This window comes from Elaeis guineensis, chromosome 2 (genome assembly GCF_000442705.2).
Source record: "Elaeis guineensis isolate ETL-2024a chromosome 2, EG11, whole genome shotgun sequence".
In the NCBI taxonomy this organism is placed as follows: domain Eukaryota; kingdom Viridiplantae; phylum Streptophyta; class Magnoliopsida; order Arecales; family Arecaceae; genus Elaeis; species Elaeis guineensis.
The window spans coordinates 62,882,371-62,940,294 of NC_025994.2; the positions used below are offsets into that span (position 1 = coordinate 62,882,371).

A 57,924-nucleotide genomic window follows, 5' to 3' on the forward strand; every position below is an offset into this window, starting at 1 on the left:
TTTTTCAGATCTGACTCGCCATAAACCAACCATTGGTCCTTAGTATTTCTCAAATACTTAAGGATGGCTTTAACCACTTTCCAGTGATTTTCTCCAAGATCAGATTAGTATCTACTCACTACTCCTAGTGATTATGCCACATCTGGTCTTGTACATGTCATGGCGTACATGATAGATCCCACGGCTGAAGCATATGGGACTCTACTCATACGCTCTCTCTCTTCAGGAGTTGTCGGACAATCCTTCTTAGAGAGAGAAATTTCATGGCCTATCGGTAGATAGCCCTTCTTGGAATTCTCCATACTGAACCTCTTCAGCACAGTGTCTATGTACATGGACTGGGATAACCCAAGCATCCTTTTAGATCTATCCCTATAAATCTTCATCCCTAGGATGTAAGATGCTTCACCCAAGTCCTTCATGGAGAACTATGATGACAACCAAACTTTTATTCCCTGTAGTGCGGGGATGTCATTTTCGATTAAGAGAATGTCATCCACGTACAAGACAAGGAATACCATAACTGGATCATTTGCCCATCTATAGATGCAGGGCTCTTCTCCATTCTTAATGAAGTCATACGTTTTGATCACCTTATCAAAACGCATGTTCCAACTCCGAGAAGCTTGCTTCAGTCCATAAATGGATCTCTGAAGCTTGCATACCTTGGACTCATCTGTGGATGTAAACCCCTCAGGTTGTATCATATACACCTCTTCGGTCAGCTCTCCATTCAGGAAAGCTGTCTTTACATCCATCTGCCAGATCTCATAATCCAGATGGGCAGCTATTGCAAGCATTATCCGAATGGATTTGAGCATTGCCACAGAGGAAAATGTCTCGTCATAGTCAATACCATAACGTTGACGATACCCCTTGGCGATCAGACGGGCTTTATAGGTCTCCACCATTCCGTCTGCGCCTCTCTTCCTTTTGAAGACCATTTACACCCAATGGGTTTAACCCCTTCAGGTGAGTCAACCAATGTCCATACATCGTTGACCTCCATGGACTCCATTTCGGATTTCATGGCTTCAAGCCATTTTTCAAAATTAGATCTCTGCATTGCATCCATATAGGTGATCGGATCCTCATTATTCTTATCAAGTTCGATGGGATCACCATCCCAGACAAAAAACCGTAGTATCTGTCCGGCTGACGCGGTACTCTACCGGATCGCCTTAATGGTGCACGTACATTGGGCTCCAGATATGATCTAATCATATCAGACTCAGGTTCAGCTATTGGTGTCGGTCCTTCTACCTGTTGAACTTCATCAAGTTCAACCTTAGAGAGAACGGTTCCTTCACCAAGGAACTCCTTTTCTAAAAAGATTGTCTTAAGGCTGACGAACACCTTTTGTTCATCAGCATGGTAGAAAAAATATCCTTTTGTCTCTTTGGGGTACCCTATGAATGAGCATTTGTCAGACCTAGGTCCAAGTTTGTTTGTGACTAATCGTTTGACATAGGCCGGGCACCCCCAGACCCTAAGGTGTGAAAGTGCTGGCTTACATCCCGTCCATATCTTATATGGAGTCTTAATTACAGATTTACTTGGAACCCTATTTAACAGATAACAGGCCGATTTGAGGGCATATCCCCAGAAGGATATCGACAAGCTAGCAAAATCCATCATGGATCGGACCATGTCTAACAGAGTCCGATTCCTTTTTTCAGACACACCATTATGCTGTGGTGTTCCTGGAGGAGTCCATTGGGAGAGAATCCCATTCTCTCTTAGATATGTGAGAAACTCACTAGAAAGGTATTCTCCTCCTCGATCAGATCGAAGAGTTTTAATACTCTTCCCAGTTTGTTTTTCTACTTCACTTCGGAATTGTTTGAACATTTCAAATGAATCCGACTTATGTTTCATCAGATAGACATATCCATATCGGGATAGGTCATTCGTGAAAATTATGAAATAGAAATATCCACCTCTAGCACTGGTGTGCTCATGGGCCCGCATACATCAGTATGTACTAGGCCCAAGAGCTTAGTAGCTCTCTCACCTTTTCCAGTAAAAGGTGACTTGGTCATTTTACCAAGAAGACAGGACTCACAGGTTGGAAGTGATTCACAATCACTGACTTCGAGGATTTCCTCTTGAGTCAACCTGTTTATTCTGTTCTTGTTTATATGACCTAGCCTCCAATGCCATAAGTAGATATCTGACATACTATCTAATCTAGGGTGCTTGCCAGTAGAATAGACTCTTATCAGGCTTGATCTTTTTGGTCTGGCTCTGTACTAATGTCCTAGCCTGAACTTGCACCTTCTTCACTTTCTTCTTCTTGTTCTTCTTTCCTTTCTTAAAAGGTCGAGAACCAGAAGACGAACCTCCCACTAAATTCACCGACTCCTTGTGAAGTTGGTGATCCTTCTCAAAGTTCTGAAGCAACCTCAGTAACCCATGGTAGTTCTCTTCAGGCTTTACCATTCTATAATGAGTGAGAAATGGGAGATAAGACTTGGGCAGCGAGTTCAGTATTGCATCTTTCCCAAGCTACTCATGCAAGGGAAAGCCGAGCTTGCTCAATCGTTCCATCAGCTTAATCATATACAATACATGATCAGTGATAGAGATATCATCTCGCATTTTGGCATTAAAGATGGCACTAGTCTTGTACCTCTCTACGTCATCGGGTGTGCCAAAGGCATCCTCCAACACTTGAAGCATGTCCTTTGGCTGAGCCATCTCGAATTTGCGACTGAACTCGTCGCTCATGGCAGCCAGCATGATACAGCGCATCGTGGTCCGGTCACTTAGCCACTTCTGGTAAGTGTCTCTGACTGTTCCACGTGTATTGATAGCTGGCTCCTCAGGTGCAGGATCCATTATCACATATAGGATCCATTCATGCTCCAGGACTATCTTCAACTTTCGATACCAGCTATCGAAGTTGGGTCCCACCAACTTATCATTATCCAACAATGATCAGAGCGATAGGGAAGTGGCCATATTTGCACAAAGAAGAACCATAACCTAATTAGTAATTGATTCATTAAACCTAAAGATTTGGACTTTAATCAAAAGGTTTCTCCCACTATTTTATTCGAATTGGTAGCCTCTACCTCCAACTCGAGGAATTACCCTAATTCCTTAGCGGGTACTAGAATTCACTTAGACTGCACACAAGCCCAACTTTGGTTGGTCAACCCATGTACATCTAAGGGTAGGTTCATAACCAATTGTTTCTCTAAATAATTTTTAGTAATTTTAATTTTGCCCCCAAAAACCTAATCAGTAGGCTTTGGCCTCCATTGTAAGGATCCGGTTAGGTCCAACCATTAACATGATCATACTTGGTGTATCTAACCAACGAATGATTAAGCCCAACTTTGGTTGGCTCACCTAACCACCATTAGAGTGACACTTCCAAGTCATCATATGATGAGTGATAATTCCATTAGTCAACAAGCACCAGGCCTTTGGGTCTGCAATGATTATTGAGTTAATGGACTCATTATCAAACACCTTAATGGGAGGCTATGACTCAGTTATCTCCATAACTTTATCATTTTAAGGACCTTATAATTTTAGAGGATTTAAATAATTTAGAGGATGAGGTCAGATGAACCAGCTTATCATGATCCTTCCACTGGCTTCACCAAGTCAGCTTAAGGGAGACCATTAAAAGGGCTGGTCTAGGAGCACCTAAATTAGTCACACTGATTTACCTAGCTGACATGGGTCAGCTCGAATAGTCAAGTGATCCGATCAAAGCATAATTTCACCAAGAGGCCAGGTAAGTTCGATCAGTGGGAGGGTATGCCAAAGCTTGCCTTAGACACCATCAGAAATGGTCAGGTAAGCGGGCTCCCAATTAAAACCACCGGTCTGGTTTACCTTAGACACCAATTGGTTTAATTAGTTTCGATTAGATCAACCTAACAGTTCGTGCTAGACCGCTTAGCCAAGAATCAAGTCCATTTGGTTCTCGTTAAAGACATGGACTTGACCAACTACAACTATTGTAATTGATCTAGAGAATCCTTGACCTAATCTAAGACAACAATTGATTAGATTTAGTCAATTCTCTAATTAAGTCCATCTTTAATCTAACCATAGGTCTAACCCAATTAATGGACCTAATTCCCACTAACTCATTAACCCAATGTGTTATGATTTGTGTCTTAGGTTCTTCAATTCACAATCCAAGAACCTAATCAAACAACTTCTTAATTCTTAATTAAGTTTTGGGCTGAGGGTTGGATTTGGCTTTTCAAAAAATAATTTTCATATTTGTAAAATAATTTTACAATATGATTCTACCAACCATATTGCATGTTTGATTCATAATCAAGATTCAAGTGAAATAAACATGAAATTACTTTAGATCTAATCTAAACAGGTTCATGTAATTGAAACAATTTCAACTTTAAATAATTTCTTTACACAAAAATTATTAACAAAGAGATTTTATTTCAGATTTAAATATCTTTTAAATCTAATAAATTATAAATTTAATCTAGATCATATCTAACAAATTTATGATTAAAGATAGATCTACACAAACTAGGACAACCTTTGCACTGTAAGGGGTAAACCTTACAGCAGGACAACCTTACAGTTTGTGATTAATCTAAAATTTTAATTTTAGATTTAATAATCAAATTATAAATTAGATCTAATCTAAGAAATAATTTAAGCATGTATAAATAATCATGTAATAAAGAACCTAGGCTCTGATACCAATTGTAGGAACCAAATCTAGGGTTTCAGGGTTAGATCTTGAAATTTTTTCAAGATCATACAGCGGAAGACTAAAATAAATCAAAATTTATTTTTTAAAATCAAAAAATCTCTAGATCTAAGATCTTATTATATGATTATTACATAGCATTAAATCAAAAATTAAAATATATAAATATAGCATGAACTACATGTTGATCATATCAACATGTTTCTATACCACATCTAATATATGTATTAAACAATAGATCAGATCTATTACCTTGCAAGTTAGATGCTCTAACCTCGCTGATCCAAGTTTAAGGATGATGTTGCAAGCCGCACACGCATCCAGCCTCTAGAAATCGTCTACACGAGCCCACGAATCTCGATCAGAAGTCCTGCTTCAGAAAATCAGCACAGTATGCTAGTACTGCGCTGATCCTTCTTTGATGGTTGATCAGGTGCCTCCTTCTTCTTGATTTGGACTCTTCCAAAGATGGAAAGTAAAAGGAGGAGTTTCAGATCTGAGATGCTCTCAGGAAACTCAAGATGGAGGGAGGAAAGATATGAAAATAAAAAACCCTAGAAGAAGACCCTCTTCTTCTTCACGTTTTTCTCTCTAGACACCCTAACTTGCGTCTTTTATATCTCCATGACCCAAAGGTCTTTCTCTCTGATTTTTGGATGGCACAAAGGTATCTCAAATATATATTTTCTCCTAAAATTTTATGAAGAAACTCATTTTATACAGAGAGATATGATAGAGTCCTTGTCTAGATCAAATACCTAGTCAAGGCTTATCCAAACATGGCAAGTTAAGGGGCGCCCAACTCTTGAGCACCTCCTCCATATTTTCATGCATGGATCACCAAAAAAGGGTGCACAATATGTACCCTAAAAGTCATAAAAATTCTAAAAAAACTTTGAATAAATTCGGTGCAAAATTGAAAGAGTTTTGGATTTCTAAAACTCTATCTCATAGAATTCGAAATCCAAACTTATTCCTTTTTGATTTGATCCAAACCACCTTCCATGTAAGAAAGAAGAGAGAAAACCTTTTGTGAACGTGGGAGAGACCTGGGAGAGGGCTTTTGTCGCACAAAATAAGTGGAGATTGGCGTTGAATAAGAGAAAGGGCGTGGGGAAGGCTTATGTGGCGCAAGGTGGAATCCTAGTCTTACTAGGATTCTATCTTATGACTTGTTTTAATTTGGTTTCCCAAACCAAATCAAACTAAAATTAGATCAGCCTAATTAAAATAGGTTTTAACCCAATTAAGAACCTAATTTAATCAGATTAAATTAGATTTAAATCTAATTTAATTTTTTAATCAAATTAGAAATTAGATTGACCCAAGTCCTAGTTGAACTAGGACTAGTTTTTCCTTGCACTTGGCTTATCTAATAAACCAATTGGACTTGATCCAATCAAGCTCAAAATAAATATAATTAAATCATATTTAATTAGACTTAATCTCAGCCCATTGGCTTAATCAAATTAAGCCAATTAGCAATCGAATTGCTAATCGATCCTCCTGCAATACTTGCACTAGGTTAAATGTCAATCATATTGATCATTTAACCCTAGAATGTTTCTTAATCGTTGATCAACCATCCGATCAGATCATGAACTCTAATGTGTGTGACCTCATAGGTTCGAACCTAAGTCGGTAGCACAAGAACAAATTCTTGTACCAATCGAAGTGACCATCTAGCAATGGTACCCGACGATCGGATAGGTCGAATGTGTAGAACAACATCCTTAGAACCCATGCGGATATAGTTTTCATATAATTCATCCCCTTGACCAAAATGATCATAGGACACCCCAGAGTTCAACTGTCAACTCTGATCAGGTTGTCCACATTGTATTTCAAAATATCAAATCCATCTGATGGATTACCCTGGCCAAGGTTTTGCTAAATTGAAATACAGCGACTCATTCTTCTCCAACTCTTGGAGTGGTCAATCCCATCTCGATCACACTCTGACTTCGCAAGTACTTGACTGTGCCCAGAAGCCTTCCATCCCTGAATTAGAAATTCAGTTAGTCCAGTACCAAAGCACAGTGAGTTGCTTGCAAGTCACTGAGGCGATCTCAAGTCTAAGGGACACTTATACCTATATCCCATCAGAGATATTCTCGACAGCAGAATGCTCTGGAGTTGGTCATGTTCAATGATGATATACCCTTACATCTCACCTGTATGTCATACCAGTGTCTCCACACTCCTTGGTTAAGAGGACAACCAACCCATATGGCCTACAGCGACCTATGCTCGATAGAAGCTGTCGTCCTTATTAACAGCCTATCATTTGATCGTGAACAGTTTTAAGGACTAATCGATAAATCTTCTCTTTATCGAACTTAAATAGTCCTAAGGACTTCATCATAACAATGGAGTTCATTAGAAGATGAAAGCTTATGATGAAGATGCCAAATATATTTTATTTATTAACAAATCAATTACAATACTTGGTTGCTCAACCGTCAACAGCTTGACGATTGGCTTTTTGGGACACATTTCCCAACATCACCTCCATCTCTCTAGAGACTCTTTAGGCACATCTCACATAGGCAGTCATCACAGTCTCTTTATGAATAGAGCATTGTTGATTTTAAATTGGAAGCAGGCCAGTAGTACTGAGCCCACTCTCAGGCCGGGCTCGAGTCAGACTTGGGCCGGGCCAAAGATATACCTGAGCACAGTCCGAAATTCAAATATATCCTGTAATTAGGCTCAAGCCCAGTTTAAACTATTTCAAGCCTAACCCAAAGCCTGACCCAAATTCGGACCAGCCCGAAGTCCATTGGGCCAGCCTGGGCCCAATTCTAGCCCTAATCATAGTTAAATAAAATACTTAATTAATTAATTAAATTAATATATAATTAATTAATTATCTAATTAAAATTAATTAATATATTAAAATAAAAAAACTTTTAGCGACGACTCTGCCACCATCGCTGTCGTCTCACTAATACTCACCAAAAGAATGGGTACCGGGCATAGAGACGTTGGCGGTGTAGAAACGGTGGTGTAGGGATGGAGACAACAATCCAACCGGGGACGGTGGATCCAACCGGGGGAGAGTGGCTCCGACAAGGGGTGATGGATCCAATAAGGGGCGATGGATCCGATAAGGGAACAAGGTCACTGATGCAGGGAGAGCAGATCCGATTAGCGGGGTGATCATCCGATAAGAGGGGTGGTGTATCTGGCAAGGGGGTGGTAGATTCAGCAAGGGAATGATGAATCTGGCAAGGGAACGGCGTCACTGCATGGGGAGAGTAGATCCGACAAAGGGGATGGTGGATCCGGCAAGGAAACGATGGTGTGGGGACTCTGGTGGCATGGGGCAGTGAAGGGGGAGGTGGTGGCATGTAAATGGGGAGGGCATAGCTGGAGAATCGAGAGAGGATGCAGTGTAGAAAATCCGACAGACGGTAGTGGCAATAGAGAAGCGACGTAAGGATGCTAATGGGGATAGTGGCATGCATGAGTTAGGGAACTGAGAGAGGGGGAGAGGGGGGAGTCAGTCGATTGTCGATGGAGTAGATGAAAATCGAGGGTGGGGGGGACTAAGGGGAGAACAAGAGAGTTGGGGGGTGGGGGGTCAGTCGATCACCAAAAGGGGAGCCAACCCAAAATCGGGAGGGGGTGGGGGAAAATGAGGGCAAGGACCCTAAAAATAGTGGGAAGCCAAAAATCGAGGGACGGGGGGGAATCGATGGGGGAAAATTTAGGGTACTAGCGATGGTAATACGATATTTTCAATCTTACGATCAAATTAAAAAAATAAAATTATATTTATTAGCAATGCCATTAGCCATCGTTAAAAATCAAAAATCTCGTTGCTATTTTTTTTGTGACGGCTTATCTTTTGATCACCATTTATCGTCGGTAAAAAAGATTATTAGCGACGGTAAAATTACCATTGCTAAAGCTGATTTTCTAGTAGTGTTTTACTATTCTTATCTTGTTTAGTCTGCATGAAAGATTCATGGGAGTACCAATATCTTGGATTTCTCCATCCTAAATCTCTTTAATAGTTTTCTTATATATTTGCTTTGGTAGATAGAGATCTCTTCCTTCGTTTGTCTAATATAGAGTCTAAAGAAGAATGTAAGCTCTCCCATAATGCTCATCTCGAACTCTCCTACATGAGCTTGACAAAATCTTGATATAAAGCTTATTAGTAATCCAAATATGATATCATCAAATATATTTGAATAACAAGAATATCATCATGATTTTTTTTATGAAAATAGTAGTATCTATTTTTTCTCTTAAAAAATTATTTTCTAGCAAAAATTTATAAATCTTTTATACTATGCTCTAAGTGCTTATTTTAAATCATATAAAGCTTTGTTTAATTTGAAAACATGGTTTGGGAAAGTATAGTTTTCAAAATTAAGGAGTTGCTCTACATATACTTCTTCAGCAATATAACCATTTAAAAAATACTTTTAATATCATTTAAATAATTTAAAATTATAAAATAAATATAAGCAAACAAGAGTCTAATAGTATCTAACCTAGCTACGGATGCAAAAGTCCCATCAGAATCAATTATCTCTTGTTGCTTATATCCTTTGGCTACTTATCTTATTTTGTTTCTAATTATGTTTCCATTTTCATTCATCTTGTTCCTAAATACCCACTTTGTTCCAATTATGGGGTGATTTTTAGGTCTTTCAACTAGGGTCCACATATTATTTCTTTCAAATTAATTTAGTTCTTCTTACATGGCATTAATTAATTATGATCTTTTTTCGGCTTCATCTATAACTTGTTATTTAAAATGAGATACAAAAATAAAATGGTTGCAAGGATCTCTAAGTAAAGAATAAGTTCTTACCCCTTGTGTAGAATCACCATTAATAAGTTTTTTGAGATAGTTGTAAATATACCTCCATTCTCTTGAAGATCATTTACACCTTGAGTTCTCTTGTTAATCTTGTTGTTCTTCACCTCATCTTCACGCTTGTCTTCATGTTCTTTCTCATTATTCATCATTGAGTCCTTCAGGGTGAGTTCCTTCATTCCTTCCATAATTGGACCTACATCATCAACAATCTCTCTCTTCTTTAATGAAAGATCACTAGTCTCATCAAAAGCTATATGTACTTCTACAACTAAATTCATTTGTTAAAAATTATGTATGCTTTACTAGAAGTGGAGTAACTAAGAAAGATGGCTTCATCTAATTTTGCATCAAATTTTCTAATTTTTTTTACCATTGTTCAAAATAAAACACCGACAATCAAAAATATGAAAATATTAATATTTGATTTTCTATCTTTTCAAAGTTTATAGAGTGTTTTCTTCAAGATTGATCTAATTAAGGCCATTAGAATGTAGTATGCGTATTTATTACTTTTGTCCAAAAATATTTTGGAAGGTTACTTTCATATAGTATGTATGAGCCATTTTTCTAGTGTCTTATTCTTTCTCTCTACTATTCTATTTTATTGGGATGTTCTAAGTCCAAAAAAATTATATTCAATTCTTTTTTTATCACAAAATTCTTCAAACTCTTGGTTTTCAAACTTGGTTATCACTATGAATATTGAAAATTGAAAAATCCTTTTCATTTGAAACTTTCAATAAAACTTAGAGAAAGCTGAAAATACTCATCTTTGCATTCTCAGAATAAAACACAAGTAAAGCATAGAAAGTTATTGATAATTAAAAACCATATCGTTTACCCTCTAAGCTTGTAGTTCTAGTGGGTCCAAACAAATCCATATATAATAACTTAAGGGTTTAGAAGTTGAAACAATATTTTTAAATTTGAATGAAACTTTAGTTTGCTTACCTAATTGGCATGTAGTACAAATTCTATCTATTTCAAAACTTAATTTTGGTAAACCAACAACTAAATTTTTTTTGATAAGTTTTAAGAGTAAATTCATGCTTATATGTGTAAGCCTATGTACCAAAGCTAACTAGTTATATTAATTTTGGTATTCATTGCTACTAAGCATTACATATTTTGCAAGAATAGATCATCCAAATCCACTATATAAATATTATCATACCTATGTCCAATAAATCTCATGTCATCATTATTGGGACTAGTTACAATATACATAAAAGTTCAAAAATAACTTTGAAACCTTTATCATAAAGTTAGCTAATGCTAAATAGATTATGCTTGAAACTATCAACCAATAAAATATTTTCAATAAATATGAAGGAATGATACTAATGTTATTTAATCGATGATCTTTTCTTTTTATTATCTCCAAAGGTGATCATCCCTCCATCTTTTATTCAAGAGTGATGAATTGAGATTCATCACCCATCATGTGTCTTGAGCACCTATATCGAGATATTATTTTTTTTTATCCTTAGGATACAAAATACACCTACACAAAAATTCAAGTTTTAACTTGAGATACCCAAGCTTTCTTGATCCTTTTTGGTTACTATAGTTCCTTTTGAAATCCATACTTTTTTACATTAGAGCTAGTAAATTTATTAGAAAAATATGCATATGATTTATGACCTACTTTACTATAGCTGAAACATGAAACATTTGATGATTTATTAAGAGAGGAGTTAATAAAAATATTTTTTAAAATTTTTATTTTTTTATAGGTTATAACCAAAATTGTTTTGTTATACACTATCCTTTGATTATCAAGAATCATTTAAGTTTATCTAAACTTAAAATAAATTTTTTTACAATTGATTTAAATTTAGTTGCTTCCATCTTTAGGTTCTGATTTTCTTGAGTTAGAGTTCTATTTTCATTGAAATATTTTTTTTTCTTTTAATAAACATGATTTTTATTTTTAGTTCTTTGTTATTTAGTCTTATTTCTTTAGATCATCTAATAAGACATAAAATGCCTCTTGGAGCTTATCAAAAGTAAATTCACTTAAAATTCAGAATTACCTCATTTTCATGTACTATGAGCACAAGTTGGCTTCTTCATGGGTGTCTTCATGGAGCTTGAATCGTCACTGTCATTTCATGTAGCCATCATTGCCTTCTTTTTAAACTTCTTAGAGGCCTTCTTAAATTATGGACAGTCGCTTTCAAATAGCTCGATCTTTTACATTCATAACATATGAGAGGTTGCTTTTTATTCTTTCTTTATTAGGCTCCCTTTTGTTAGTGGCCTTCTTCTCATCCCTTATCTTCTTTTTTTCATAAATCTTCTAATTTTTGAGTAATAAGAGCCAATTCTTCATCCTCATCATCATTTTTAGTTTGCTTGGATTCCTCCTCTTCTTGTGTAATGAACTTGAGAGCAATTATTTTTTTATTCTTGATCTCTTCTTTATTGTACTATCTTATGGTCAATTCATGTATCATGAGCGATCTGAGAAGCTCCTCCAAGGATAGAACATTAAAATCCTTCGCCTCTTGAATCGCGTGATTTTTTTTCCATGTTCTTGTAGAGACCAAGAACCTTTCTTGAAAGTTCACTATTAGAGTAAGACTTTCCAAGACTCCTACACCATTAATAATAGCAATAAAGTAAGTAAATATTTGAGCAATAAACTCATCAGGTTCTATTTTAGAGAGTTCAAATTTATATACTATCATATTAATTTTTGATTTTTTATTTGATTTATACCTTCATGAGTTACATCTAGTCTATCCTAATTTTTTTTAGCTGAATTATAAGTTGAAATATGATTAACTTATTTGCATCTAGTGCACAATACAATACATTCATTACTTTAGTATTGAACTGAGCTATTTTTTATTAACCCCATTCCACTCATTTTTGAGCTTGAGAATGTGCTTACCATCAATTAATTTGATGATGAATGAGGTCTATTGACTATGATACTCACATATCATAGTCGAGTACTTGGATAAAAATTTTCATTTAGCTTTTCAATAGGTATGTTTGATCATTGAAAAGTGGATTCGGTTTGTGGATTGCCCCTCGACAAGTGAAGTACCAACTGGATTATTATAAATTTTTAGCTCTTGATGGTAAAATGAAGAAAGGACTTGAGTATTAGGCTCTGATACTACTTATTGCCCAACTATGCAACCCAAAAGAGGAGGTGAATTGGGTTCTTTAAAAAATTGAAGTAAAGATTGTGTCACAAAATATGCCTTGATGAGATATGTGATATGCAATGGCAATAACAAATAATATCAAGATATTAAAAGAGTAAGTAAGAAACAAAAAAGAAAGCAAAAACAGTAATAAGAGATCACAAATAAGAAGATTTATAGTGATTTGATGCCAATCTTGTACAAACATCCACTCCAAAATTTTTACTTGAAATTTCAATTCACTGATCGTATTCAATGATTACAACGTCCGATTTCACCATCTTATTTTTTTCAAGCTAGATACTTATTTTTCAGATGCAAGCCAATCCTATACACTATGATTCTAGATTCAAATCAACCTTTTCGAAGTTTGAAACATCCAAAACTTGTACACATAAGAACAAGCAAAATGAAGGAGTTATACAATGATAATCAAGCTAAGCTTCTTAATGAGTATAATAAAGCAATAAATATACTTTATTCTAAGTTAGAGAAGTCTTTCTGATGGAATGGAGAGTTGAATGCACTTTGGAGAGGTGGTTGGGTTTGAAATAAAGCTTCTTTATTTTGAGCTTTAATATTTTTTAAATAGATTTTTTTTGATTTTTTTTAAGTTTTTTTTCTTTTAAATACCTTTATACTTTCAATCAATACTGAAGATGGAATTGACCTCTTGAATAAGTAGGAGTTAATGTATTAGTGTGTTTCAATTCAATAAAATTTGGTCAGGATAATCTATGTGATAATTTTAAAAATTGAAATACAATATGGATGACCATATTAGGATTGATAGTTAAACCTTAAGTTACTTTGAGCATTTGGATCAAAGAGATGAATTATACGATAATCATATACCAATAGATTCTTGAATGATGTTTGTAATCTTTAACCTATCCAGACATCGGTATCATTGCTAGATGATCACTTTGATTGGTATAGAAAGATTTTCTTATACTATCGATTTAGATTCGAACCTATGGGATCATACTCAAAAAAAAATTTGACTGATCATATGGCTAATCAACGATTAAAAATCTTCTAGGATAAAACAGTCAATTCGATTGATGATTAACCTATGCAAAAGTTGCAATAAATAATTCATTAATTATTGATAATTATAAAGGATTGATTAGTAATTAGATTACTAATTAACTTAATTTATTGAGCATTGAGTTTTAATCAGATCTAATTGAATTGGATTCAATTTGGTTTACTGAATTAGGTTATGAAATGACCTAATCGCTAAGGTATTCGATTCCTGATATGATCAAGACTTGAGCTCGATTAATTTTTAATTTGATTAATATTTTATTAAAATATTTATTATCTAATTAGATTAATTTATGGTCTAATTGAATTTAATCTAATTTGGTTGGATTAAGAATCTAATTGGATGAGAAAATAATTTAAATTCAAATCTCTTACACCTCCTTTCTCTGCACCCTCTTATTCTTCACATGAAAAATATTTTTATATAATTTTTCTCATGCCCAGAAGCCTTTTCTATATTCTCATCTAATTTTTTTGAATTAGAAATTAGTTGGTTTAAATTTGAGTTCAAATGGATTTGAATTTAAATAAAAATATAGAGTCCAAATTGAGTTGGACTCTCCTCTTCACGCCACCACCTTTCTCCATGTATAAATATTTTTGCATGAGATTTTTTACACTATTTTGATGCTAGTCAACCTCTCTCTGAGTTCATAAGATGAGGATAAAGTTTGGTTCAAAATTTAATTCAAATTTGATTTGAATTGATGATAAGATCAACCAACGTTTGAATTTGAACTGAAACTCTCTTTCTTATCCTTATCTTCCATGGGATGCCAACCTTAAAAAGGGATTAGTTTTGTGTGAGAGTAGAAGTAAATTTTGACGTGAGAAACCTAAGAGTGGGGATGTGAAAAGTTGAGAGTGGATTGGGCTTCCGTGTATGAGAAACAAGAAAGTGTTCTTTTCTCGAGAGTGAGCCGTGGGTTCTACGGTTTTAACTCTAGATTTTGTGAGAAAAAAATATAAGAGTGAGTCTTTTCAATCTTCTACACCACCACCTTCTCATAAACTTCATCTTTTGATCCAAAAAGTTCGAGAGATCTGAAGAAAGGAGCTTGGATCAGCCATCCAGAGCCTCGATGCGAGCTAGCACTCTCGCGAAGGAAGATCGATCAGGACTTTGAGTGAATGATCTATAGAGGCCGGACGATCTGTGCGGCTGCTCAACATCAGTAAAACTTCATACCATACCTACTATAGTGAAGATCATCAAACCATGAAAAGGTGATGAGTTTTGAACTCAACCAATATGATCTAAAGATTAGATCAGATTCAGGGCATCGATGTGATCGATGTAGTTTTCTATTTTATATCAAATTTTATATGTAAATTTTTTATGTCATAGATCCTTAATGATAGTTTAATCTGATCTAAGATATGTTTAGAAGATTAAAGTATTTAATCTTTTATTATTCTCTGTAAAATTTTAAAATGCATGCTTTGAACTACTTGTTTTTCCTTTCGAGTATTCTCTAGTGCATCTCCTGGAGAAGATGGTGTGGATAGAGGATAATTTTGTACCTTTCTATTCACCATTTCACAAAATCCTTGGGCAAGATGTCCTTCCTCTAGCGCTAATTCTGTTGCAGTAGGGCTTCGGAGGAAAAAGATCAGGTTGGTGTTGAATCGATCTGGAGAGCTGACAAGGATCAAACCGACATAGATCACAAGTAAACCTACAAAAAAAATCCTAGAATATGGGATATCCTTCGATTTTAGGATCCTCCAATGCTTAAGTCAACCAAAGTCTTGAGAACAAATAGGTGAAAATTGAGAATTGGAAGGCAAGAAAAGAAGTTTTGATTGAAAAGAGTGAAAGCTTTTGAATCCCTTCAATAAGGGAATAGTTTAATAGAGTGGGCTCTTTGAATTATGACTTACCTTTTGAAGAGTATCCTTCCCCTCTTTATATAGAGAGAGCTTGCTCAAACCATTAGACCATTGGAAGAGTTTGTTAGGCCGTTAAGAATTTGTTAGGCCATTAGTTTATTATAACAAAATAGTAGCTGTAAGGAGGTCATGGGTTGTTCATCCACATAGTGATTAGCTATAATATAGTTGGAAGATAGTTGTAGTAGAGCTAGATGACAGCTGTAATGGAGCTATAGAGTAACTAACTTTCTTTTGGATCAAATTGACTATGGACCGATGTCCCTTGTGATAGATCATATAAAAGTGAGTTAGTCATAATGCTCTGTTGGGATCCAATCTAGATCAATTTGGATCAGTACAAAATTGATCTAAAGTTTAAATCAGATCAATATTCTACCAACTTGATTCAGAAGTCAGTATGATTTTAGATATTTCTTTCTAATGTTACCACATGGCTAGAGATCGGTTAACTATACCAAAAATATCACCTATCTTTATTAGGGAGTAAAAGATATACAATGTATAGTAGTGAGAAAGTTTTATATACAAAGTAAAACGTAAAATTAGAAGAAGAGAGTAAAGAACTTCAATAGGGCCTCCTGTTATAAGTGGGTGAAATAAAAAAATAAAATCAAAACAATGTCTCCTTCAAAACAAAATGTGGGAAGAACATAATTTTAAGCAGCCACCGAAGAAAGTTCCTCAAAAAGAAGAAGCCTCCTTGAAACAAAAGTGGGCTTGCTGAATTTCGGCTATTAGTCTGTGCTATGATGATGGGATAGGAATAGTTATTTTATTCAGATGAATGCTGGGTTATGTGGATAGGTTTTAGTTTATTAGATAAAATTCCTAGATATGTTTTATTGCAATTTTTTCAGACTAGGGTTAGATTTGGACCATTTGGTTTTATAATGAAAGGACAAATCTACCCTTTATTTTATTGCAGGATAATTCTATTTGACCTTAGAGATTGAATAGAATTATCCTACCTAATATGGGATAATACGCTTTTCAAATAGTTCTATTCCATTCTAATTTTTGGCCAAAGTTAGAGGATATCCCATGATATGGGAAGAAAACCCGCACCAATCCCATCATCCAAACACAACCCACAAGTTATTGGTCCACCATCCAAATTAGGGGCGCAATGGAGCCAAGCAGAGTTGAATAGTTAGAAGCTTGAGCTCGACTCAATTTAAAATACTCGAGCTTGAAACTCGATTCGAAATTGATTAAGCTTTGATATCCCAAGTTTGAGCTCAGCTCGATAAAAAATAAAAGGTAATATTCGAAACTGACTTGACTCAAATATCAATTGAGCAATACTCAAGCTCGAGTTTGAACCTAAATTCGAGCCTTAACCTACTAAAAAATATACATTAACATATATTATAAATAAAAAATATTCTTAAAAATATATATAAACTAGAATAGGTTTGTGAGCTTTCGAGCCGAATATCTTACTACTTGAGCTCAACTTGAAAAACTACTCGAACTATTCTAGCATGATAATAGCCAAGTTAAGTCAAGCTCAAGTAATTTACGAGCAGCTCGACTCATTCACACCCTTAATCCACATAGTAGGTACTAGATGAGTAGGGTTGATCTTAGCAATATCCTAATCCATCATTGAATAGGGCATATTTGGTAGGAAGAAGTTGGACTTTTTATAATGGAAATGAAACTTAATGACTCCTATTCCAGTTGTTTCATTAGGAGATATTCCATTCTTATTTTGATCCCAGGAGGGAATGGAGATGCGTCAATCTTCTAAAATCTATCTCTATTCTTTCCTAATATTCAAATTCCATTCCGATTCCAATCATGAACCAAACACATTGGAGGATTTAGCCATTCTGAATCCTATTCCAATACATTTTGTTTCTAATTCCATATCCAATTTTGGTGGCAAACTAAATGCACCTTTTAGTTCTTTTGGTTGTTATAATAAATACTAATAAATACCAATATAAGTAATTATACAAATTCTAGTAGGCTGTAACTCTATCAATGCAAATTTGCAGCCAAAGAACAGTATGTTTCCTTGGATTTATATCCAAGTTTGCAATGTAATATGCACCAATTTATGCTGATAACCATCAATGCAATTGAATTAAATTCCTAGATATGTTTATTGCAAATTTTTCAGACTAGGGGTACATTTGGACCATTTGGTTTTATAATGAAAGGACAAATCACCCTTTTTTTATTGTAGGATAATTCTATTTGACCTTAGAGATTGAATAGAATTATCCAACCTAATATGGGATAACACACTTTATTCAAATAGTTCTATTCTATTCTGATTTTTGGCCAAAGTGAGAGGATATCCCGTGATATGGGAAGAAAACCCACACTTATCCCATCATCCAAACACAACCCCCAAGTTATTGATCCACCATCTAAATTAAGGATGCAATAGAGCTAAGCCGAATCGGTAACTAGAAGCTTGAGCTCGACTCGATTTAAAATACTTTAGTTTGAAACTCGATTCGAATTTAATCAAGCTTTAATATCCCAAGCTTGAGCTCAGTTCGATAAAAAAAAGTAATACTCGAAATTGATTCAATTCGAATATCAACTGAGTGATACTTAAGCTCGAGTTTGAATCTAAATTCAACCCTTAGCCTACTAAAAAATATATATTAACATATATTATAAATAAAAAATATTATTAAAAATATATATATATTCGAATAAATTTGCGAACTTTGAGCCGAATATCTTGCCACTTGAGCTCAATTTAAAAAATTACTCGAGCTATTCGAGCACAATAATAGTTGAGTCGAGACAAACTTAGACTCGAATCGAGTTTGAATAGTTTGCGAGTAATTCGACTCATTTGCACCCCTAATCCACATGGTGGGTACTGGATGAGTAAGGTTAATCTTAGCAATATCCTAATCCATTATTGATTATGGCATATTTGGTAGGAAGAAGTTGGACTTTTTGTAATGGAAATGAAAACGAATCTCCCATTCCAACTGTTTGCTTGGAGGATATTCCATTCTTTTTTTGATTCCCGAAGGGAATGGGAATACTCCGATCTTTTAAAATCTAATCTCTTTCTCATCTAATATTCAAATCTCATTCCGATGTCCGACCAAACAAAGGATTTAGCTATTCTAACTCCTATTCTAATCCATTTTGTTTCTAATTCCAATTCCAATATCCACCATCACCTTGAAAAATAAATAAGAGAAAAGTAGATATTCCTTGCCATCTCTCATGCATATATTGGACAATTGAAGAATTTTTTTTTGATATTGATTACCTTAGGGCTCTTGTTGATATGTATGCAGTCTTAGGCCATGTTTGGTACTTGATAGTTGTGATTTACAGGATAAAAGCATCAGTGGATATAGATTTCACCTCACTGAACGACACTTGATATTCTATTGGGAGAAAATCTTAGAATTTTCTCATCCCATCTTGCATTTGGGTATGGAGGAACAAGAAAACTTGTGACTCTTTTTCGCTGGAAACTTATTAGCCTTCTGAAATCTACAAACTTTTACGTCCTAATTTTGGCAAATAATTAATTGGATGATATATCAATCCATGCTTGAAATAATACCCGATCGAGTATATTTTGATCACTGGTTACCTGATCACTTGTCTGGATGACTACATGGTATTTCTTGATACGTGATATCATGAAAAAATGACACTTGTGGATAGTATATTTTGTTTCAACAAAACAATCATTAAGAGATATTATTCTTGAAAGTAGGTATTCAATTATCCAACGTAGTTGTCTCGGGAATAACTATCTAAAGGTAGAATTTGATAGGAGAAACCACCAAAGAATGTTTCTATGAATACTAGAGGAAGCCATTAGATAGAGGACATTTCTGCAACAACTCCAAATTCCTGATGTAATTTGGATTTCTGAACTGGATGGGCTTTATGCCTATTTACTATGTACCGTATGTTCTTTGAATCACTCTTGGGTTCGTATTTTACCATTAAAAAAAAAAAATCATCTGTAGGTTTGTAGTCCTTTACATGTTGTGTCTTTCGATTGCTGTACTTTTGATTCGTTTCAATTTTTCAGCTTAAATTTTTCAGTTGTGATATTTTAATCCTTCAATGGATGTCATTAATAATTTAAATAATATATAATTATATCATATTATACTTTTCCGTTGGGAAAAAAATTTGTAAAAAAAAAAAAAAAAAACCTCAATGTTTGACCGTTTATAACTCGTCTAATGATTGTTTTACCACTGATTGCAGGCAATCGTTTACGGGAAACAATGTAAATGCGCAGACAAGTACTCTAGAAGCAGGAATAACAAATGGAAGCCTGACCAACGGAGTGGGGATAGGATTAAACCAAGACCTGGAGTATGTCATCGTATACAATACTCCAATGTTGTATGTTTGATTTGGGGATTTGAACTCTGAAATATGAAAATAAAGAACTCATTTAACCTTTGGTTGAAAAAAAAAATTATTTCCATTCCGATTTCAAAAATGCATAAAAATACCTACAACCCTACTCTTTTCTGACATTCAAATGCATTCCAATTCTAATTCTGGTTTTGATTCTTGTCACGAACCAAATATACTAAAAAAATAGTCATTATGATTTCATTTCAACTCATTCCGATTCCAATTCTAGTTATAAAATAAACACACTGGATATATTTGTTGGAGACAGTTAGACTTCAGAATGAAATTGAAAATGAAAATGAATGACTCTCATTCAGTTATTTGATTAAAGAGAATTTCATTCTCATTCTGATTTTAGAAGAATAAAATATTTCAATTTTTTAAAATTTAATTTTTAAAATTTTAATTTCGAACATAAATCAAATGCATTGGGAAAAATAGCATTCTGATTCCTATTTCAATTTATTTCAATCTTGATTTCGGTCAAAAACTAAACACATTCTAATGGAGAGCCCAGTGGCTGCCGAGACATAATACATGTTCCCATACTCTTGACTTTTCGGGTCAGCTGATGCTAGACGACGAAGGGATCCGGAGCAGCTAGATGTATATGCGGATGCTTGTTGAAACATGGAAACCCATGCCCAGCTTGGACCTCTATTAAAACCCTATCTGGATCCACACATCTATGGTTTGGCATAAGTACGGGAATGAACCATGTAATTTTTTTGAACCACATGACCCGATCTGTTAAAAATTTATCCAATCTAAACCCAATCTAACAATGTCCTTAGATGTTATCTCTCTCATAGTTTATTTAATATATAATTTAAATTCTGCATCTTCGATTTATAATCCTTATTTTTTTTAATGAAAACATTAATTAATTACACACCAAATTTTTATCATTAAATAGTTAATAATTCGATTTTGCAAAAAAATTGAGAATTCCAAAAAATATTATCTACTCGACAGCTAGAGTCAATTACCATACCCAACGTGGCATGGATGATAGACCCAGCTGTCACCCAATAGAATCATATTGGTACCCACCCTAACCCAAATCCTGGATGGATACCTAGACCCAACTTAGCGTGATGGCCCCCCAACAAAGCTTCTTGTATCAATGTAAGACCTTCACCAACTTGGCCACCTGTGGCTCCCTTTTGCAGGTGATCAACAAGTGAAAGAGAAGTCTATGGTAATACAAAAAATTCACTCAAAAGTGTCACTTAATTGTCTCACCATAGAAAGTTTTGGCCTGTTAATTCCTATCATTACAAGCAGCCCCATTAGCCAAGTGAAGCAGTTCGATGATAGCCGAACTTGGATCTTGTCATAAGTTGGAAGTTATTCTTTAATCCAAGATTGTTCTGACATTTGCTTCCCTTCCACTTGAGCAAAAATATTTAGTCATATTCCTTCCATGTTAAGACAATTAGATCATTAAGAATTCAAGGAGACTTCTAGTGTTTTGTACAATGTCCAGTTCTTTGAGTTTCACAATATTGCTTCCACATAAATTAACATCTTCTAAACTAAACACTCTTTACTGTTAGTTTCGATTTCAGATTGTATCCTTTGCATGAATGAATAATTGATCTTTAGCAACAATTAGAACCACTTTGCATAGCTTTCAAAGCCCTCCAACCTTTCCCTTCCATCCATCAACACAAATGACGAGGCGGACATCATGCTTTGAAACTATGCAAAGTGTGATCTAATGGTCCACATCGTAAAAGAAGATTAATTATTTTTTTACATAAAAAAATATAATCATCCTTTTGCATGACAAGTATAATGCTCACCCATTAGTTTTTGGCTTATCTTACGTCATTCCATTTTGTATGATAAAGATGTTGAGTATTGTATGTAATCTCATATGGAACAAAGAATGGACGAGAGCAAAACTGATATAGACGACTGGCTCAAAACCTAACAACTTGAGCTTTTAGGTAGAATTAGGTTCCCAGATGTCATCAAGGATATATGCATTTGACTTCTGATTCCGCAACAATTCATATAAGAGCCAAACTATAACATACAAGTATGACGTGGTTTAACATACAAGTTAAACATGAAAATATTAGTGCAAACATTAATTTGAGAAGATGGTAGAGAAATGGGTTAGCATGATTTTAGGGCTCATATATCAACCTATAATAATTTTCTTATTAATACGATCATACTATATCTTCCTTTATTCTGTATCATTTTTTTTTTGTTAGCATAATTTTATATTAATTTTTTTTTTTATAGAGTCTGTATATTGATAAATATAATCTCTGAGATAATATTGAGTGAAATTGAAACAGAGATAATAAAACCTCTTTTACCATCTATCTTTTTTCTTGTCCTTTCTTCTTCTATCAATATTTTAATATGGTATCTAAGCCATGGACCATCTAATATGCTATTGTCATCTTTCTATCTTTATTGTGGCCACCATCGTTAATCTATCGATCTCTGTTTTTCTATAGATCTTTTGTTCTTCAATAGATCTATAGATCATCTATTTTTGATAAATTAAGATCCAAAAATCCTTTGGGTTTAGATGAATGTACAACTATATTTTACTGTCTTTTCCTTCTATTTGGACGTTTTTCTACCTTTGGCTCGTTCATCACTTATGTTGAAGCCTTTTGCCTTTTTTAGCCATTTTTCTGTCTCTAAATCCTTCATCACCCAATTTAAAATATTTTCCTTCTTTTTGGGTGTCTTTCTGCCTCTGACTTCTTTATCGCTCAATTTAAGACCTTTGTCTTCTCTTTAGGCTTTTTTCTCTACCTCCTTCACCATTCAATACAATGCATTTTTTTTTTTTTTTTTTGAGCATTTTTCTACCTCGGCTCCTTCACCATCCAGTTTGAAATATTTTTCTTCTATTTAGACATTTTTCTACCTCTAACTCTTTTGTCATTTATTGCATTCACTTTGAGCTCTATTCTTCTCCTTTATAGCATTTTTATCCATGAAAATCATCGGCCTTCAGTTACCTTTTTTTTTATTATCAAGCTTATCTTTAATGGTGTTTTCTAAACTCAAGTTGGCACCTGCAGCACTGTCTTGAGTTTGAGAGAAATGTTAGTATGATTTTAGAGATCACATATTAACCTATAATAATTTTTTGTTAACGTGATCCTATAGTATTTTTTGTTTTCTATATTTTATATTATTTTTTTTTTAGCATGATTCTATATAGTTGTTATTATTTTTTTTTTATAAAATCTATACATTAGTATAAATAACCTTTGACATGTATTGAATAAAGTTGAAATAGAGATAAAATCCTTATTTTCTCTCTCTTTCTCTTTCTCTCTTGTTTTTCTCTTATTCCGCAAATATTTTAACAAAATGAGGGGGCAAGAGGCCGCAACTTTCCTAATAAATCCTTGAAAAAACCTATATCTACAAGACAAAGCATGCTTTTGCGTTGATAAATAAATCCAGGAGAACCAAACGAAGACATTTGAAAATATGAGCAAAAGAAAGCGTCTCCGGACAAAAAGGAACCCGTTTCTCTGTTTCCATCCTTCAAAAACTGAATAAACCTACAGTCACTCCAAATTGCAAACATTAATTCAAGCAAAAAAAAGTCTGCGCTTTATTTTTCGCCGCTATAGCTGATATTTGTTGGTTAACATAGCTCATGGTGCTTCTGGAGTTGGTCAAGGAATCATCTAAACTTGGATGTGGGTGACCTTTACAAAGGGATTTCAAGAGGGGTAGCATTTTGGTGTATCAAATGAGAGACTCGACACAAAAAAAAAAAAAAAAAAAGGGACATTCTCCCAAAAAAAAAAAAACAAAAAGAAAGGGACAAAAATATAGTAGTTACCAGTGCAAAGCATGTGCAAATTTATGAACTGGCTTAGAGAAGCAAATTGGGATCCACCCTCAAAATGGACATGTATTTTATGTTGAGACCATGTTCTGAAAATTTTATTCTCAAGTCTTGATTTTGATGAGCTTTTATATCTTATCCTTGTGCCCTATGCGTGTAGAAGATAGATGTGATTGGGCACCAAAAGTTGCAAAACTATGTATAAGAACACGCCCAGCTATGTAAAGAAACATAAAATACCGACCATGGTGGGACAAAACGTAAAATGCAAGTCAAACAGGCATCAAGTTGTAAGTTTCCCGTGACAAAAACAAAAAAAACGTAAAATGGCAGTCAAACAGACATCAAGTTGTAAGTTTCCCATGACAAAAACAAATATATTAGCAGAGACAAGTAGGCATTTATTTTGACTATTAGTCAATCAGCCAGATAAATTCGCCTGGAATGGACCCCAAACTAGAAAACCAATGTCAAATTTTACTACAATTTCCTCCATGTCGCCGGAAGGAAATGTGATTGGACACAGGTTGCTTGGAGAACACTCGCTACCGAGGTTAATTACCATTTTCTCTTGGCTTCCCATTTAAAATAGGAAAGAAAGATCCTCAAAGGAAAGAGATCTATGATGCAAGAAGTCATAGCTCTAGTCACCAATCTTTTTTTGGATATTTGGACCTGTTTCTTATCTAACAAATTAAGCTCAGAGGATGAAAGCTCTGTGCTTATTCCGGCAATGCAATTCTTGACAGCAAAAACTATAGCTACTTTCCCTTTCTTTCCGTTCCTTGCGTTTTTTCACCTTTTTTTCATAGCTATTTTCTGTTCTTGTATTTCTGTTCAGACTTATATTTCTGAAACTCCCTTATTATCGAAAGAAAAAAATTATTCTGTAATCAAGAAGGCCGAACAACATATTCTGCTGCCATTAGAAGCATCACGAAACAGACACATGCTGTCAGATTTTAAGGAATTCAGGAGAACGCAATTGAATTTATTATTTGAAGGAAATTTGACCTATGAATGCATGATTTATGAAAAATATTATGAGATTTAGTAGGAGAGATAAATTGATCAGATTGGAGAACAGTATTCAAAGGACATGAATCCATACTAATTTCTCGCATGCATATTTTGAGCTATCCAACAGACCGGACAGGATCTGGAAGTCCCATATATCTCTCTCACTTTTTTGTCAGAAATATGTTGTGAACCTAACCCCTGGTATATGCACTGGAATGCCAACTCAAGGAGCCAAATCCCAATCTGAAATCCCATATTATCTCCTTCTCTTCCCAGCTTCCTTTACAAATTAAAACGCCGATGATCTACTTTGCAAAACCTACATAAATTGCCGTGATGAATCCTACCTAAAAACCAAAATTACTATAAAAAAAAAATGAAAACTTACGAAACCTCCATACTATGCTATCAAATCATGACTGCCTTGCCAATGGAACAACCTCAGCCAGAGGCGTCGGAAGGGGAGTCGGCAGCGGCGACGTGCGGCAGAGGGGGCACGTCGGATTCAACCGCAGCCATGGGTCGACGCACTTGACGTGAAACACGTGCCGGCAGTCCGGCAGATCCCTTAGCACGTCGGAATCCTTGTAGTCCGCCAGGCATATCGAGCAGCATGAACTCGTCGCCCCCTTGTCTCGGAGCTTGGTCTCGGAGTAAAGCACCTTGGGATAGTTCATCAGGGTGGCCTCGTCGATCCCGGTCTCCACGTCGGCCGCCGCCGTCGTTGCACCGTCATCCGGCGGAGCTGGTCTCGGTGTGTTGACTCGGTTGCAGTAGTAGGATGACACCGTGATGATGGTGATGAGGAGGAGGATGCCAACGGAAACTCCGGCACCGTATCTGAACTCTCCGGCGTGGTAGGGCCCGGAGCCTCCGTCTAAGCTATCGCCGGAGATGTTGATCGAGTTCATCGGGTTAGGTGAGGGCTGGGAGAAGTTGGACATCTTTGGGGGAAGACGGAGAGTGAGTGGGGGAAGGTGGAGCTTGGGGTTGGGTAGGCTGGCATGGGCCCTGGTTGTCGTATTGTTTTGAGGGGAGTTGGTGTAAGAGGCTTCAAATAAACGAACAAGGATGTCAACGGTATTGACAGAAGGGAAGGGAAATAAGAGAGGATTGGAGAGAAGGAGAAGGTGAAGTTTGAGGCTGGTGGGGTATGTAGACCAAGCTAGTCTTTGGAGGGTTTACGGGGTCAATGCTTCTCTCATTGTCCGTGTATAAATATAAGCTTCAGTTGAACTGTCTCGATCTATCATGGATCAGTCATGTACGCATTTGACGGCACGCCTCAATTTCTTTATATACGCATAGCTGCAGCTTTCTCTATCCATTTTTTTTTTTTTTTATTTTATAAGTAATCATGCATATATATATATTTTATTTATATATATATATATCCAATTTGCTTTTTGACGTGCCTAACACGTCCCGTGTTAGGACATTTTAGGGCCTTTTGGAGAGTTAAAAACTTTTCAAGGATCTATATTTTATGAATAAATATTTTTTAGATAATATTTAAATAAAAAATAATTTTTTATATTTTTTATATTAAAAAATAGATCATAAATCTATTACTCATATTTTTTTGTATTATTATTTTTTGGATGAGTTGATAGGATCTATCCATATTTTTTCTTATATTCTTTATTATTTAAATATTATTATATACAATAATATATTATATTATATTATATTTATTTTATATTATATTCATAAAATATAATATAATATAAAAATATATAATGCTATTATATTATAATAATATATTAATATATTATAATATAATATAATAAATAATATAATATATTAACATTGTATTACAATAATAAATGATATTAAAAATAAAATAAAATATTATAATCTGATAATAATATTATATTATATTATATATAATTTACTATATCTAATATACAGTAATATATAATATAGCATAGATAATATGTTATATATAATATAATATAATTAATATAATATATAATATTATATTAAGATATATTATATATTATATTACTATTATAATATTATTATATTACTATATTATTATATTAATATAGGTTATCGGTATGTTAGAAATAAAATAAAAAAATTATTTTGATGGAAAAATAACTTATCCACGTTCAAGATGGATAAAACTTTCTTTCTATTTTATGGATAAATATTACTTATAAGAAAATAGTTTATCTACTTAAGGAAGTAGGAGAACATAGATAGGTTAGTCAATAAGAAAATTGATCAATTTTTTTTTTTTTTTTTTTGGTATAAGTAGGTGCTCACACTATTTGAGTACAAGTATACTTCAAAAAATTAGAAAACAAAATGCCACATGACCAACCTTTTAAGATATCCATCCACCAAAGAATGACCTCTTGAGATAGAACAAGGCTAAGGTAGCTCAAGAAAGACTCTTGCGCTGTTCACTTTGCTTCATTACATGGCACAATTCTGAATGCTAATTTAAAAGAAGCAATCCGAATGACAACACATCAACTGTGTCTCTTTTAACTTACATATCTGAGTCACTAAACCATTTTGGTTCATGGCATTTTATTTTGTTTGATTAAACCATACAAATCTTCTTAGATTAAGCATCAACCCGTCTAGATTATCTGTAGTAGCCTCCTTTTATAATTCGCACACTCGTGTTGCGATTTTTTTTTTTAATTTTTTTTTCTCTTTTTCTTTTTGCCGCGGGGTGGGGGTCCTAAAACAAGTTTAGAATTTATGCTTTTAGAAATCCATCGCAAGAAGTAGCACCATTTTTTCCAAGGTTGCATACTCGTCCTTGACTTTTAAAGCCATCAATAATGACTCTATTTGGTGTAGTGGGAGCAGCGGGATTTTTCACAACAGGGGACACGGCAGGAAATCATAAACTATGTCTGGGCTACCTCCCTTGTCAATTGGGTCTCAGGCACTATTCTGTATCAATGAGTATCTCAGCGAAGGGAATGCGCTGGGTTGTTTCTCCAATTTTTTTTATTTAGGAATCATATTTCTTTCAGTGCCTGCATCTCCATAGAATATGCTAGAAAACAAAGAGGGGATGGAGAATCAAGAAATCGAAGAGCTAAGCCTTAGAAGCATGCGAAGGGATAGATCTGGAATAAGTCTTTTATGAGTTTTTTACTGGAGTTCCTGTTCTTTAATAAGTGCTTGATGATAGTTTCATTCTTTAGTGTCATTAGACCAGAATTAATTATTCCCCCTTTATTTTGGGTAGAAAATTATTTCTCCTTTGAAAAGCACATGCTACTAGGAATATTCCATTCCCATCTCTATCTCATTTCAATATCTGAAAGATGACTTCCAAGAATAAAGATTTGTTTTACCGAACACTTACCTGAATAATGAACCAATGTACATTTGAGCCAAAATGACATATAGGGATTGAAGGTTTCAACAGGTTGTTAGGCAAAAACATGCTCATTGTTAGAATGTAATGCACTTCCCTGAAACAAGGTTTATTGAGTCTTTAATATTGCATCTGTTAAGTGTTCGGAATTGTCTAATGTTAGAGTCTGTTCAGTTCTCTAGAGTGACTGGTTTAAATGTTTCCAGAGCTTTCCAATGAGTCTACAAGTATTGTATGCGTGCTAGCAGTTTGTGTAATGAATGAAAAAAGAGAGAAATCTAAAGAGTTTCCAGCCCATATGTGCTATTGTTCTTGAGCTCTGTTATAGCAACTCAGCAAATTACTCTGCTGCCCATAATTCTGCAGCCCATTTTACCTGCCAACAAAGCGGTATCAGAGCTGCATTTCCGCACAAAAATCTGGGGCATTTCTACCATTAAAAGGGAAAGAATCTAGCAAGAAAAATATGTCATCATCTGCGGGAGAGAGTGCAAGCGTTTTTCTCTGTTCTTCCAATTTGGGGGGGGAGAAAAGTATGAGCTTTGGAAGGTGAAAATGAGGACTTCACTTCATCAAAAGAGCTATGGAGCATTCTTGAAAGGGGTTTCAACGAATCTAAACTTGAAAGCCAACTCACACAGCAAAAAAGGAGCGGTGTGAAGCAAATAGGATGACCAATGCCAAAGCTCTCTTAAAGATCCAAAATAAGGTATCTTCAACTATTTTCTTAAGAATCATTGGAACCAGAACAACAAAAGAGCAATGGAGATTTTATAGCAAGATGTTGGGATAAACCGACCGACCTCCATAAACTGACCAATCTCCAGCACAGACCGACCGACACCTGACTCTGGTCCCACAAACAGACGATCTTGAAAGCGACTACCGACCGAGTATCGACTAAATAGGCCGACGCTACCTTCAACCGACCAACCGAATACCCCTCACCGACTCCAGATCGGTAAACGGCCGATGTTCGAACTCTACAAACAACAGACTACTTCGGCCGTTGGTATTTCAGAGTTACTAACCGACGGTCGACCCTTGATGCATAGTCGGACGACTCATTCAAATATATCATAACCGTCACCGACGGTTACTCTATTGATATCGCGGCGTAATCCGTGGAGATTAATAACCCACTACGAGATTACCGTCCTATGATTCTACGCCACCAAATGCGAGACCATATCCGACGATTACGACTATCTACTCTATAAAAAGGAGGTAAGACAACAGCTTCGATAAGCCACTTTGGCGCTGTGCTCTGCCACCATCTTCATTCTAATTACTGTTGTCGGTCTCCCTCTCTGACTTAAGCATCGAGAGTCCCCACCGAGACAACTCCGGTCAGCATGGACTTCATTTTGCATGTACTCGTTCCCGACGACAAGCAACGAAAGAGTTGGCACGCCAGATAGGAGAGAAAGATAACTCGTGATGATGAAAAATCAGAGCTCAATGATCAACAGTGATCGGATCGACGAGATACTCTTTCCATCAGGAAGATGCTCCTTCCCTCTCTCTAGTAGCAGAGCCTAATTCTCTGCGCCCCGTGGTCACTACGGACGCCAGATTGCTGCGATAGTGCAGCAAATGAACGTTCTCATGGAGACGGTCAGAAGCCTCCAACAACAGCAAATTCAGTCACCACAGCCGCTGGCGGAGCAACCAGTGGCGCATTCAGTGCCATCCAGGTACAGTCGCCGTCATCTGCGGTGATCTCCATCTCCTCCACTAGAGCGGTCATCTCGGCTCTCTCATCGGGATAAGCAGTAGCACTCGCGGCATTCTCGACGTGCCACCCACCATTCACGACGCCCCTCTCCTTCCCAATTGGATCAGGCCAGAAAAAGAAAACGACTGTGAACACCATCTGCCTCTCTCTCAAATTCATCAGGAGGTTCAACCCCTGGAGTCTCCCACCACCAGCAGCTCGACGACTATGAATGTAAGTTCGAAAAAATCGACCACCAACTCGCTCAGCTTCAGATGAACGATCAGAATCTTCGAATAACTTTGACTTCTGTACCGCCCAATCTCTCTCCTGACTTATCTTGGATGAACCGATCCCGAGTCGGTTCAAGATGCCGCACGTGGAGCCTACGACGGTTCCACTGATCCAATTGACCACCATGAGAGCTACAAGGCTCTCATGACGATCCAAGGGGCAACCGAAGCCCTCCTATGCATCAGCTTCCCGACCACACTTCGAAAAGCTGCTCGGGCCTGGTGCTCCGGACTTCGATCGGAAAGCATCCACTCCTTCGGACAGCTGGAGCATTCTTTCGTAGCCCACTTCAGCACCAGCTAGAGGCCGCCACGAACCTCGAATAATCTCTTCTCTATCAAACAAGGAGAGATCAAAAAACTTCAAGATTTCGTGGTCCAATTCAACACGACCACACTTGAGGTCAGGACCTCAATGAAGACATGACCATATCGGCCATGAAAAGAGGTCTGAGATCTCAATTCACGTATTCACTAGACAAAATTCTTTCTCGAATGTATGCCGAATTTCTGGAGTGTACATACAAATATATGCACGCAGACGAAGGAGCTTCTGACCGACGCAACAGAAGGCAAAAGTCAGAAGAAGAAGAAGAAACAGAAAAAAGAAGAAGCTCTGGCTGAATCAAGTCGGCCACCTATCGATGAATGAGCTTCGCCTCGATAACGAAGCTCGAGGCCAAATTACGATAGATATGACTCCTATACTCCTCTCTCTGCTCTCCGTGTGCAGTCCTCATGAAGATCAAAGGGGCGAAATATCTACGGCACCCTCCACTGATAAAAATGAGGAACCACGATCGAAGGAAGTATTGTCAGTTTCATCGTGACCACGCCACGACACCGAACAATGCATCCAGCTCAGGGATGAAATAGAGGCTCTGATATGATGAAGCTACCTCAAAAAATATCGGAGAGATCCATCAACTCAACCTCTAGTCGACTGAGGAAGCTGTAAATAATCAGCCGACTGCGAGAGTCATCAATATGATCTCTGGATGACTGAACTGAGGGATAACTCCCGAAGAAGAGTCGGCGAAATGACAACAACTCAATGTAATAACTTTTTCAAAAGAGGATGTTCAGAGAATTCAAACTCCTCACGACGATACTGTTGTTGTTTCGATAATTAGCTAATAAAAGCATGACGGATGTTTTATTCTACTCGACTTCCTTTCGAATGCAACTACTCGGAGAATCAACTGCTTTAGTGTCGACTATATTTCGATTCTCTTGCAAAAACTGACGTTCCGACTGTGATTTTAAAGTGATATCAAGTATGCAGATTTTTACTATAAAAGTTAGAGGATCGACTATCTCGACACGAATATACTTCAATTTTCACTGTAAAAATCCGAAGATCAACCATCTCAACACCGAATATACTTCAGCTTTCACTGTAAAAGTCAGAAGATCGACTATTTAGATACCGAATATACTTCGACTTTCATTGTAAGATCAGAGGATCGACTATCTCGACACCGACTATATTTTGGTTCCCTTGCAAAATCGATTTATTGACTTCAACTGGAGGCCAGCGCTGGTGATGCAAACTTTCTCCACAAAAGCCGTGTTGTTTTATAGTCGACTCTCCATTGAAGCAGCTGGCTAATTTACCGACTTAGTATCAACTAAGAAAGGCAAAATACCAAGATGATCAAGGTCGGATTGAAATCATACCGATATGACCATGGCCAGTCGAGGGATATTCGGTTTGCCACTGTTTATCAGACAATACAGTGTATAAATTCGATCAAGTTTCGAATGACAGATATTCAACTTGCCATCGTTATCCTAACTAAATACATCGGACACTACACGACTAGCAGATTCCACAAAGTCTGTGAAATAGTCGGATCTATATCTATATTCAGAGATTGTTCTACAAGTAGACACTACAAATTCGACGACACAGAAAAGTATTTCAAAAAAAAAAAATTTCATTATCAAAAAGAAGAATTACAAAATTGGATCGAAGTCCGATTACACATCTTTCTTTACAAAAGAAAAATCAGAAGTACCGACTAATCTTCATCGCCATCCTTTGTTTCACTGAAGAATCGACAGGCCTACCTTGGATCAGCTTCTCCAACAAACTTCACCTTCCAGCTAGGAGACGTACGACTCGAGTTAAGCCGCGAAGATGATTGACCATCACATTGCCCGGCCAACCCCATCAACAGCTTGATCCACTTCACCGCAACCTCCTTGTTGGAGCCCGATCGTCAATCGCACCCTCCTCGTTGGAGCCCGATCAATGATCGTACCCTCCTCATCGAAGCTCGGGCAATGATCGCACATTCCTCGAAAGAGGAGCTAGAGGCGGGCTTCAAATTTTCATCCATCGATGAAGATGATCTTGATCGCGCAGCTGAGACGAGGATGTGAGATATATGGTAACGGATCGTTGACTCCACCATCGATACCAAAAGTGAAAAGCTGACATTAGCCCGAAGCATGATGCAGCTTCCGAAACCGACCAATGGATGGACCCAATAACGAAAAACTTTCGAGCCCGATAGGGAGTCGTTGGCCGAAATCTCTGACCAACCACCCCCTACAAAAACCTCACCCATCAAGAAAACTATTCAAGGACTCGAGACTAGGAAGAAAGCGACAAGGGATAGTTTTCGCATGAGGACAACTCTCTGGCAAAGTTCTTCCACCAGAAAAGATAAAATAAGGGATGGATACTTGGCTGACAGTGGCCTCTTTATATAGAGAAATGCCCGACGGCCCAAATGAAAGCGGTCAGATCAAGACCATGCCAGATGATGATATGTGGAAGCATCTGGATCCATCATCGACCCGATGGTTTGATGCACCTGCACCAGATTGAACCACGTCATCTCCATCCGTGTGAATAACTCTGACCCAATGATGCCCCGATACATGCAGAAATCTACAAGCCAGAGTTAAATCACACGATGCCGGCTCACCTTCCGCAAACGACGCCTGACACCAGATCTTCCTACTGATATGACAGCTCAAAGATGACAAAGTGGTTGATCGACCGTACTCCAAAAAATATGGTGGCAAAGTCGAGATTCAATATGACAGACAACAATTCCTTTCATCCAAAATAATTGACCACGTGGTGATACATGTGGTAACTCATCATTAGACTCAGGAGTAAGGGGGGGCAACTATTGGGATAAACCGACCGACCTTCATAAATCGACCAATCTCCAGCACAGACCGACCGACACCTGACTCTGGCCCCACAAACAGATGACCTTGAAAGCAACTACCGATCGAGTATCGATTAAATAGGCCGATGCTACCTTCAACTGACCAACCGAACATCCCTCACTGACTCCAGATCGGTAAGCAGCCGATGTTCGGACTCTATAGACAACAGACTACTTCGACCGTCGGTATTTCAGAGTTACTAACCGACGGTCAACCTCCGACGCATAGTTGGCCGACTCATTCAAATATATCATAACCGTCATGGACGGTTACTCCACTGATATCGCGGTGTAATCCACGGAGATTAATAACCTACTATGAGATTACCGCCCTGTGATTCTGTGCCACCAAATACGGGATCATATCCGACGGTTACGATCATCTACTCTATAAAAAGGGGGTAAGCAACAACTTCGGTAAGCCACTTTGACGCTGTGCTCTGCCATCATCTTCATTCTAATTATGTTGTCCGATCTTCCTCTCTGACTTAAGCATCGGAGGGTCTCCGTCGGAGACAACTTCGATCAGCATGGACTTCATTTTGCAGGTGCTCGTTCCCAACGATAAGCGACGAGGGAGTTGACCGCAACACAAGAGTTTCAAGGTGATAGTAAGACAATAATTATCAAACTCCAATCACTCAGAATAGAGTTTGAAACTCTGAAAATGAAGGAGGGTTAAATCTGTCAAAGATTATTTTTCGAGAGTCAACGAATTTGTTAACCAAATGAGAACACATGGTGAAGATATTTCTAATGAGAAGATTGTTCAAAAATTTTGATTAGCTTGCCTGAAAAATACAACCCCATTGTGGCTGCAATTGAAAAATCTAATCATCTCTACAAGTTGTCCATCGAACAATTGACAGCATCTCCATGATCTCATGAACGGAGATGATTGACATATGCAGACCAATCAATTAAAAGTGCTTTCCAGAAAAAACTCACCATCAGAGATCTCATAAGAAAGACTCAAGAGATGACCAAAGGAAGGGAGATAAAAGATGGAAAAGTCTGATTCAGGCAAAAAGAAACAAGGCAGAAATGAAAAGGTTACGAGTTCTAATGACACAGCCTCCTTATAAGATTTGCAAGAAATCAAAGCATGCTGCCTCTAATAGTTGGCACCATGGAAAACCCCAATGTTATCATTATAAGAAATTTGGTCATGTTGCCAATTCAAATCAGATAATGAGGCTAATTTTTCAAAACTAAAGGGAGATAATGAGAACTTATTTTACACTTCTGAATCAAATTTTAAAGAGAAGAATAATATATTTGAATGAACTATCACTTCCATTGGGTAAAATCCTGTTAGGAAATATGCCTCGAGATTCAATCCATATTGAGCCCACAACGAGGTTCAAGACGAAAAATAAAGTCCAACGAGTCCAAGATCACTCCAAACAGAATTCGGATGGAGAAGATATGCACGAGAGAAGACGGCACGGTGCACGAGACGACGGCGGCCGGCGGGGACCGGTGGAGCACCGCTTGGGCCGACGGAGATGCGCCCAGCACACATCCGCGCACGGATGGGCCCAGCGCAGGCGCATGTGGCCCAGGTGCAGTCGGGCCCAGTGCGGGCGAGTGCACGGCCAGCCCAGCGCGCGTGGCGGGCTGGCCAGCGCGCGTGGCGGGCTGGCCCAGCGCTCGCACGGTCCATCGTGGACCGCAAGGCACTGGGCGGTCCATGAGATTGCATGGATCGAACACGCAGTTTAGGTGCATTTTTGCATGATCGGACGGCCCAGAATGCAGCCGATCACGATCGAATGGCTGTGAGCAAATTCGAGTATGATCAGATAATCAGGGAGGCTATTTTACGCGATCGGACGGCTCTGGTGTGAGCCAATCATGATCGGACGGCCACGGATGATTTCAGACTTGATTGGGACTCTGTTTCCTACTGAAACAGTATTTTTGTAATTCTGGAGTCTATATAACTCTGATTGACGAACCGTTTGTTGGATTGGGAAGCTACTGATATCCTATATAGAAAGGCTTCAACAGAGGTTTCAGAGAGCTTTTGTGAGGATTTTGAGACTTTTTTGTGAAAGACTCTTGTACAAGGATTGAGTGGTGAGTTCTTTTTGTATTGATCTTATTTTATTCTCTCATAGTGAAGCTTGCACGCCCCGTGGAGGTAGGCTTGAGGCCAATCTACGTATTTGTATTGTGTTTCTTGTTTTGTTTTTTCTTTCTTCCTGCTGCACCACGTGATATCGGATCCTGGTAGGCGCTACAATTGCTATCAGAGCAAGGTGATGTCAGAGTGTAAGTTGCAGCAATGATGAACGAGATAGAAGATGAAGAAGACAAGCACAATCAAAGTGGAGATCAATAGATTTGATGGAAAGAGCAATTTCTCTTTGTGGCAGGCAAGGATGAAAGACATGCTCATCTAACAAGGATTGATCGATGCTCTCTTATACGACGAGAAGCCGACCACCATGGAGGTGTAGGATTGGAGGTGGCTCCAAATGCAGGTGATGAGTACCATCCATTTGTATCTAGCGGATGAGGTGGTGATCTATGTGCTTGGCGAGACTTCTCCGACGAGGCTGTGGTCGAAGTTTGAGGAGTTATACATGACGAAGTCTCTCACCAACACTCTTTTTCTCTGGAGGTAATTCTACCAGCTGTGGATGACTGAGGGATAAAGCATGCAGGAGCATCTCAGCCACTTTCAGTAGATCCTCACTGATCTTCTCAACGTTGGTGAGAAAGTTGAGGAGAAGACCAAGGCACTGGTCTTGCTAGCATCGCTTCCCCCTTCGTATGAGTCTTTGGTGACTACTCTTCTAGTAGAGAAGAGCACCATCAAGATGGACGAGGTCACCACAGTGATTCTTTAGAACAAAGTTCTCAGGAGGGAGAACCCAGTTTTGAGCTCAGACGGTAGCAGCTCAGCTTTGATGGTTTCTGGAGGAGCAGGAAGTGGTAGATGGAGCGACAGGAGATCATGACGAGGGTGGTCCAAGTTGAGGACGAGGGACTTAAGCAAGATCAGGTGTTACTGATGTGATGAGTTGGGACGTCTAGCCAGAGATTGCTCTCAACTCAGAGATCGGACGAGGGCTACTACAGCGATGGCCAGTAGCGATTCAGAAAAAGATATCCTAAAGATATCTGATGAGGTATCTACTTCTTTTTAGTAGTGGATTTTAGATTCTGCATGTACCTATTATGTATATTGCAAAGAGGAGCAGTTTGACTCCTTGAAGAATAGTGAAGGCACTGTTTATCTGCCGGATGGATCAACCTGTACGATCAGAGGCATCGTGACGGTCAACTGGAGGACACATGATGGTGCAGTGAGGAGATTGGGGAAGATCCAATACATACTCAATTTCAGGCAGAATCTTATCTCACTGAGTAAACTAGATTCGAGAGACTACAGAACGGTAGCTGATGAAGGAATCCTGAAGGTGTTGCACGATGATAAGATTGTTCTAGAGGGAAAGAAGAGGACGAAAAGACATTACTATCTAGTAGGAAGCCCAGTGCGAGATGGAGCTTCAGGAGCCAAGAGGAGCCTAGAGCGAGATGGAGCTCCAAGTGGAGGTGGATCGGATACTAGACGGGAGACTCGGGAGGATGATAGGCGACGTCGCAGGGTGAGATTCCTATTACCGCAGGATGATACCCCGAGCAGATCTTTGGTCAAAGTAGACACAGCCAATGATGGAGGTGGGATCGAGCGACCTGGCTCGACTCCTACATTTGCCCATCCATGAGACAGCAGGCATATCCTAGGGCGTGGGGGTAAGATGGATCACTAGCTCTTAGAGATAGGTAGAGGCCGAATATCGAGTCGAGGTGGAGATTATTAGAAAATATGCCTCGAGATTCGGTCTATATTGAGCCCACAGTGAGTCCTTGATGAAAAATGAAGTCCAGCGAGCCCAAGATTACCCCAAATGAAGTTCGGACGGAGAAAATACGCGCGAGAGAAGATGGCACGGTGCACAAGGCAACGGTGGCCGGCGGTGGGCCTACGGGGACCGACGAAGCACCCCCCAGCTCGACGGAGATGCACCCAACATGTAGCCACATGCAGACGGGCCTAGCACGGGCGCACGTGACCCAAGCACAGTCGGGCCCAGCGCAGGTGAGCGCGCAGGCCAGGCCAGCACGTGCGAGCGTCCTAGGCCCAATGCTCGCACGGTCCACCATGGACCGCGAGGCGCTGGGCGGTCCATGGGATTGCATGGACCGAACACGCGGTCCACGCACGGTTCAGGTGCATTTTTGCATAATCGGACGGCCCATAACGCAGCCAATCATGATCAGATGGCTGTGAGCAAATCCAAGTGTAATCAGATGATCAGAGGGGCTATTTTGCGTGATCGAACAGCTCTGGTGCTAGCCGATCACGATCGGACGGCTACGGATGATTCCAGATTTGATTAGGACTCTATTTCCTACTGAAACAGTATTTTTATGATTTTGGAGTCTATATAACTCCGATTGACGAACCGTTTGTTGAGTTGGAAAGCTGGTGACGTCCTGGAGGTGCAGAAAAGCTTCAACAGAGGTTTTAGAGAGATTTTGTGAGGATTTTGAGATTTTTTTGTGAGAAACTCTTGTACAAGGGTTGAGCGGTGAGTTTCTTTTGTATTGATCTTATTTTATTCTCAATAGTGAAGCTTGCACGCCCCATAGAAGTAGGCTTAAGAACAATCAACGTATTTACATTATGTTTCTTATTTTATTTTATTTTTTTCTACTGCACCGTATGGTACCAGATCCTGATAGGCGCTACAAATCCGGTCAGCCATGATCATACAAAACCTGTTGGAATGAACTATCACTTTGTTAGAGAAGCAATTGAAAATGGTGAAATTCAGCTCACACATTGCAGAACCAAGGAGCGACTAGGTGATATATTTACCAAAGACCAACGAAGAAAAGATTCTTTTATCTAAGAGAGCTCATTGGAGTTGTGAAGAAAGTGTATTAAGGGGGAGCGATAGAATGTAATCTTTAATATTGTGCCTGTTAAATGTTAAGGAAATTTCTTATATTAGGGTCTGTTCAGTTCTCTAGAGTGACTGGTTTAAATATTTCTAAAGATTTCCAATGAGCCTAAAGTTCACATCCATGCAAGCTATTTATGTAATGAATAAAAAAGAAGAAATCTGAAGAATTTTCAGCCCATAAGGGTTATTGTTCTTGAGCTCTGTGGTGGCAACTCAACAATTTACTCTGCCACCCACAATTCTGCAGAACCAAAACCTAAAGTTGCCTATTGTACCAGCCAACACACAGACGCTGGTTGCATACCTTTGATGCACGAAACCATGGTTGCAAACGTTTGATGCACGTTTGAATCATTCTTTCCTTTTGATGCATGACATGTTTCGGATCTTTTTTTACTCTCTAGAGATGCAAGAAGAGTGATGTTTACATGTGTAAACCTACATTCTTTCGCCATTAAACAATTCTTTACGTGCATACACCCAAAAAAGAAAATAAGAAAAAAGAAAAGTATGATTCTGAAAAAAAAAAGAACTTATGAATGACGGACTTGTAATTTGTCTAATAGAGGCAGCAAAAGAATAATAGGATATTCTTCATGATATTCTACAAAGAAAAGCCAACACAAGGGTCTCGTAATTTTATACATAGCTATAGTGTGATTTTGGAGTTGATTTCTCATTCCAGGAGATGCTAGGACCATAACTGCATATAATAATCCTCCAAGTTTTATTATCTACAGTTACGTCAATCCACATTACACTATTCTTGAGGACTTTCGATCCCTATCTCCAACAAGGCCACAAATTAAGGGAATGCTTCACAATAGCGTCATGATTTAAAGCTATAGATCACACTCTCTTCCTGTCCTTTCTTTGAAGAACCCTCTGATTAGTCATTCCCTCTCTTCAATGTTTTCATGCACCAGGCCAACCCCTAGTTCAATTATACACCTACAAGATAGAATTAGAGCCAGCGTTCTGATTGCTGCCGATTGCTAATTCCTAGCTGACTAGACTCCAAGTTAGAGAAAAAAAAGCCCCTGACCGGGCACCCCACTTTACTAGGTCTCATACCCCCACTTGCGGAGTTTGGCCTCAAGCATGTACGAGAAAAAGGAAGTAACAACAGTCCTAGAATCAGAGATGATCCAACATGCAAAACAAAAACAAAATCTCAATCCATTCAATTCAAATATCTCTAAAAACTATATTTATATTTTCAGTTCAGAAACGAGGTTTGCCCAAAATAGCAACAGCCACATATCTGCCAATAAACAAGCTGCAATATTGGGGGGTGCAGTTGGTGCATCTAAAATAATTTCAGCATCCTCAATTATTTTTTTATATAGATCCATTCACATAAACCAATTTTCCCAGCTCCTAAATGCCGCTCCACGGACTACAAAAACTTCAGCAACTGCTATAGCTGTAACAAGACCAGACCAGCCACTATCTGGCCACAAGCTATGCTTTCAAATTCAGCAATCACACCTTAAATCACCGTCGAAGGACAGGGATTTTAGTTTGCCGGACCACAGAGAGACATCTTGAACTTAAGATATAATGCTGCCCAGCAATACTTTGACGGTTTCCCAGCAACCACAGATTGAAATTTACAAAGCAAGCTCGTATGATAAAAGGGATTCATCACAACTTTCGTAGTCATCAAAATGCAGATAATTTTGAAAACAGACCCACAGTATTTAAAAAGCATTCGAAGAAAAGAGTAACGATGAAAGCATTAAACACGTAAGCTGGATACACCAGTTGACTGTATAATTACCACAGCAAGATGAATACCACCACATCAGCAAATAGAGAGCAGTGCCTACAATTATAGCCACCGAAATTAGACTGTGATCTTGATGTCGAACTATAAAGCCTACTCCCACTCATTGTTGAGCGCACTGCACCCTCTGGGCACCACCATGAACATCCTCATCCTCCTCGTATGCCTCCTGAGCCTGGGCCTGCTTCCTCCTCATCTCCTCTTCAATGTTAACATCATGAAGAGTAGTCTCCTCACACTCATCCAGCTCCATGTCCGTCAGCTGAGAAACAGGCTTTGGAGGAAGCACAGCTTCAAGAGCTTTGCACTGCTCAAGCGTCAGTGAATCTGGGAAATCAACTGTAAAATGGATGTAGAGTTTTCCCCTCATGAACGGCCTCTGATACATCGGCATGCCTTCATCATTTATGGCCTTGAATTGATCTGTTTCAGCGAACAACAGATGGTCAGAATAAAACGCATTACGCTCTGCTCACACCAGAATAGAAGCAGCCTGAAAATTCTGTACGGATCGCTTACCAGGCTTAACAACTTCACCAGGGTTCGACTTGATAAGCAACTGCCTGTTATCCAAATGAGTCAAGACAAATTGGAAGCCACATAGGGCCTCAGTGAGAGACAGCGTGTGCTCGAAAAAGAGATCATCACCCTTTCTTTTGAACTTGGGATGATCCTTCTGTTGGAGCACAAACACAATGTCTCCTGTAACTGTATCAGGCTGCATACAATTCACCAGCATTTAGCATCAAATGAACAGCTTAAATCGCAAACCAATTCCTAGTGACTTATATGAAGCTCAAATAGATTTTCCAGGCAAACAAGAACATACCGCTTCATCCGCCTCTCCAGGGAAAGTTATCTTCTGGCCATTCTGCATACCCTTCTCGACCACAACCTCCAGGACTTTTTTCTCCTGCACAACCTTCTCACCTTTGCACTGTGGGCACCTATCCTTCTCATTGATGGTCTCTCCAGTTCCCTTGCACTCATTGCATGGATGCTGCATTTGTTGAATCATGGAAGGTCCCAGCTGACGAATTGAGACCTTCATACCTGAACCCTGACAGCCAGGGCATGTCATCGAAGCACCAGATTTTGAGCCCTTACTGTCATCCGAATAAGATCGCACGTTAAAAACAATGATCAAGACTACCCAAAGCCGACTTAGAAGGGAAGAGAGATATTACCCTTTGCACTTCTGGCAGATGACATTTCGGGAAAGAGAAAGCTTCTTTGATGTGCCATTGTACAGGTCTTCCAAGGAAACCTTGAGAGGATGGATCACATCTTCTCCCCTCCTCTGTCTTCGGCCCCGGCTGCTTCCACCTATTCATCCAAGCCAACAACGTTACCGTAAGCAAGATCTTCCTCCATTAGAGAACAAAATTCTCTCTCTCTCTCTCATCTAGCAATGGACAAACAATGTTTACCTCCAAAGGGGTTTCCACCAAAGAAAGATTGGAAGATATCAAATGGGTCGTGGCCGCCGCCACCACCCATTCCTTCCTTGAGGGCATCCTCACCATATTGATCATAGATCTCACGCTTCTCAGGATCACTCAGAACCTCATAAGCCTGGGCCAACTCCTTGAACTGAAAGAGACCAACGTAATTTCCATGTCATCTTCAATCCATGGCACTACTAGCCATTAACAATTATAAAGAATCCATCCAACAATCACAGCAAAGTTTCTTTTCCCCCCTCCTTTCCTTTTTTTTTTCCCCCCTCACAAACGCTTTAAACATACGGCTTGGAACATCTAAATGAAGGGGAGGAGAAAGGAGAAGAGGGAGGGGTGGCGAATCATAACTAGCTATTACATAAACAAAAATTAAATTTTTTTTAAGAAAAATAAAAGGGTATCCGAGGAAAAATTTAAGTAGAAAGCCAGACATCGATGCCTAAATAATCTCAAATAAAATAAATATTTGAAACAAATTCCTAACATAGCACAAAGAAACCGAATCTCCTCCTCCTCCTCTTCGCAGCTATGCAGGCCCAATTTCCCCTCAAGATAACCATTAACGTCAAGAAATCAACATAAAAAACCTCATTGTTCCCAGCTTCCAGGAAAGATCCCCAGAGATCCATCAAACAAATACAAAAAAAAAAAAAAAAAAATCAAAAAGCGAATTTTTCTAATATCGACGAGAATCAGACATCATTTCGATCAATTCAGCCACCGATCCATAGATCTGCGAATGCGGATCAGATCAAGAGAGTCCACAAACGATCTAAGGACAATTGTTACCTTCTCGGGGTCGCCTCCCTTGTCGGGATGGTTCTTGATCGCGGCTTTCCGGTAGGCTTTCTTCAGGTCCTCCTGCGACGCGTTCTTCGACACCCCGAGGATCTCATAGTACCTCGTGTTGTCGCTTTTCTTCGGCGCCCTTCCGAACATCTTCTATCACCCAAAAATCCTCACGAATATCTCGATCCAAAGCCGCAGAAACGGAGACCAAGAACCCCCAACTCCGCCGACGAAAACCTAGACCGATCTCGATCAAAAAGCGAGAGCCAAGAACTCTAAATGCGTCGCGACCGAAGGAATTCCGCTGGCTTTGGGTTAATGGGGTGGAGCATATAAGGGCGGCTAGGTGGGGACGGATGGTCGAGAAGAAGGCTCCAGAAGCTCTTTTCACGCGGGGGTGGAGGGAGAATTGTGTTCGTCGGATGGTGATGGACGGATGGGATTGCAGTTCTGGAGTTTTCTAGGTTCTGGAAGGCTTCCTGTCGTTCCGTGTGGAAGTGGGACTAAAATTGGGCCCGCCCGAAGCCCACCGAATCGGACCGACCTCTCATCAGATTTCGAATTCGATCGAAAAAATTTGAACTAAATTGGATTAAGATTTAGAGTTCATTTAATTTTCAGACCGGATTTACATGTTTTTTTGACCTAATGCGAGCCTGCTCCAATGCGAGCCCATTCAAGATTCGATATTAAGCTTGATTGAAACCAAGTGATCTTGAATCATCTCAACCGTCTGATCGGATTTCGACATCAGATTCGTATGGTCTGGATATCGTAAATGATCGGCCTCAAGCCCTGAGTGTGGGCCCACCATTTTCATATATCGGAGCCTGGATGTTGTCATTTTCGAGGCCAAAGCAAGTCGGGCGATTCATGTGCTGTGATAATCTCATCTTGCCAAACAACCATCATGCTTGGATCTATACTATCACTTAAACATAGTATATTTTTTTTTTCCCATTACACTTTGCTTTCGGTCATAATTTGGGGAGAGAGGAAGTGGGAACTTTTTTATGGTAAAAAAGAAATGCGAATAAAAACAAAAATGGAGGGCAAGTAGGAAACTGGGAGGGAGATTAAAATTTTAAGTGATTTCTTTTTTTTTCTATTATTTATTTTTATTTTCAAATCTCCACCATCATTTTTTCATCCTCCTGTGTCCCTCTTAGGAATAACAAAATTCCAATCCATAGAGGAGACTTATTTTTTTCTTCCTCATTTTTGAGGGTGAAGCAAGGCAATCACCATAGAGGGCTTCTCGATTCAATTAATCTCTTGAATCTTTTTAAATTTTTTTCTTAATTTTTTTTCATTGGGCATCGATTCTTGGTTCATTTTGAAGATGGTACATGGAGGGTGGAGCATTCAGTAGATGCAAGATCGATGATGAGAGAGTGGTTGGAGCAAACGATGGAGTCATGGTAAGAGAGAGGAGCACTAGCAGCGAAGGGATCCATTGTAGGCAGTAGAGGAGGAGAATATCGTAATTTTATTTTCGGACTAGCCCAATCGGATTCGGGCTAGGCTAAGGTCGGGCTCAAGCTTAGATTTTTCAAAAATTTTCAGATTTAAGCCTGGCCTAAAGTCCAAAAAAAAAATTTCGGACCATGCTCGAATAGGGATGTGGCCCAGTCTGACCTATTTCCAACCCTATGTGGAAGGGATTCGAGGTATGTGATATATTCTTGACAGACTATATGTGAGTTTGTATTAGTCGATCAGATGGTATGTTGGAACTTCGAATAATGCTTTAAGGGTTAGGATTGTCATACAAAAGAATGATTGATCTTCTTTCGTGACGTCAACCATTGGATTGTCTGTTACACATCTCTAAAAGATAGGAGTAAAAGCCATATGAATATTATCCATTCAGATCCGTTTTCGTATCCAAATCAATCCAAATATGGATAAAAATTTGATGATCTGACTAAAATCCATATTTGTATCCATATCTATCAAAAAAAAATAGATATAAATATGAATAGACAACTATTCAATCTATATCCGAATATCCGAACCTACATATAACCTTATATAATTTACATAGTGCTTATGAATTTTTAAAAAATATATATAGTCATATAAATATATTATTAACTTAATTTATTATTTATTTAGTAATATCTCTTACTTTGTAGTCATAAAGTTTAATTATCTAAATTATATCCTTCATTATATCCATACTTTCAATATCCAAATTATATCCGTATCTATTTAAAACAATTATGGATATGAATTTTTGTATCCGAATAATATCTGCATCCATATTTTTATTCATCAAATAAAACAAATATAGATATGGATATGCTGGTATCCGATCCGATTTGAGCTCTACTGAAAGCACCCTAACATCTTGCCTCCCTTAGCCTGCATAGGTTTGGAAGCAGTTATTATGCCATCTAACTGTTGATGTTGCAAAAGAATATGAATCATTCTTTCATACAAAAGATATGATCCAAACTCCTACTCTGACAGCATGGAAGACACAAGTCATACTTAACTGACTTGGGACAAATACGGTAACATGAAGTGTGTGAAACATGTGTGGAGCAGGGAAGGATTAGTGTCATCTATTTAGCAATATCCCAATGGTTGTTTATGAAGAGTGATATAGCTCAGATTCGCCATCTCAATATTTTTGCTAGATAGCTCAGCCCAACAAATTAAATGATGATACATATCTAGCAAAATCAACAGCTAATCAAATCTTCGAATAATCCGCAAAAGATTACAACCCCATGTGATCTCATTTCGCCCGAAAAAGCATATCATAATCGACTTTTAAGGCAAATACTTAAATTATGGTGCATCTGATAAGGCATATCTTCATCACCCTGATCAACAAATACAGAAAGAGCTCAATTGCTTATCCGCTAATCTCGTGATCTCAATCATAAATATTCTCATACTCAACTCTACAAATACCATGCATAAGGGATCATTAGGTATGATAAAGAAAACTCCTATGCATCATTTCTCTCTCTTTCATATCTTATTTCTTTTCGAAACTCTACCTAACTTAAGCATTGAAGGGTCCTTGCTAGACATGTTTCGGTGAACCTTTAATGATTTTCTATGGTTACAAATCCACTTTAGTGTCGCACTATGTCCTTTCACACCATTAAATAGAATAGCTTGCCTATCCATCCTGTCATATCGGGTTTTGAGCTATAATATAAAAAATAGCCTACTCAATAGTGATGAAGGGGTAGAGTGCGATGTTAGAGTACATTTACAACCATAAAAAGTAGAGGTTTGCTGAAATGTATTCAGTGGAGACCCTTGATGCTTAAGTCGAGTAGAGTTCGAGAGAAAAAAAGATGTGAAAGAGAGGGAAATGGCATATAGGAGATTATTTTATCATATTTAAGGGTCTCTTGTGCCTGATATTCATAGAGGTGAGTATGAGAATCTTCTTGAATGAGATCATGAGATTAACAAATGAGTAGTTGAGCTCTTTTTTTATCCATTTATCTAGTAAATTGAGATCATACCAGACTATAACCATTTGCTGATTATAATAGAGATCTGATTGTCCATTAATTTTATTGGACATGTGTCATCATTTGTTCGTTGAGTTGAGCTGTAAAGTAAAAATGTTGGGATAGTGAATCCAAACCATATCATTAACATTTTTACTTTCTGTTTTCTCATCTCTATCATCGCCAACCTTCTTATCCTCAACACCCACACCTCTCTAATACCTTCATCACCTGCATCCTGCTCCTCCCCTATTAAGATGTTCTCTTTCTCCGGCAACCCCCATGTAATGGTCCCTAGCTTCGCTAAGGCTGATGACATTCTCAAGTGCCTCTTCCGATCCATCTTCTCCACCTTTGATGCTAATTACTAAACTTATTTTTTTAGTTATATTGCCAAAAAATTATAACTACCAAACATATTTCTATTGTTAGAACCTTGAAAAAAATGAAAATAGAATTTTTATTTCTAATTTTTTTTTAAAAAAAAGTGATAAAGATGCCAAGTGTAGCCTAAATATTATTAGAATATCACTTACATCTATCAAATAGTGTACGAGCAAAATATTTTTAAATGGAGTGAAAAATATTAAAATATTAAAAATAATTTAAATAAAATAAGAAGTAAGACTTGATATTTAATTATTTATATATTTATCTAAAGAACTTACCAAATAAAAGATAAATGAATTTATCCAATAGCAACAAAATACTAACTATAGATCAAATTAAAAAAAAATAAAAATTTGAATTTCCCCTTAAAATTTAAATATTTTTTAAAAATCAATGTTTTAGAAAAATTTGAATAAAAGAGGATAAAAATATCGAAAGAATAAAAGTACTAAAGATAAAAGGAAAAAAGGTAGCTTTGCCGATGCTCAACCTAACTTTCACCCAACTTCCTAAAGTAACAACAATTAGTCATACATGGGTCTAAATTAAAATTAGAACTCAAATCATGTTAGTTATGCATCTCATTGAGCATATGTGTAAATTAAGACTTTATCTCAAGTTGGATTCATCATGGATCTTGTTGCGGCCAATCGCCTCGTCGTCCGATCGCCGGGAAGCGTACACCTGCAAAAGGAAGTCTGCGCTGACCGGAGCAGGCTCCGGCGGGGACCCTCCGACGGTCAAGTCAGAGAGATGACTGGGCAACAGTGAAATGTAGACAGAGAGCTCTGAGAGAGAGAGAGAGAGGAGCGAGCCTGCGTTTTCAAGAGAGACGGAGCGGATCCATCCTCTTGCACTGTTGCATTCCCCGGTTTATATAGTGGAGCGCGGTATGGCGCCGTTATTAATGACGCGGACAAGTGAGGAACTGTCAACTCACTGTGGGCGGTCAGAGTCATCGTGAAAATGTCACGTCGTCGTGCGAGGTCAAATCACCAGGGTTGACAATGCCCTCAACGGGACAATGCCCTTAGGTAGTCGTGCCGCATGTCGCTATCAGAGCTGACAAGGTCTGGTGGCTGTACGACGATCGAAGGAGTCGGCCGACCCTAGGTCGGTGGCCAGCAGAGCGGCGTCGGGTTCCTCTGTCGGTCGGCGAGTTTCACGTGAGTCGGCCATCAGACCTCTGGGTTCAGTCGGTCGGGATGGATACGCCCGACATATCCCCAGTCGGTCGGTCGGGCCATCAGTCGGTCGGTCGGGCCGCCAGTTGGTCGGTCCTTCCGGCCGTCAGTCGGTCGGTCGGTGGGTATCCCCCAACAGTTGCCCCCTCCACTCCCGAGTCGGATGGTGAGCTGGCCGACGCCTTTATTCGGGCAGCAATCCTGGACGACTGGGAGTGGATTTGTCGTACGCATAGATCCGACCGTACCGCCGGCTGATCCGACGTCAGACGCCTCATAAATGCCAAGCGATCCGGACGTCTAGTCGGTGTCAGAAGTAACGTCGGCATCAGGTGTCAAACGTCGCGTCTTGTCATCGTCAGATGTTGCGTCGGTGTCAGAAGATCGGGCGTCGGACGGCGTCAGACGACGGATATTCGGCACCGACCATGGGAGAGTGGGCCGCTGTCAGACGTCCCATCGGAACGTGATTCGGCGCGGACGCATAAATGCGGAACCGCGCGCCGCTGTCGGGGTGGTTGGCCGGCGCCCCCTCCGGCATTTAATGTGGGCGGTGTGGCCGTCCCGGGACGAGGCGCGCCGAATACTCCGCCAACCGGCAAGCGCCACGCGTCGCGCATCTGAGGGCCTTCGGTCGGCGCGGAAGCATCTCGGCCGTCGGTCGGCCCTATATATATAGGACCTCCTGGACCCATGACCCACACTTGCCATTTCGCTGGGGAAACTCTGTCCGGGCGATTTCTCAGTCGTCGCGGGCAGAGTCCTCTTGCTTCCGGAGGGATCCATCTGGTTCGTGGTCCCATCTTCTTCTTCTTCCTCTTCTTCTCTTTCTTCTTCTTCTTCATTCGGTTCTGGTGCAATGACCAGAAACCGACTCAGGGAGCTCGATCGGGGAACCCGACCGACGACTCTCGATCGGCTCCGGAAGATGAGGCCTTCTCGCTTTCGGGGCCGAATGTCGATCGGCTTCGAGAGCAATATCGCATCCCGGAGCAGTTTCGGCTCTCCGCTCCAGGGGCCGGTGGTCGGGTCAACAGCCCTCCGCCTGGCGATCTGGCGCTATATGTTGAAGACCTTCGCGCGGGTCTTCGGCTTCCAATTTCGGAGTTTGTCCGAAATTTATTAGATTATTACGGACTTGTCCGGCGCAACTGGCATCGAACTCTGTCCGTTTAATCATTTCCTTCGCGTGTTGTGTCAGCTCTTGCCGACCAACCCCCGCGTTTCACTCTTCCGGGCATTCTTTGTGCTCCGACCCCACCCTAAAGCCCGAGGGTGGTGGCTCTTCAACCCCCGGAAGGGTCTTGCCTTCATCACCGGTCTTCCATCATCCATTCATGGGTGGAAGAACCAATTCTTTTTTGTTTCCTCCTCATCTTCCTGGGGCTTTCCTTCCCGCTGGGGCGTGCCCCGGACCGAAGCCAACGACAACAGCCGGGTGGAGGCGGACGACCGGGAGGACTTCCACCGACTGAAAGATATGTCGGTCCCGAAGCAGAGGGAGCTTGTCACCGAACAAGCTCTCTATGATGCCGGCTTGAGTCTGGTCCCCCGAATAGGTATCGCCCGATCCCCCGGTCTTTCTTTTTGTTCGGCTCCTGGTCCGGTCTTTGACATTTTTGTCGGTATTGCAGGGACACCACCAAGGATGCAGCCGACAGATGCCGAGATTCGGCGGTTCGCCACAAGGAAGAGGCCAGCATCGGGGGCGGTCCTTCGCGCCCTCCGAAGAAACCACTCCAGCTCCGCCGACCGTCGAGGCGTCGGCGACCGACCAGTCGAGCCCGTAATAGCCCTCCGGCTCCGACGGTCCACATGGAGGAGAGGCCGACTGAGGAGGCGGCCGAGGGAACATCGGCGGCTTCGCCAGTGCGGGTGGAGCCGGATGACGTTCGGGAAACCGAACATCGTCCGGCGGCGTCCGTTGGCGCAACGGGGGGCGCTGGGTCGAACTCAAGCGTCCCCTCACTGCCGGTCCCGTCGATCGGGGCAGCCGATCGGGGGAAAGCCCCGATGGAGCCCGCGGAGGAGGATAGATCGGGGAGCCGCTCAGTGCCTCCCAGCGCACATTACCCCGAGGGCGCGTCGGCGTTGGCCGACCACAACCTTGCGAGGAGGTTGTGTCAGGGGATCCTCCTCCCAGCCGATGTAGAGTCGTTGCGATCTCGGCAGGTGACCGAGATGCTGTCGCAGTTCTACCCGACCATGGTTGAGGTAAGCTTCGCATAATCTTTTCTTTCCCTTAGAAAATTTTCCTTAAAATTTTTGTTTGTTATACGATCCTGACGAAGCTTTTTCCATCGGCAGCTGATCTTCACGATGTCCGAACTGGAGGCCGGGTACCGAAGGTTCGGCAACGTCCGGGCAGCCTTCAAGGAGAGGTCGGCGGCAGCCGAAGCTGAGAGGGCAATGTTGGCCGACCAACTTCAGCAATCGGCCAACCGGGAGGCCAAGTTAGTCGACGAGGTCTCCCGACTTGGGTCCGAACTTCGGTCGGCCAAGAAGAGGCCAGGCACAAGGGTCGGGCCGTGCGTCGTCTTCGACGCGAACGAGACGGCGCCACCGTCGAACTCCAAGGGGAATGCGAGCAACTTCGAGTCAGCCTGGAGAAGCTCGCTGAAGCCGAAGAGGAGCTATCCATCGCCCAGATCGACGCCGAAATGGCGAGGGTCGAAGCGGAGTCGGCGAGGGAGTCGCTCGCCCGTGCAGAGGACGAGGCAAGGTCGGCTAAAGAGTCGGCCGATCGGGCGGTGGAGGACTTCCGGGCCTCCGACCAATACCGGGAGGAGATGCTCGAATCGGGCTTCGCCTCATACCGGGTCGGGTTCGAGGATGGTCGGGATGCCGTCCACGCCTTGTACCCGGAGCTGGACGTCAGCCGCGTCGTCCCGCCGTTAGGCGAGGAGGAAGGAGCCGAAGGGGAAGGAACCGAGGAGATGGCCGACCAGCCATCGGGAGGCGTCGTCGTGGCGGAGGAAGCCATCCCAGAGCAGGCACCGACCGATATCCCCTCGCCGACCGAAGCCCCTCCTTCAGCCGCCGACCCAGCGCCGCTTATGGCCAACACGCCGATCATCCCCGATCCTCCGTCGGTCGAGGAAATCGACTAAGATGGATGATTGGGCCCTGCCGGCTACCTTTACTTTTTTTGTTTTCTGAAAAAATATATGTAATCGGGATTCGATCCGACTTTGTAATTTCCTTTCAGTAATGAATGAAACTTTCTTACTTTCTCCTTTTGTTTGCAATGTCGAATGTGTCTGCAATGCCGAACGTGAGTCGCTAACTTAGGTAAGTCACTAACTCACGTAAGTCGGTAGGACTTCAACAACTTGTGCAGCCCCGAAAGTAGAGCGCGTTCCGACTTTAGGTCGGCTTCCGATAGTCGAAGTCGTCAGTCGGGTGCATCTGTTGAGTCGGGAGCCGACCGAACCTGGTAAAGGTTCGGTAGTCGGGCTTCCATAGGTGCATTTAGTCGATCGTCGTCCGACGCAGTGTCGGGGGAATGACAACAAGTCGGATCCCCAAGCTCTTGCGTCGGGTATTCGCTCTTTATCTTTCGACATACGGTGGCAAGCCGAATGTCGTCCAGCCGGCCGTAGGTCGGTCGGCAAGTCGTGGATGCGACTAAGGTCGCGTCGTGCGATAGACGGTGGTAAGCCGAATATCCCTCGACCGGCCGTAGCCTGGTCGGAAGTCGCGACGACAGTCGCGTGGGCTTTTAGCCTCTCTTTGGTCGGGGCCCGATCGGCCTGTCGGCCGATGGTTCGGCCCGAAAATCCGATCGTAGAGGGAGTATGAACTCCCGTCGCAACAGATGCATCGGCCTTTGTCAAGGGCGGATGTGTTGCCGAAAGTCGAAGGAGTGCAACCCCCGTTGATACGGATACATCGGTCCTGGTAAGGGTCCGATTTATCATTGATTGTCGAAGGAGTGCCAACTCCCGTTCATAAGGGTCCGTCGGCCCTTGTGAGGGTCCGACGCATCGTCGAAGGAGTGTCAACTCCCGTTCATAAGGGTCCGTGGCCCTTGTGAGGGTCCGACGCATCGTCGAAGGAGTGTCAACTCCCGTCATTGTAGATGCATCGATCCTTGTAAAAGTCCGTTGCGTTACCGACGATGAAGTCGTCGGTTTTAGGTGGATGTTGGGCCCACGTCGATACGTTGGGGCGTTGGCGAGCGCCGATCATTAGTCGAAGAGTCAAGACTCCGAGATTTCAAACTGAATTTGTATTCCGGCTACTGAATTACAAAATTCACTGGTAATACAGCTTCAAGTTGTCGGCGTTCCAAGTCCGGGAATGGGCTTCCCCTCAAGGGTCTCCAGCCGATAGGCTCTCGCCCGTAGGTGTCTACAACCTTGTAGGGTCCTTCCCAGTTGGGAGCCAGCTTCCCTTGGTCCAAGGGCTTCGACACTTCTGCCTTCCTCAAGACCAGGTCGCCAGGCCTGAAAAGCTTCGGTCTGACCTTGGCGTTGTAATACCGGGTGACCCTCTGTCGGTATGAAGCCATTCGGATTTGAGCCTCATCTCGTAGTTCAGGGAGGAGGTCTAGGTCGGCCCTCCGACTCTCGGAGTTGTCCGGCTCTTGGTACCGCTCGACCCTTGAAGATGGTAGGCCAATCTCGAGCGGGATCATCGCCTCTGTCCCGTAGGCTAGGCTGAACGGCGACTCCCCGGTCGGGACACGGGGGGTGTTCGGTAAGCCCACAGAACGGAGCCCAGCTCGTCGACCCAGAGACCTTTGGCTTCATTCAGTCGGGTCTTGAGTCCGTGGAGCAAGGTCCGGTTGGTCACCTCAACCTCACCGTTGGACTGTGGGTGCCCGACTGAAGTCAGTCGGTGCCGGATGTGGAACCTGGCGCAGAAGTCTCTAAAGTCTTGGTTGTCGAATTACCGTCCGTTGTCGGTGATGATGGTGTGTGGCAATCCGAACCTAAAGATGATGGATTTTTGGATAAAGTCCTCCATCTTCCGCTCGGTGATCTGCGCCAAAGGCTCGACCTCGACCCACTTCGTGAAGTAGTCGATGGCGACAACGATGAACTTTCTCTGACCCGACGCTGGCGGAAAAGGACCGAGAATGTCGACTCCCCACTGGGCGAAGGGCCACGGAGCGACAATAGGAGCAATTTGGCTGGCCGGTTGGTGCTGAATATTGGCATACTTTTGGCATGGCTCGCACCTCCGGACCAACTCTGTCGCATCCTTCTTCATGGTTGGCCAGTAGTAGCCTTGTCGCAGGACCTTGAAGGCTAGGGACTTGCCCCCCAAGTGGTTCCCGCAGATTCCTTCGTGAACCTCTCGGAGAGCGTACTCGGCATCGGCCGGCCCCAAACACCTGAGCAAAGGGAGGAAAAACGACCTTTTGTAGAGTCGGCCGTCCATGATCACATATTGCGAGGCCGACCATCAGAGTCGCTTGGCCTTCGCGGGATCTTCGGGACTGATCCCGTCGGTCAGGTACCGGACGATCGATCCATCCAACTTGGTTCGACGTTAGCTGCTGCACTTCTTCGACCCGAGCGATACTCGGCTGCTAGAGGTTCTCCACAAACATCCGACCTAAAGAGTCGTAGGCCGACGTTGCTAATCTGGAGAGTGCGTCGGCGCGGGCGTTCTCCGACCTAGGGATGTGAGAAATTTTGAAATACTCGAGTCGCGCCACGAGGTCCCTCACTTTCTGAAGGTACTTGATCATGGTCGGATCTCGGCCTCGAATTCGCCGTTGACCTGTCCCACAATCAGCTGAGAGTCGGAGAATGCCCGGAGGCTGTCGATGCCCAGCTCCTTCGCCATCCTCAAGCCAGCGAGGAGTGCCTCGTATTCGGCTTGATTGTTGGAGGCCTTGAAGTCAAACCGGAGGGCGTACTCGGTGACCACCCCATCCGAATTCGTGAGCAGGAGCCCGACCCCGCTTCCCTGAGCGTTTGAGGCTCCGTCGATGTGGAGTACCCAGGTGGAGATCGGGTCTGGCTCAGAGACCGCATCTCGTCCCGGGTCTTCAGCTCCCGACCCTTGGTCGGTCGTCGGGCATTCGGCGATGAAGTCGGCCAAGACCTGTGCCTTCAGGGCAGGTCTTGGTCGGTACTGAATGTCGAACTCGCTAAGCTTCATCGCCCACTTGGCCAGTCGTCTGGACGTGTCCGGTCGGTGCAAAATTGCCCTCAGGGGCTGGTTGGAGAGCACCACTATGGCATGGGCCTGGAAGTATGGTCGAAGTCGTTGCGCGGAGACGGTCAGGGCAAAAATCATCTTTTCCGTCTCCGAGTACCTTGCTTCGGCCCCGTGGAGCACCTTGCTGGTGTAGTAGATGGGCTGATGAGTTCGGCACTCGTTTTCCCGAACGAGCACCGAACTGATCGCCTCGGAAGATGTGGCCAAGTAGAGATACAAGGTCTCCCCGACCTGCGGCTTTATGAGCAACGGTGGGGAAGCCAAGTACTTCTTCAGGTCTTCGAAGGCCTGCTGGCACTCATCCGACCAAGAGAAACCGTTTGCCTGACGCAAAATCTTGAAGAACGGGAGGCACCTTTCAGCTGATCGGGAAATGAATCGGCTAAGAGCGACGATTCTTCCGTTCAGCTGTTGGACCTCCTTCTTGGTGTTCGGATGACGCATGTCGAGGATTGCCTTTATTTTCTCAGGGTTGGCCTCGATCCCTCTCTGAGAAATGAAGAATCCGAGGAACTTCCCTGAGGTCACCCCGAAAGCACATTTGGTCGGGTTGAGCTTCATTCGGTGTCATCGAAGGGTGCTAAAGGTCTCCTCGAGATCCTGAACATGGTCCGGATCTGCGCACTTTTCACCAGCATGTCGTCCACGTATACTTCCATGTTGCGCCCGATCTGGTCTTTGAAGACCTTATTGACGAGTCGCTGGTAGGTGGCGCCGGCGTTCTTCAATCCGAAGGGCATCACCCGATAACAGTAGAGGCCCTTGGGAGTCACGAACGCGGTGTGCTCCTCGTCTTCAGGTGCCATCCGGATCTGGTTGTATCCGACGAAGGCGTCCATGAAGCTGAACAGTCGAAATCCGGACGTCGCATCCACCAGCTGGTCGATCTTCGGAAGTGGGAAGCTATCCTTCGGGCAGGCTCGGTTTAGGTCGGTATAGTCGATGCAGATCCTCCACTTCCCGTTGGCTTTCTTGACCATGACAATATTGGCGAGCCAATCGGGGTACGTGGATTCTCGGATGAAGCCTGCTTCGAGTAGCTTGTCTACTTCTTCGTCGATGGCCCTCTGCCTCTCTAGGGCGAAGGACCTTTTCTTCTGCCTCACCGGCCTCATCGTCGGGTCGATGTTGAGTCGGTGAGTTATTGTTTCTGGAGGGATGCCCGACATATCTGCTGCCGACCAAGCAAATATGTTGGCGTTGGCCGTCAGCAGCTCCGTCAGTCGGCGTCGTTCGGTGTCGGGCAATTGAGACCCGACCCAAACTTTCCTGTCGGGATTTTCTCCTATCGGGATCGCCTCGAGCTGCTCGGCCGGTGAACCCCGTTCTTCCTCCTCCCGTTGGTCCAGCTTGTCGATCGTCAGAGAGCCCTTTGACTTGTCGCTTTGAGCGGAGATTTGGAAGCATCGTCGGGCGAGCTGTTGATCTCCGCGCATCTCCCCGATTTCGTTTTTGGTCGGGAACCGAACAAGGAGATGGTACATCGAGACGATCGCTTTAAGGGTGTTCAATCCGGGTCGTCCAAGTATGGCGTTGTAAGTCGAAGGAACTTGGACGATCGCGAAAGTGAGGGAGACCGTGCTTTGCCGTGGTTCGGTGCCGACCGTCATGGGCAGGGTGATTTCTCCTTCTGTTGTGACGGCGTCTCCGGCAAAGCCGATCAAGGGCATGGAGATCCTCTTGAGTCGGTCAGTTGACAGTCGCATTCGGGAGAAGGTCGAGTAAAAAAAACATTTGTTGAACTTCCATTATCAACAAAAATTCATTTTACATCATAATTGGCTATTGTCGCCGACACAACAACAGCGTCATCGTGGGGAGTTTGGATATCCTGAACGTCGTCTTCTGTGAAGGTGATTACGTCGTCCGGGCGTGGCCTTTTCGTCGGCTCCCCTCCCGCAGATGTCCCCGGGCCCAACCGCTTGGAGATCATGTTGATGACTCCGGCCGTCGGCTGGTTGGTCGCCGCCTCTTCAGTCGGCTGGGGGCGTCGATCGGCAACTGGTTGGGTCGGCGGACCCTTCCGGAATTTGCCGAGGTACCCCCGTCGGATGAGAGCTTCAATCTCATCCTTCAACTGGATGCACCGCTCGGTGTCTGGCCGTGGCTTCGATGGAACCGGCAGTACTTCCGACGGTCGAGGCCTTTTGCCTTCAGAGGCGGAGGCCGTCGCAGGTATTCCTCTCCCTCGATCTCCATTAAGATCTGCGCACGGGGAGCGGAGAGAGGAGTGTAGGAGTCATACCTGGGGTGTACCGGCCTCGGAGTCTGTTGCCGGGGTGGCTTTTGGATTCGTCGGGGTGGTGAGACCCGACTATCGGTCGGGGGCCTGCTTGGTTCGGCGGGCTCCCGACCTTTTCTCCGCTTCTCTTTCGGGCCTCTGGGCTCTGTCAAGCGTCGGTCGGATGCTCCTTCGTCCGCGTGCATATACTTGTATGCGCGCTCCAGTAGCTCGGCATAAGTTCGGGGGAGGGTCTTGTCCAGAGAATAAGTGAATCGGGACGCTCTCAGACCCCGCTTCATGGCTGAGACAGTCATGTCTTCGTTGAGGTCCCGGACCTCGAGCGTGGCCGCATTGAATCGCACCACGAAGTGTCGGAGCGTCTCGTTTTTCCCCTGTTTGAGGGAGAAAAGGCTGTCCGACGTTCGCGGCGGCTTTCGGCTGGTGCTGAAATGGGCCACGAATGAGTGCTCGAGCTACCCGAAAGAATGGATACTTCCCGATCGGAGACCGGAGTACCAGGCCCTGGCAGCCTTGCGGAGTGTGGCGGGGAAGCCGATGCAAAAAAGAGCGTCGGTTGCCCCTGGATCATCATGAGAGCTTTATAGCTCTCGAGGTGGTCGACTAGGTCGGTGGAGCCGTCGTATGGCTCCACGTGCGGCATTTTGAACCGACTGGGAATTGGCTCGTCGAGGACCAGTCGGGAGAGAGGTTGGGCAGTCTGGAAGTCGACGTCGTTCGAAGACTTCTGGCCGTCCATCTGCAACTGGGCGAGTCGGCGGTCGATTTCCTCAAACCGTCACTCGTAGTCGTCCGCTCGTCGATGCTGGGAGACCCCAGGAGTGGAGTCTCCAGAAGATTCTGAAAGGGAGGCCGACGGTGTGCGCGACCGTTTCTCCTTCCTTGCCTGTTCCAACGGGGAAGGAGAGGGCCGCTGGGATCGTCGGTCATCGTGCCATGGTCGTCCCTCCTCTTCTCTGTGGGAGCGCTGTTGGGGGTGCTCGCATGGAGGCGACAGGGATCGGCGCGGTCGTCGGCGGTTGCTCCTGGAGGGCATCGATCGGGCCGCCGGTTGCTGCTGGAGGCTTTTGACTGCGTCGATCAGTACGGTCATTTGCCGCACAATGGCCGCAATCTGGGCCTCCGTGGTCACTGCGGGGCGCGGAGAACTGGGCTCCGCCGCCGGTGGTGGCGGGGAGGCCTCTTCCCGGGGAAGAGCGCCTTGCCGACCCAGTGATTCTCGATCGTTGAGCTCTTGTCTTTGTCATACTATCCCCCTACCTGGTGCGCCAATCTGTTGCGGTCAATCGCCTCGTCGTCCGATCGTCGGGAAGCGTGCACCTGCAAAAAGAAGTCCGTGCTGACCAGAGCAGGCTCTGGCGGGGACCCTCCGACGGTCAAGTCAGAGAGGTGACTGGGCAACAGTGAAATATAGACAGAGAGCTCTGAGAGAGAGAGAGAGAGGAGCGAGCCTGCGTTTTCAGGAGAGATGGAGCGGATCCATCCTCTTGCACTGTTGCATTCCTCGATTTATATAGTGGAGCGCGGTATGGCGCCGTCATTAATGGCGCGGACAAGTGAGGAACTGTCAACTCACTGTGGGCGGTCAGAGTCGCCGTGAAAATGTCACGTCGCCGTGCGGCGGTCAAATCACCAGGGTTGACAATGCCCCCTAGGTAGCCGTGCCGCATGTCGCTGTCAGAGCTGACAAGGTCTGGCGGCTGTACGGTGATCGGAGGAGTCGACCGACCCTAGGTCGGTGGCCAGCAGAGCGGCGTCGGGTTCCTCTGTCGGTCGGCGAGTTTCACGTGAGTCGGCCATCAGACCTCTGGGTTCAGTCGGTCGGGATGGATCCGCTCCGTCTCTCCTGAAAACGCAGGCTCGCTCCTCTCTCTCTCTCTCTCAGAGCTCTCTGTCTACATTTCACTGTTGCCCAGTCACCTCTCTGACTTGACCGTCGGAGGGTCCCGCGGAGCCTGCTCCAGTCAGTGCGGACTT

At 41.6% G+C, this 57,924-nt stretch overlaps 2 protein-coding genes across 2 annotated transcripts; both read right to left on the reverse strand.

The window, feature by feature from the left end:
- Positions 1–24,914: 24,914 nt before the first annotated feature.
- Positions 24,915–26,048, reverse strand: LOC105036925 (RING-H2 finger protein ATL70). The gene has a single exon (XM_010912647.4). It carries the CDS (start codon positions 25,838–25,840, stop codon positions 25,310–25,312), a length of 531 nt encoding a protein of 176 aa, XP_010910949.3. The 5' UTR covers positions 25,841–26,048; the 3' UTR covers positions 24,915–25,309.
- Positions 26,049–40,133: 14,085 nt separating this feature from the next.
- Positions 40,134–42,793, reverse strand: LOC105034311 (dnaJ protein homolog). Its single transcript, XM_010909412.4, has 6 exons — positions 42,473–42,793; positions 41,651–41,813; positions 41,408–41,546; positions 41,050–41,326; positions 40,740–40,938; positions 40,134–40,643 (listed from the first exon to the last, which is right to left on the reverse strand). Exons 1-6 carry the CDS (start codon positions 42,620–42,622, stop codon positions 40,324–40,326), a joined length of 1,248 nt encoding a protein of 415 aa, XP_010907714.1. The 5' UTR covers positions 42,623–42,793; the 3' UTR covers positions 40,134–40,323.
- Between the last annotated feature and the right edge of the window lie 15,131 nt (positions 42,794–57,924).

Bases quoted from the DNA above. Each gene is read 5' to 3' on its own strand.
- LOC105036925 (XM_010912647.4), bottom strand. From the start codon at position 25,840: ATGTCCAACTTCTCCCAGCCCTCACCTAACCCGATGAACTCGATCAAC.
- LOC105034311 (XM_010909412.4), bottom strand. From the start codon at position 42,622: ATGTTCGGAAGGGCGCCGAAGAAAAGCGACAACACGAGGTACTATGAG. The intron at 41,327-41,407 runs GTAATATCTCTC...TTCGGATGACAG, and splicing joins ATCTGCCAGAAGTGCAAAGG to TAAGGGCTCAAAATCTGGTG. The intron at 40,939-41,049 runs GTATGTTCTTGT...AATTGTATGCAG, and splicing joins CTGGAGAGGCGGATGAAGCG to CCTGATACAGTTACAGGAGA.